Below are 72089 nucleotides of genomic sequence, written 5' to 3' on the forward strand. Positions count from 1 at the left end.
CAGGTTTCTCTGGACATTTTGTTATTTCAAACTATTAACGAACCTTAATCTGGTTATTCATAGCAATCGGATTAAAATGTGCATTTCCGTGTATTGATTCTTTTCTGTGGTGGCTCTGAAAGTGGACTGTCAAAGCAGGTTTTAGGAATCACCAAGAGATTGTCAAGCAATTCTACGGGATCTACTGTACCTCCCACAGCATATACGACGTTTGAAATTGTTGAGTTTAATTTTACCCTAATTTATTGGGTATTTAAGAGTTGTATTGAGTTTGCAGCTGCCTTATAAATGTAGTAACTGGCACCATCATAAATTGTTATGATCCATTTTAGAAATGGCTGTATGCAAACAATGGTTATATGAGGTATGAGTACCTAATGTTGCAAGCCTACAAGCTAATCTAAAGCAAGAGTATGTCATTTTTTTCTACACAGCAGCCACTGTGGACACAAGTGACAGTTACTTAATGAAGTTTGCTAACATTTACTGGCATTAGACATCATAATCTACAGGTCTTACCAGACCGAGAAAGGCTGTTGCAGCAAAACTCAGAGAGTACTGAATTGAGCAAGATGTGTGTTTCATTGCTTATGAATTGCTTAGTCAGATTTGCAGGTGCGGGGCTCTGCAATCAAGTTAGCAATAATTAATATGCAACATCCGGTGAGATTTTCAAAAATAAAACACATGGTTTGGTTAGGTTTAGGCACCAATACTACTTGGTTAGGTTTAGGAAAAGATCAGGGTTTAGGTTAAAATAAGTACGTTTGTTCTGTAAGTAACGTTACGTATATTGTGTAACTTAACGTACACTGCATTACGTACGTACGTAAGTTAAAAAGAAGTCAACATTGACTATTGGTTTCATACTATGTCACCTGATTTTGACGGCACATGAAAACATTACACTAAAGGGGCGCCTCCACAACTGACGCTAGTGGGGCAGCTGCAGCGTCATAGTTTGAAGCGTACGGCCACTGATTGGACCTCTGCTCAGGCTGAAGGTGGGAGGAGCTACGCTCAGAAATACACACCATGACACCAAACTCTATGTAATGATAACGGTGTGAGTTGTCCAAAATTAAACACATTTCTCATCTCAAGTCTGATCCAACTTTCCAGGCTTTATTCCCTAGCTATCTTTATCAGGGTGGGGTCCACCACTTACATCTTGCCTTCCCATGCTAATGAAATCAGGTCCACCCTGCTGCTATATAAAGGAATCTAATTAGTCTTTTACAACCACTGTCACCAGGAGATCTGAAGACTCCAATGTGGCCCATGTCATCGCAGTTTTATTCTCCTGGTTAGTAACTTAACTATCTCAACAACAAAAATCTTGCCCTATTGACCTCATGCGACCAGTCCATTTTGTCGTTTGTTTCATTTCTGGTTTTGTCTCTCTTTACTTCAGGTTGCTATTACTAGCTATAGTAAATGCAAGTCAAAAGTCACACGCCTTATTGGTTCACACAGCCTGCTATAAATGTCTCAAAGTCATTTTTGAGGAGGTCATGTGACCTGACACCACCACATCCACCACGGATTAAAAAGACGATCTTTTGGTGCAAAGTTACGCACAACGTTGACTAGATTACAACTAGTTTGCAAATCGCTCAACCAGCTGACTGTGTGTTGCAGCAGCAGCTTGATGTTTCTACGGTGGAAAATTTTAAGCGCTCTTATGCAAACTCATCAATACAGTGATGCGGGTTCTTAAGCTATTAACATTAGCATTCTTACCAAGCTGATTTTATTCTTTGTTTAAGGTCTTGACTCTGATTTAACAACATTAATTTAAACTTTTCACCCAAATATGTTATACATAATATATATTTTGTTAATATAATAAAAATATAATATATATTATTTTAATTACACAATAATAAGCTCATATGATGGGAAATTGGACTGTGCAGTGTAATAGTACAACTAAAACTCAATGTGTCTCCACTGTGACTGCTGCTTGAAGAAATATTGTATTAACACAGGTTTTGAACGGCCACACTCAGACAACTTCAGTTATGATATCATATTGTTATATACACAATAATAAAACACATTTACAAACACATTCTCACTTGTCCCCCATTACTGTAATAACAGTAAGATCAGAGCTGTTTGTCAGACTGCTGTGCTGTTGAAGAAAGTCTCTCCTTTTCTTCCCTCTCTGTTGGCCCTTCATGCTGTACGTTATAAAACAGGATAGATATTTACTATAATGTAGGCGCAAAGAGATCACAAGCAGCAGATGTCAATCAACATAATGTGACCCATCCCCATTTTTGGTATAGACAGGAAGTTGATAGAAGAGATTTCCTCACACTTAGAACTATTCAGTGTTTAACTTTATTTTTAAGCTTTCAGTCTATCAGACCTTCATCAGAGCATACATGATTCCACAATGGACAGGCAGGCAAAAATAATCTATCCCATTCTAATCATTGGTAGTATGCAATACACCTGTGCACACCCTGGTGGTAGAAGCTCCACCTCTTGGGAATTGTAGTTTTTAAGTACTGAATGGAGTACTGTGAGGCATACAAATGGAAGCCATACTTGTCATAAAACACAAAAAAAGGGGTGGAACACAGTGAATATAGAAACAACATATACAATCAGGAAATACATTATAATAGTACCATACAATTGCATCACATAGTAAATGGGGGCTTTGAGAGAGATCAGGCCATCATAAATCAGAGCTATGAGAAAATCTATAAGAAATATAGATCTATAAGAAAAAACAAGCATCTCAGAACAAAAATATAGCAAAGAGCTATTGGGGGGGATTACAGCATACAGCATAACACTCATGTCAAAATCCTCTTTGAGGCCCGTAGGCTGAAGTGTATGTAAAGTGTCAATCCAAAAAAGCTCCCTTTGGCATGTCTTTCTTTCCATATACACCCCACTTGGCAGTTCAATGTGTTCAGTGCCCTGGAATCATAGAGAAGAGATATGGTGTGAAAATTCATTGAAGTGACAGGCAACAGGATAGTTCTCATCACTGCGTCCGATGGAGCTCTTGTGCTCACTAATCCTTTGTTTCAGCATGCATGTAGTTTTACCTATATGAATCTTATTACATGGGCATTTTAATAAACAAGTAACATTTTCTGCGCTGCATGTGATAAAACCCTTAACAGGAAAACCTTTGCCTGATATTGGGTGTCTAAAAACAGTTTACAGTTTTCCATGTGTGGTGGCACTGGGCACAGTTGCCACATGGATAATTCCCATCTTTTAGAGGAGCTAAAAGAGTCTGTTTCGGACCTGACTTAATGTTGGCCCGCACCTGCTTGTTGCATAAGTTAGCACCTCTTCTGTAGACAAAGAGGGGAGGATCCTTGGGCTAATGCTGGATCAGAGAGTAAAATAGGCCCTTTAGGAGTGATTTTTTTATCTTTTTTGACACATTTTTGTAGAAGATCAGCGTGGGATTTAGAAAATGCAACTTGGTAAGCCTCATCAATACACTGTAAAGAGTAGCCTCTGTCCAAAAAGCGTTTTTTCATTGCAGCAGCTTTATCAATGAATTCCTCATTAGAGTGACATAGCCTATAGAACTGGCTCTTGGGAAAACCATATTTCAGAGCTTTGGACGAGCATTGCTGGCTAGGAGGAATGCATTCCTGTCCGTTTCTTTTTGATATAAGGCAGTGATGAGGCTGCCATTGCATAATTTAGTCCACATATCCAAAAAAGACACACGTTTATGATCATATTCAACTGAGAACTTAAGGTCAGGATTCATAATATTGAGGAGATTAACAAAAGCATTCAGCTCATTGCTAGTCCCTTGGAAAATGCAAAAGATATCATCTAGATATCTGAACCATTTGAGGATTTTATAGTTTCTGTTGTGTGTGTTTAAAAAAACACATAGACATTTGCATATTCCGGAGCAAAAGTAGAACCCATCGATGTTCATTTGCACTGTAGGAAGAAATCTCCAATGAAGAAGTAGTTCAGTTTTAGGACCAAAGCAGCCAGCTCACAAACAACTGTACTGGGTGGGGGTGCTTCCTCAGTGTGGCCTTTTAGATAATACTCAGCCCCAAGACCTCTGGATGGGAGATATCAGTGTAGAGGCTTTCCACATCTAAGGTGGCCAGAATGATTTTAATGTAGATATCTTGTTGATTAAATCAGTCCTTAACATCTGATGGAAGCTTCTGAACATATGGTTTAAGAAAATGATCAAAATAATTAGATAATGGCTCTAGTAAAGAATCATTGCGGGCTACAATAGGTCGGCCTTTGGGTTTAACCAAACTTTTATGGATTTCAGGCAGCATATAGACTCCAGGAGTTACAGGATGTTTACAATTCAAAAAATCCTGTTCATTCTTAGAGAACCAGTTCCATTCAGCCTGTGACATCTGAGGTCTTTTTTTGGACATCAAGGGTGAGGTTAGCCTCATTTTTGTAGTCTGACATGTTCTGAATGACTATAGCGCCCCCCCTTGTCGCCAGGCTTGATAATAATCTCAGAGTCTTTTTAAAGTTCTTGAATAGAAAGTTAAAAGACAAAACAGCAACGAGTCGGAGCAGTTCCTCGTTGCTGAAATGCATAATGTCAGTGGAGGTGTGCATGACAGAATTTTATGAAATGAGCCTCATTTATCTGTTTTAGGGTTTTATCTTTTGCCTTTCTAACATATGTTAACTATTTCCATAAATTGCACTACTTAATATTCATTGCACTACTGTTCTGCCCAGTCCAATTCATTATTGTACATATCCATGAGTATACTTCTGCTGTATATTGATTTTTTTTTTATGTGCTTTTATATGCTGCTAATGCCATACTCCACCATCGCTACGCGCATGTACACACACACGCACACACCGCTACGACATCTAACTACAACAAGGACCACAATGGAAATAAGTCCCGTGACTTTCTGTGTTATCCTTGATGCTCTTATAATTGTGCATGCACATTGGTGTTGCGTGTAATTGTCCTTTTAATATGAAAAACAAAAGAAAACATTATATGCTGTGGACAGGTAGATTGGTGTGGCTTCGGCAGCACCGTGGGCATTGCACCGGACCGTTGTAGTGAAGATTTACCAGTCAGTCCATGATCCAACCCTTACCTGTGGTCATGAATTGTGGGTAGAGACAGAAAGAATGAGCTTGCGGATACAAGCGGCCAAAATGTGTTTCCTCTGTAGGGCGGCCGGCCTTAGAGATAGGGTAAGGAGCGCAGACATCCAGAGGGAGCTTGGATTAGAGCCGCTGCTCTGTGTCGAAAGGAGGCAGATGAGGTAGTTCGGGCATCTGAACACGATGCTTTCTGGGTGCGTCCAACTGGAAGAACATGTTGGAGAGATTATATAGGCTATCTCATCTGGCTAGGAGGAGCTGAAAGACATTGCTGGGGAGAGGGACTACCTGATTTTAGTAGCTGAGTCAAGCTCTCTTCCCTGCACCCAGTGTGCAAAGAACACCCTTTTATTGACACAGCTTGAAAAAAGACTTGTCAAAAAACCAAATGATGCGAACCAGTCAATCCAGCCTCTCCGCTCCCTCAGCTGAGAAGCCTGATTGTCTCATGAGCTCTGTTCTGTAAACAGGCGTCCCTGTAGAAGCCAGGCGGCCAGCGTTGGAGCAAAAAATGAAGCTAGGAAAAAGAGCATCCCTGTGAGAGAGGCTGGCTAAAAATATATCCTCTCTGTGCCTCTCCAAGGTCACTCTGTCATTTTGATTTGATTGGAACACAGCAGTCACAGCCATCTTCCTCCTGAGCCTCACTAACAAGCATGATATTATTCTGCTCAAACATCTTCCATATCTGAAGCAGTTATTATCCTCTTAGATTAATTTTGCTTCCTTGCCTGAGTTATTTGTTGAACCGGAGGACAACCGACTTAGTGAATTATTTGCAGAATTCTGCAGACTTTGTCTTTGACCTTTGAACCCGCCCACTCCACCGAGTTGACTGATTCTGGGCTGGCATCATGACATGAAACAACGGTTTCTTGGTTGAAAAAGCGATTATCAAACAAGCGCCGCAGGGGGGCTAACGATTAGCCAATCAGCACCACAGACGGGACTAATGCCGTTGTCAAGCTGTTGTCAAGCTGTGTGCCGGAACCAAGGAGGAGTAATAACAACAATGGCGACCGCTATAGACAAGATAGACGCTGCTATCGAGGCTGTTCTAAACTGATTGCAGCCCAACATCACTTCGCTCTGCTCCACTCTTAGAACTCCGGCAACACCAGTGTGTTGGCATGGCTACGCATCAGCGTCGACTTAAAATTCCGTTAGATTCAGGCAGATACGTTGATTGGTTAGGGAAAATCGAATCCCCCTCCCCCACGGAAATCGGTTGGAGTGGAGGCAATGTCAGACTGAAGATGGAAATGGAGTGTAACGAGCTGACTGAAATCAGGCAAGACTTTTCTAATATACTGTACATCTGTTTGTACACTTAGGCACAAACAGCATTCTTGTTCAAGGACAACTGATGCAGTGAATTAATTTTTGGAGTCCTCCAGACTTTATCCTCTTTTCAGTCTTGTGTACATGTGTTTCATGAAGTAGTGTTACAAGAGGACAGAATTTTAAGGGAACAAACAAATGCTTCCCTGTAGATATCCTTGATGTTTGTTTACACTGGTGGCTGTTTGCCTTCTGATGATCATCGGCTGGAGGTCAGAGTCTGCCTGGAGTTTTATTGAACACATCACCTTGTAAATATATGACTGGTTTGCTCGGCTGACTCACTGTTGCCGTAAGAAGATGTCTCTAACATTTAAAAGCTATGACACTTCTGTGTAAATATTAGTAGAGAAAAGGCTGCACACACTGGGAGAAAAATAAGCTAAAGCTTCCGAAACAGCAATTCCCATTTTGGAGCTTCTGCTGAAGACAACGCATTTGGCGTCCATCTGCGGTACGCATATGATCGTAAGACGCAGTGGATAGCGTGTGCCGTGCAGTGAGGCTTATGGACGACGGGGATTTCTCAGATATTTTTTGGAGGCGTGATACACATGTTGACTCAGGAGTGTAAATTCACACCTCTGGTTCGAGGGAACAACCCTGTAGGTTTCAAGAAATTTGAAAAAAGCTGCTGTGTATACCTTTTTTTTTTTTTTTACAGACAGGTCAGGTTATTCACGCATGACACGCACAAAACTGGAGAAGATTTCGAGGGAGTGTGCACACTGAATATATGCTGGGATATTCCCCTGCTCGTGTACACACAGAAAAATGCACACACTCAGACTGTCACTGCTGTCACAAATGGGCTGCGTTTCATCAAGGCTGACATTAACAAAGCCTGTATTTGTAGTTTAGGTCCTGGACAGGTCCTGGAGAGTCTTTTACATTTGCTACAGTTACTGTGAGACAAAGCAAAAGGCAGTCATTTCCCTTTTTCTCCCATCAATCCATGTAAAGGCTCCATTCAGATAGTATCTGTGAATGTATTCGTGCATTTATGATTCCTCCTCTATGACGACACCCGGCCACAAGAACAACAAAACACAACGCTCCGTGTGTGGGCAGGCTGGGAGGAGGGAAGCAAAGTTTCTGCATGGTAAGGAGACTTAGTCAGCCACCCCCGTGCAGCTTAGCTGGCTGATCGACACTAACTCACAGCTGCTGCTACAGCGTGCGCGGTTATGCTTGAGCTAAGTCAACCGCACAAATAAAACATGTGAGATAAGATGGGGGGGAAAAAAACCCTCCACAGATGTTTGTCGCAGGGCTGAAAGAAGAACAGAACCGGATATGTGACATGAAACTCAAATCAGAAAGGGGAAACAGGCTATGTGAACTGTGCTGGATAGATTAAAAAAGTGAAACCAGGTCTGTAAAGTTGAGTTCTGAATGTAAGATCTTTGCTAAACAAGCCCTGCACTCATCTGATCTAGATGTTTTTAACTCCTTTAGAACGGGGAACAAAGTTCAAACAAGTATCAAAAATATAATTGGAAGTCATATAATCAAAAATAAAATAAAAATTACTATACTTTAACCATGTTTGTTACCCCATGAATCCTGCAAGTCTACTAATGTTGACCCCTGAAGGTTCACTCTATCTTACCATCATTGCTCTATTTGTCCCCATATATTGAATATTTTTATTTAAGAGGATTTGGAAAATATTGTTGGCAAATACCATTTAATGCAAGGACTTTGTTAAAATGACCCCCGCCTTGAATGCAGAGTACTCGCGCATGTTGTGAATGGATGTGTGCTGTAGATAAATGGACAGGCAGGGACCCTGGCAGGAGAACAGAGCGGGCAGATTCATGGCCAGAGAGTAGAAATCTGTCAGACTCCTGGCAACGTGAGAGGACACCTGGAGGTAATGCAAGCAGCCCGCTCCAGCCCGCACCTCCTCTCCCTCTCTTTCTCCTTATCTCTCTGTCCCATCCCCCTCCCACCCCCACTTCGTGACTCATCACCAGATCCTTAATCACCAATGAGTGGGCACTGCCTCCCCTTCCACAAGGCAAAGTGCTGAAGGAAAAACTGTGCTGATACTCTGTTGCCCCCTACTGGACGCTGAGATGCATTGCATTGAGACCCACATGGCCAGGAGGTTTGTAGCTGTAATGAGCTTCCTGTCTGCAGTTACACAATTTAAAGGGGCACTCCACCAATTTTACATGTCAAAGCTAATTCACTAGTTACAGAGCTTACTAAACGTACGCTGCATACTGTCTTCTGTGGCTCTGGGGAAGCTTTGTAGGGTCTGCAAAAGTAACCCAGATGATATTAACAGGTTTACTTTGTCAGTTTTGACAAATTCAGATTGGGCTTGGAGACAAAATTAGAACAGAAAACATTTGTTACAAAATGGTGGCATGGAGTTAGAAAGACATGGACATGGACCAGGCAAGGAGTGTCTAACTAAAGACACCATTGGAGCTTGACCCATTCTAGCTTGACCCAAATGTTCTTTGTTGTGTATGTATATATATATATATATATATATATATATATATATATATATATATATATTTTTTTTTTTTTTTTTTTTTTTGCTACTTGGGCTATAATATCACTTTATGAAGTTTTTATGACAAACTTTATAGCAAACTATTGCCCATTTACCCATTCAGCAGACATGGAGCAAAGTTAACCTTCATGTGGAGTTGTGTTTCTGACCAACCGACAAGTCCACTATTCTCTTTAGCTCTGTTTTAGTTTCAAACACCTAAAAAACATATAGTACTTTAGCTTGCAGAATGCTCTGCTGTGTTCACCAGCAGCCAACTCAGCTAGTCGCTAAGGCTAACATTTACAGAGCTAGCTATTCAGTCTAGCCTCTGTTACACTGGCCTCTGTAACTCAGTGCAATCGCTCATTCACCATTCTTTCATCTGTCCATTTTTTAAATTACCACCCTTATTTAGACATATGGAGTGAACCACATGACATACTGTTGAGTAAGTCTCTGTTCCAAGGCTGTATTTTTAGTTATATGTGTTATTAAAAATTTCAAAGAGATTTTAAGTTTTCTATTTCTGAAACAAAAGTTTCGGTTTCCCTTTGTTACGTGGCTGTGGTTAGTCCAAACATGGCTGTGATAACAACGGGACCCGGAGGACCGAATGGTGCACAAGTTTTAGACAGTAGGGATTACAGCTGAAGAGTTGGGAAAACAACACCAGAAGAGGAAACCAAGTCTCGATGATTTCAGTACCTATGCTAAATTTTCATGGGAGCTGTAGTAAATTGTTATTTACTACTGAAACTATGAAGGTCTTGATGACAAGTGCTGTAGTGGATGTTTTTTTGTTTGTTTGTTATTTTCAGAAAGACAGATAAAAGAAATAAATTGCCCTGAGTTACAGAAGCTAGTGGAACAGTTGCTAGCCAGGAGGTGACATCAGGCTTTTGGCTCTCTGTTTAGCTATGTTTTATTTTTAACCAACTTCTCAGGAAAATATGGCCCTTTAACAACTTGGTGCTCCATTATTTTCACCTGCTAGTCACTAACTTTGTCTGCCTGGGTTTGGTGCTGGATGGGCAGCATACTGTAGTGAGTTTGGCAACGCTTTTTTGCTGATAACAGCTGCCTGCTGCTACTGGAAACGAGCCGGAAAACTAAAACAATGAGCTAAAAAAAGCTCTGTTTAACTGAGGGGAACTGTAGAGTTGGTGCTAATTCTCTGTGGCTTCTTCACTATGAGGAACACTTTCACATTATATGTAGCTGTTTGATCCATTGTTCATATGAAATAATGATTAGTGCAGCTTTAAGTAAAGGGTTACTGACACATGAGAGTGTAATTGAGAGAAGAGTAACAACTCTTAGAAGTGTGCTTTTGTTGAGTTTATTTTGCTACTGTGTGCATCTCAGCCAGACATCCGGGTCTCCGGTGTTGTGAGCTGGCCTGGCATCTGGAGTTCCCAGAGGAGGCAGGGAAGCGCTGGCTCGTGAGTTTTGTCTTGATGATGTTTTCAGGTTCTGCTTCATCTTGCGCTTCTGCCCCCTGGATGGAGCGGTCTTCTTCTGCGGCTGTAGTGATGCTATGATCCGATGCAGTGGATCGATGGACTGGAGTAGCCCGTGGACCTGCCCGGCTAAAAACCACTTCTCAGTCCTCGCTTCAAGCACACGCTGCTCCAGCTGCTGCACCTTGCTAGTCCACATCTGGAACACACACAGCATGTCAGCACTTGAATTTTATTTATTTTTATATTCATGATAAGAAGAATTAGAATAATAATGGATTTTCTCACCTGTCTGGACCACTCTAGGATGACCGAGGCACCCAAGGGCCCCTGCACACTCCCATCCCGCCTCATGTACACCTTCCCATGGTCAATCTGAAAGAGGGTTGGCTCAGTGAAGGCTGGAGGCGCTCTGAAGGTGAGGCACAGCACCTTGAGGTGGTGCTCCCTGGGCTTTACCACAGGCAGGAAGTGCAGGCTGTAGTTGTAGGGAAGGAGAGGAGGATTGAAGTGCTTCGCAATCTCGTCCACCTGCAGGCGGGTCTTGTCCTCCATTTTATGGCTGAAGTGCACACCACAAACCATTCCGTTGTCACACACCCCGACCAGCAGACTACCTCCTCCGCTGTTCAGGAAGGCACAGCCGTAGATGCAAACGTGTTCGCAGAAAGTGTTCTGCATGTAACATCCTGAAGGAAGCCAAAGAAATCAGACACATTTGTAAATCTTCAGGTTGACTTCCTATTTATGTCATGCAGGGTGGTCGCTGAAACAGCGAGTCAGTCATGTCAACAACACAAAAGGACAGGAAGAAGTTTAGCAAGTTCATATCAACTACAAAATACAGCAGTAAATTCGAAAGCTAAAGAACAAATAATAATTCAAAAATGTAAACACACAAAACAATATCAATCAGTGAAATTCATGTCGTTGATTTGGATTCTCCTACAAATTACGTTCATATACTACTGTTTTGTATTGCCAATGTTTTTTGAGGGAAAATTGAATTGCTGCCTGGATTATGTTCCATGGCAACGTTTTTTCACAAATAAACTTCCTGCACGGAATTTGTAGAGCGGTGATCGGAATGGATCCGACATCCAGGACATGGTCAAACCATACACCCCGACTCGTCCACTACGCTCTGCTGCTGCCAGCCGGGCCCAGCTTCCGCTCAACAAACCACGAGACATCAGGACAGCAGAAACTGTTCTTCCGTCGCTCATCTGTTTCAACTGTAAAATCTCTTTCTCTATCTCTTATTGTTTCTAAGTGTAGCACTTGCAGCATTTCAGCGTATTTGATGAAGTTGATGTTCTTGCATGGTTCTTACAATTTTTGGGTTGTATCCACATGGTTGAATGCACTTATTGTAAGTCGCTTTGGATAAAAGTGTCAGCTAAATAAATGGAATGGAATGGATGGTGGCTGCACAAAGCCCAGACCCAGAGACTGGGGTGTGTTTTCTGAGTGAGGTTTAGGCAACAAAAGCACTTTGGTTAGGGGAAATGTCGAACTATTCCTTTAAGCTAAAGCCAGACTCTGTCTGGGTCTGGGTGGGTTTTGTCCATCCACACAGCAACATGAGACCAATGTTTTCTAATGTATGCACTTTGGAATGTTTTTGAAAAGATCATAAGATCAAAAAGACGTTATTTTAAAGTTTCATAAATTCAAGCTAATACTGAAACAATTGGCCAGTTAATTAATAATCATCATAGTCAGTTGACAGAAAATTAGACTATTAGACGGAACAATAAATCAAAAAAATAATCCCTATTGTCCACCCAAGGAGACTGATTTTTAAAGGGGTCTATCTTGTTAGCTGTAAATTGTGTTTACAGTGTAACCTTACCGCCACCTTGTTTGAACTCGATGCTGCGTGTCTCATTGCCAATGTGGGCTCCATAGTGGAGCCACCGGCAGCTGGTGATGTCCTGTCCTCTGATAGACTGGGTGTCACAGAGAGAGAATATAGCACACTGGGTCAGTGAGATTAGGTCAGAGAAGTTACATATTGTTGTTCCAGTTACAAAAAATAGGCTTTCACCATCATAATCTTAAAAAAAAACTGATTAAATTGAAATAGTGAACATAATCAAAAAATGGCAGTGGAGTAGTGTATGCTCTAGGCAAAAGCAAGGCTTAAAGAATATATATAAATATGTTGTTGACCACGTATTTAAAAAATAATAATTATGAACTCTTACTTAAATTGAGAAAAATGAAAGTCACGTATTCTTAAAAATGTTGTGACTAAAACATTTCTTCTTGCAATTTACTGCTTTACAATGTTTTTGTATATAAGCCAACATTCATGCTACTGTAATCTGTGATATTGGTGATAATATTGGCCTGCCAATGTATCAGTCAGTTGGTATTCATTGCTATCATTATAGACAATGTCACCATCAGCACTTCTGATTTCACCTTCGCTGGTGTTCCTTGGTTTGCTCTCTGGTTTTGAACTTTGGGTCTCTGTGGTTGAGGATTGCGGGTTGAACGCCCAGAGCGTCTCTTCTGTTTTGCCCATTTGGAGGTCCCTAAGGTCCCTCTGGTTTTGCCTTTCTTCTTATAAAGCCCTCTCCATCTCCAGGAATGATTGTAGCCAGTCCCTTTCTGTTTCTTAGCTGGACTGGCGATTGGTGAGCCAGCAGGAGTGGAGACGTTAGATCGGTATGATTGTGACTGAGAGGTCCCCACATGAGCTGATGTGGATGGAATCGGGGAGTAAGATGGCCGCCTCAGACGGCCACGGGACTTTTTGGATGATGTACCTGGGATCTTCCCTCTCCCCTTCATTTTCCTCTTCCAAGGCCGATGATGCATTTAGCTGTGAATTACAACAGCTGCTTGACAATGCAGCAAAACAATAACATAGAAAGCTATGAATTTTCCAGGTTTACATGTGAGTTTTTACACATACAGCACGTTGTCTGGAAGCTTATTGTGTGTGATTCAGCATAAGATACACAGCGTGAGATGATAATAAGGGGGCGTCAGTGTGCTAAATAGATAAATGAACACGAGGAGGCTTGATAAATCATAAAGTCAAGGCTGATCAAAACAATGATCAATCAAAGCCATGAGGCATGGCGAGGGAGCACTCTGCCACTACGCTGATGATGACAAAACTTATGAGTGTGTGCAAATATACAGCAGTGAACCGAGCATCTTACCTTTTCCTGCTGTGCTGGGGAAAGTCAACCTGTTGGGGCTTTGAAAGTGATTGTCTAAACTGTGGATGAACCTCAAGTGTACTTCAACACTGAGAACCTCTTTACGACATCATTTCAAATTATGATGCATCACGGAATGGAATTCTCCTTATGTTAGCATTAGAATGCCCAAACTGTATCTCGTGTTTGTCTCCCAGGAGTGTAGTTAATACAGTCAGGTTACGAGGTTTTTGGAGAGAAACCACATCAGATGTAATGAATCAAGCTCGGTTTGGACATTTGACACTGACTCTACAACAGTGCATTCCAAATGACCTAAACAACGCTGGGCAAAGTAGGCAACTGTCACAGGGCCCAGACTCCAGGGGGCCCAGAAGCCCTTCACTTAAAGTCAGTTGGTTTGTGATAATTTGATTAATTACCAGATTGTGTATGAACATGATTACACACAACTGAAATGACAAGGACCTTATTTATTTTATTGGGGTCCTGCAGAACCTGGAACCTCTGAAAAAGCTAAAAAAAAAACACATCCTTAACATTGTTTTATCAGCTTAATACTTTAAGACTTTTTCTAATGTTATGAGAATTGCCTAAAAATATGATTTTGTAGTCTATTTAGATTTCTGTGATTGGGGTTTTATACTTCCCCAAGTGACCCCCAAACGTAGGTAATGTCACCATGTAGAAATAATACACCTTTCTTTCTCTGTTAATGACTTCAGCACATGATATATATATATATATATATATATATATGGAATTATGTATTTGTTCATGCATGCTCATGTAACAAATAGAGGAAGTGAAGCCAGTTTCACTTGCTGTAGAGTTTAAAAGCTGCACATTTGTGTATTCTAGGACAAGAGTACTGGTTGGTTTGTGGGGCTCAAGGCAAAATATGATTAACATACCATGCATGTTCTACTGTGTGCACAGTACTTGATACATAATGCACATATAGTTGAAGGAGATGGGGGTCAGCACGGACCCTCGTCTCATTTTTGCCCCAGGGCGTCCTGGCAGGTTAATCCGTAAGTCGTATTTGCACACAAATAGAGTTTAGCCTCATTTATTAAACCTCGCCTCTTTTTCCATGCCATTTACTAACTAAATAGTGGAATGCACACAAGCACATTTTCACTGTCTGAGGAAGTGAAGCAGAACACTGAGCACAAACAGTCTGCTGTGCAGCTGTAACACTTTACCTGCCGTGGTGCTCATTCAACATTGTAAAGCATCATGAAAGCAGTATGAGCATGTTGTAAGTGCATGATAATCACTATAATCAGAGCATAATATCATGAAAACAATATGTAAGGGTGTTTGAAGTAGAGTTCTAGTCTGTTTAATGAGTCGCTGTTAAACAACCACTTGAGGTCAGTGTTGTTCTAAGTTAAGAGCCATGTTTCCCCCGGCTTGTGTCGATGTCCTGAATCTGAGGTCAACACATGCGAACCCATCCGGTGACCTCAGTGAGGAGAGGCCATATGCTGCTCCAGCCTCAGAGGAGCCGAGATGATAATATGATGCTAAGTGTAAGCAGTGGCAATCCGATGATGCCTGAAACAAAGGCTCTGTGAAGCATGGAGCAATGTCAAGGCAACAGCTTTTATGCAACTGAAATACAATGGGAATCATTTGTAACACAAACACGGAACTGGATTTCATAATGGACAAAATTCAGAGGAAACACTGTAGCAGAGAGTTGCTGGAGGGCAGAAATTGATTACACCAAATGGTTTCATGTCAGTTTTGTGTATTCATGTAAATAGGATTTCAAGCCACATCTTCCATGTGAGGGCTGGTTTTGTTTGTGGAATATTTTCCTCTCTAATTGGGATGATTTCTAGTGAATGACATCATGTTTAAGTTGATCTATCTTATATTGGAACCTCTTCAGAAAGACCCCTTGTCTTTGGCTTATAGTATTTAACCCACACCTACTGTGCGGGCTGCAGCCTCAGTTTCATAAATCCAAATCCTAAAAGTTGCCACCCTGATCAGCCACCAAAAAATTCTGTAAATGTTATCTCCCTAAATACTGTTTCAAAGCCCTCTTCATATTGCAAGGATATATTTCAATGTGGGGAAATATTAGTGTATCCCATTATTATATTCAATTTTTTTGTCTAAAATTGTCTAATTAATCAATTCAGCCTTCAAAACCCACCATGTGTAACATATACGTATTGGAGAATGTAGACTCCTCTTCAGGTTGGTAAAACCCTGCAAAGTCCCAGACATTTGTTACAGATATGGAGCTGCAACTAATCACTATTTTCATTATTCATCTGTTTATTATTTTCTCTATTAATCAATTCACAGTTTGCTACGATGGAAGAAAATAATTTTTCACCGCTCCCTTAGTTACTGTTGCTTCGCCTGTCAAGCTTTCGGGCACATATGCAGGTTACAATGATAACGGTGGCACATTCACCACTTGAAACAAACAATGGGCCCACAATTTAAGATTGAGGTAGACAAAAGCAGGCCTATCATTTGTATATTTTGCTGAAATGACAACCATAGAGTGCTGCAGGAATGAGTCCCAAAACCCGGAAATGAGTTAGCATTTTTGCACGCGTCTCGAAGTCAATGGGTTTGAATGGGTTCCTCAGGTAAGATGCCTGAAATGAGGTCTGTGGTTAACACAAGCTTAAGAGATTGTCACGTTTTGTTCTACGACATAAAATACGTCAGTAAACACCGTTTAATACCACTGTTTAATCAATTCATTACACTTTTGCTCTTCTGCTGGGGAAGACAAAAAAAAAAAAAGACACAACCTTCCAAACTCTTTAAATGTTGAGTCTCACTACAGCTCTATACACAACGCTTCAACATGTGGAGAAATCCAAAGCCTGACAGACCTGCCATGCCTAGTTACGGTTGCTATAAGATATTATTCGACAAGCACTGTTCAGTCTGTACATCACAGTTCCCGAAAACCCAAGGTTAATATTCTGTCGATCGACTAATCAATTAATCGTTTCCACCCTACATCTGTTCTCAACAATAGGGGCCTGTAATTATGGCACTGGCAAGATCAAAGCGGGGTGTGTAGCCATAAATAGCCACTTCACAGGGAATGTGAGGAGTGAGTGTGAGGTCTCGGGACTCGAGGTTGGTGAGTTAGCTGACTCGGTGTGCCCCGGAGAGGTGAGTCATTGACCCGTGGCCAGTCTTCCTCCAACAGCACCTCACATATTATCACTCAAGTGAGTCATCAACGGCACGTCAACATCGCTGAGGTTCTGCATGCCAATCTTCCTATTGCTTTTTTAATCCCCCAGCGTGCCTTGTTTGAGCAATTGCCTCCCTACCCCCTCTTCTTTCAGTCTCACTCTCTTTTGCTTTACACCCCACCCCCACACCCAAACAAACACACACACACACACACAAACACACACACACACACACCATCCTCCCCTATATGAAAAATTTGGAGGTCTGCCAACAGTGTTACACTGCTGTTGTGTGTGAATGTGGCAATTGTGTGTGTGTGTGTGTGTGTGTGTGTGTGTGTGTGTGTGTAGGCCTCTGCCTGCATGAGCGTGCACAAGTGCAAGTGTGTGTGTGCAGATGCAAGATGTGGGTGTGTATGTTCACCACAGTGTTTTTTGCAAACATGTGAATTCAATTGGCGACTGAAGGGAGGAATCACGAAGAGGAGTGTGTGTGTGTGTGCGTGCATGTGTGTGTGTTTCGGGACAAATGGATGAATGGGCAACTAGGTTCACTGCTTTTAGGGCCTCGTCTGGGTGTGTATGTGTGTGTGAATGTCTTGAAAAGAGTGAAAGAATGCGAGAAAAAGAGGTATTGGATGGGTGTTGTCTTACAAGCAACAAGAGCACATTGCAGAAAGAGGCATTTTCAACCAATTTATTAATCCTTTTAGGCAATGTTCCCTGTTCAGAAATGCAAATTGAATCAATCTGAGTCTGACTTTTAAGACTTTCAAGTGGGATTTAATTAGAAGCCGAGGCGCACAGTTTTAATGAGAGAGGGGGTGGAGAGAGAAGGAGAGACAGACATGGAGAAAACGGGGGAGAAGGAGGGGAAGGGAGGTGGTGTTTTAATGCTGTTCCTGCGGGATCGGGGTGAAGGACACATAAACCCAGCGCTGACGGCTTTCTTAAAAGAAGAAATTCCATCGCTCCATCCGGCCATCTGTCCATCCGTCCCCCCCTGCCCTTCACCTTCGACTCGGCTGTTTACGCCCAGGGGAGGAGGGGTTGGTGCTCGGGGTCTGTTTGGTGACACTAAACAACACCCGATCCACTCCAAACCCACACATCGCCCTCAGCCGAAAAATCACCCCGCTTCCTCTGCCAGTGCTTCAGCTCTTCTGCAATCTCCATCTCTGAATCCTTTGTCCTTTTGTGTTGCTGTTATTTACTCTAATACCATTTCTCTTTCCTCCTCCTCCTTCTCCTTCTATTCCTCGCTGAGATTCTCTAACCCTCCTCATCATCCTCCCATCATTTTCCGAGCCCTAAGCTGACTGAGCCTCCCAAAGCCATCAGGTCTGATTGTCTGATCTCGAGGCATCGAGTCCGCCGGCTGAAATGAAAAATGAGGATTCCTCTCAGCCTCTATTTTTATTCTGTTTTCATTCTCTCTTTCATTCGTCTCTGCTCGGTTTCCCCCCTTTTTTCTTTTCCCACCTCTCTTTCACACTCTCTATCTCGCCTCCCCCTCACACACACATACAAATACACCTCACTGTTGGCTCTTTCACTCATGTTTCTTCACCTTTTGTGGCCTTCCTCGCACCTGTCAATCTCACCCCATTCCTCCTCTGGTTTCCATTCATTTCTGCCCTCTGTCCTCTGCTGGGTTGACAGGCAGCTACACTAACACAGGAATATGTGAAGGGAGCTAAGAGAGAGCAGGAGGCAGAAATCATTGGGTAAGGCTAGATTTCAGCCTGCTAGTTACAGTAAATATTTTGTACATACGGGGTACCAAGAAAATCCATACTGGGTACCTATAAGTACAAGTGAAGAAGTACAGGGAAAAAGGGGGTTACAAATTTGCATTAAGGGAGGACCTAGAACTAAATTACACTGTAAGTATTTTTTAAATTACCCAGTACATATTGAATAATTACAAGGTGCAAACAGGGTCAGCAGACTTAGCCGATATGTCCTTTCACAACATCTATATTGTGAAAACGAGCCAAACTTTGTGTTAAAAACAGCAAAACTTAAAAATACCCCGTACCTACACTATAATTACATGTTAAAGGGGACGAAAAAAGGGACCACTTTATTTTACAGCCCACATACCCTGTAACTACACTGTAATTACAGTAAAAAGGGGTGAACCACTTCATAGCACTTTATAGCAACAATGTAAAAAAAACTGTTATATAATAAATACTCCATATGAAAAAAATAACGTTATATATTGCAATTTCCTAAAGTAATTTTTGTAAATATATCATAATTTTTTAAATCAATGATAATATAAATAATTTTGATTTTAATACCAACACTGTTTCTTCATAGTTCCTGACTTGTTGCCTTATAGTAGTACTACTATACCCTGTAATTATTAAATAAGTACTCAGTAATTGAACAAATAATTACAGTGTAATTTTGTGTAATAATTCCCTCTTAATCACAAAGTTGTTGCCCCCTTTACTCCCTAGCCTTTGGACTTACTACTAACATATACATTTATTAGTATTTTATTGATACCCTGTGCACACAAAATAAGTAGACATTAATTTGCGGGCTATGATCTAAAGCCTTACTAATCATTGTTCTGTATGTGCCATTTTATTACAGTGGTCAGAGGAGTCCTTACAAAGACACTTCTCTAACACCACTGCCCCTGTTGAGCTTATTTTTGTTGATAAGATGCTGTGTCTTTCAGTTTACTCTGACCTTGCAACTGATAATTACAGCCCAAGGATCACCATAATGCCCTACAAAATCAGTAATGCTTTATGGTAATGTTATTATTTTCTCAGTAGCAGGTAGTGTAAGAAATTTATTTTTGATCCCGTCTAAATATCAATTGAATTATCCCCAAACCAAATCCTCCACTTGTTTAGTTATCCTCTCATAGTGAGCTAAATTCTATGTGAAATGGCAGTGTATATGACTTCCTGTGGATGGAAGTAACTCTGCTACTTTGATTTTATTGAGCAAAGAACTGGTGACAACAGCAATCAACCACAGGAGAGACAACTGGCTCAACTCATTTTTGAAGGGAACGCAGGATGTAGTGATTAACTGCGAGGCCTCATAGAAAAATGTGTGGCGTTAGGAGTTACTTGTCTCCCACTTGGGGGCAGTGCAACAAGTTGTAAACACAACACTGACATACTGAATTATAAAGTTGTTGTGGCTAACATGTTAGCAACCGGTTGCCTACTGTATTTACACATCCAATAAGCAAAGAACAACATTAGTATGCATTTGGAGTCGTGTTTGTGCCCACCTTCTAGGTCTGGTTGGGTTTCCACCAACTGCTGAAGGAAATATCTGGCTGTTTAGCTTCTAAAATGCTAAACAGTGTGTTCACTAGCTAGTCGCTAACCTTGTCTGTCTGCTGTTCGGTGCTGTACAATTGGTTTATCAGAGCTTTTTTGCTGAAAATGACTGACTTCTGCTGCTGGAAATTTAGTTAATGAGAGCAAAGTTTGCCAGTTGGAAACTCAAAACAAAGAGCTAAAAGTTTAGTCCAGAGTTTGATGGTCATTTTTTGTGGGTTTGTCACTCCTAATTGGTCAAACCTTTGTTATAACATCTACCCTGATGTCATGAATATGAACTGACTAAGAGCAACTTCAGGCTCAGAGGTGGCTGACAGCCAAGCCAAAATGTTGTCTGGGGCCCAAGAAAGCATTGCGTCTGTCCTGGGTTGGTGGTGAGGTGAGAGGCAGGGTGAGGTGGGGGTGAGGCTGCCAGGTGTCAGTGTGGTAGATGGGCTGGTGGTGTGTAAGGCGTCAGGTGATGGAGTGTGTGAGGTCCGGTCTACCGCTGTCATTAATAACCCAGACAGGCCTGCCAGCACCTTGGAGCCCTGCTCCCATACATAACCCTCAGAGCAGCCGCCAGGGCCCCTACTCTGGCCCCCGAGGAGGCACACACACACACACACACTGGCAAGCTAGTCTGACTACTGATGTTAACATGATAGAGAGGAGACATGCGTAGTGTGAAGAATACTGCTACACCTGGAGTGAAAAAATGTCTCAGCAGAAATACAAGAGGTTATCGTCTCAGATATGTGACGGTCTTACATATTTTTCCTTCCCATCACAAGGTCCATTCAGCCGAGACCGACAAAAGAATAAAAAATGAGAAGGAGCCTGGCAGAAGTGTCTGCTCTTGTCTTTGTCACAAGGCAACACTTTACTGTTTGCGCACCCATGATGAGAGTAACTCTTTAAAATCGAGGTGCACTACATACACAACGTCCTACGTCAATTTGACATTTGTCTCTTAACAGTTAAATCTTATTTCATGCGTCTGCTCTTAGCGCTGGAACGCTTGAACACTATTCAGGTCTTGCTGAACTCGAATGACCCAGCCTTTAGAGTTGTAAAACCCCTTATCTATGGGGGGAAATAAAGATATGGCAGAGAAGAAGATGGACATCCAGGGAGAAGAGGGGATGTAGAGCTTCTTTATGGTTCCACAGCTCTTATTGATCAGTGAATCTAACCAGATACACTTTGGTTTTCCAGATATCAGCTCCTCTTTTCCCCTCTCTGCCTTTGAACATAGTCGAGTAATAGGCAGGGAGGAAACAGAGAAAAAGTGAATCAAAGCAGTGCAAGAAATTGGTTGATGGCAAATACAAAGTGAAAAAGAGAAAGACTGTGAAGGTGGAGTAAAGAGACAGGAGGGCAACAGAGGAATGGCAATGGGACCGTGTGTTTGTCCCGGGGGGGAAAAGGGTCCTCTCCAATGGCGATGGAGAGATAAAGATAGAGATGGATAGGAGAGGAGAGGAGAGAGGGAGAGGCTTTAATGAATTAATGACTGTTCTCACAACTAGATGCCTCCTCTCTCCGGCTCAGACACAGCCGATGAAATAATAAATAAACACATGAATAAGTGAAGAGGCCTGAATGAGACGGCCCTCCGGAGGGGGAGAAGATGGGGTGGGGGTTGGTAAGGCGGGTAGGCACGCGGTGAGCCTCTCTGGTGATTTGCTCCAACATCAAGCAGCTGGAGGTTACTGAAAAATTTAGCGATGCGCGGGGAGCCGGTGAATGCTAATAGCGCAGACTGACTCCCCCACCCTCCACCCCGCCTGCACCAACTCACTCCAGCGCACTCCGACCACCTTCAGTCTCCAGTGACCTTGCTCCACGGCGAGATCGAGCGGCCACCGGCATGCTAACGAGACGCTGGCTTTGGGTTTGCTGGGTTGCCAGACGCTGCAGGGCGCTAAGAGGGCAAGTAGGGGCATCCAAATGACATGTTAGCATGGCCAGGGTCTGGATGGAGATGGGCAGGGTGCCGCTCATCCAGGCCAATGAGGTCTATCACATTATATTAGGGAGAGAAAGAGATTGCACTTCAACAAGAAGGCAACTTCCAAAAGCACACAAAACAAATGCACCTGCTAGACTTTTTAATAATAATAAAAATTATTTTTATTTCATTTGTAAAGCACAGATAACAAGCACATAAAGAAATAAAACCATTAGACGTAAAAGCACATAACATTGTAGGAATGTAGGAACAGACAGTGGTACAGTGGCAGATGACTAGGTGTTGTTAAAAGCATGTTTAAAAAGGTGTGTTTCTTAAAGGCAGGGAGAAAACTTTCCAAAGCTGTTTTAATATCAATGATATATTGTGAAAATGGAAAATGTTGTGCTTTTTTAAAGGTTAATATTGAACTTGTCCACCTCCCGCTATTTGACACCCATCAAATGCTGGCTCGGTATGGACTCGTGGCAAACCAGGGTCAAAACCACTGTGGTTGTTAAAAAGTTCTCAGCTTAAACCTGATACGAGAAAAGGAAAAGAGAACAGGTCATATTTCTGTCTCACTCCAGATCACTGAACAGATTTTCAGGACTATGTTTTTTTTCATTGCTTAAAACTTAAATATAGTTTTGATGGTGCCACTATTAGCACTCCACCTCACAACTACTGCATCTTCACATACACAGAGAAACAAAATTGTTCTCAGTGTTGATTATTGTAGTTGCTCCACATTAACCACAGTGACCTGAGGAAACCTTTGTATGTTAAAATAAGTTGTAAAAATTTAACTTCAAATTTAACTTCAAAGACTGCTTGTTTCTACCCAAAGACAATTATGCAACAGTACAAGCCTGAACCATTTTTGGACAAACCCTTTTTGTTAAGAGTGTAGGATTACTGAAGGGTACGCAGCCGTTACAAAGCGCTAATGTGTTTGGGCCAGTAAGCTCTCATCAGAGCGAGTGAAAAGCTGATGACCCTTTGTGGCAGTTGTGTCCCTTTCAATGAACCCTCAGCAGCAAGTAATCTGTCATTTTACTCTTATTTGCGGGATATGATGCCATTTACTCCTTTTTGATGAAATGAAGGATTGAGCAAATGTAGTTTTTTGTATTACTTTTATAAGCGAGAGAGAAAGGCAGGTCAGGGGATTTTCTTTAGTTTTCATTTTGGATTTCTCCTCATTTAACCTCAATCTGTCCCAATGCTGAGAGTAACACACTTTCATAGTAGGCTTACTATTGTGCACATTACAGGAGTGAGTGAAAAATCCTGCTGTAGCTATGAGCTGTAACTAAAGAAGCTTTGTTTCAAGTTTTGAAAAGGCCAAGGATCATGATTCCACTCATAGGAAACATTAAATTCACCAAAGACAGAGTTACGAGTGAGATATTCTATTTTTGAAGGCAGGAGAGGCGTATCTTAAGGAGGCTCCCACCGAAATGTCCTCATCCTGAGCTCTGGTCCTGATGGCCCTCAGGCCTTGATGGCCCCCTGGTCTCAGTCCCCCAGCCAGGATGCTGACAGACTGGATGGGAGGCTCTGGGCGCCACCGAGGAGCCCTGGTGACATGATTTACGGGCAGAGCTGCTGGGGTTGCTGGGCGACGTCTCGCTGCGGTCCCCCGCCACTATAATCGGAGCTCCACGTCCGGCTCCGAGGAGTCTGCCCAGGCTCACATCACCTCCTCCCCTCCTCTTCCTCCTCCTCACCCCCTCCCCTCCCTTGCTGGTCCGACTCAACAATGCACTCCCTCCCACCTCTTCTTCTCCTGCACCACTAAGGCATTGTGAGGCAGACGGAGGGAAGGCGGAGAGGCTTGCAACAATAGTAGCTGTGTGAGGATGGCCACTCCTTTGAGGTGAAGACATTTAGATGCACATACAAACACACACAAGAGTATGCACGCAGGCACACATGTGCACACAGACACAGATTTAAAACATAAAACAAAGAGCAACACCAACACAATGGCGCTGCGTTGTCTTGCCTTCCATTGCGGTGTGGATTTATTGGCTTCTATGTGGCGTGCAGATCCATCCCTCTTGTAAAAACGCCTTGTCTGGGCTCTTCAGCGCAGCAGCTCCAGTGTTCTGGCTCTCCGTGTAGGAGCCTCAGCACCTCCACCTCTTTCCTATCCACCCACTATAATCAGCAGAGAGCACTGGAAGCGGCTTGGAGCCTGGCTGGCTGGCTCAGGTCGCTCCAGAGTGCTGGCTGCGAGCGAGGTCATCTGTCCAGAGCACTGCGAGTCTCTGGGGAAAGAAAGGGAGAGGGATGCAAGGGGCTATTTGAGGAGCAATGGAGGATAAGGAACACCCTGTCTTAAAGGCAAGGTTTCAGGGTTGCCATGGGTGCATGTGTAGACATAGACTACAAAATCTGATTGACATCATTTGACAAACTGTAAATAAAATCTATATATCTATACTGTTGGCAGTGCTGTGCGCAAAACTACAGCTGATGACAATAAAACCTTTCTGTAAGTGCACTCTCCTGTGTATCCATATCAAATATCAAACATATCAAAACATTGTGCAGAATAGACAGAGCAATTTACATTCTGTTATTAAACCTGTCAGTTTCTGACCTATGTTTCTACCTACCTTGCCATCCGCCCTAAGCAAAACTCTGCTAAGGGGCCCTCCTCCCTGACCCGTTAGCCACGTAAACCATTTGCCATTGCCACACAGTAACACCTGACAACCCAGTGTTCCCACTACAATCCTCCCTCCTTCAAAACAGTCTGCTCCATCTGTCGGTCTCAGAATAAGTAAACCTCTACAGAACAGAATGAGGTATAAACAATATTTATTGAATAAAGTATTTTCTATAGAATCTTAATATAAGTGAATATTAACATAAATAAGAAAGTGTAGAAAATATAAAACGTACAAAATAATAAAATATAACACTGAGCTTTTGGCTCTGCTGTCTGGCAATTACTCCAGTCTTCACAATATTATCCAATTAGCTTTGGCTATACAATGTAAACATAAGCCCATAGGCTATGGCTGCAGCTTTATGTGTCAAAATAGTCAAATCAAACCTATACAGCTGTGTGGCTCCCCTAGATTTCTTTTTATACATTTCCAAATAAAAAATTATTATTTATTCACCTTATTTTCAAATGCGTAAGTAAACAGTTGGTCGAACTTCGGCATTTGTTTCCCTGAGCTAACTAACGTTGGCTTAACTAGCTTGTTTAATGAGGCCGTGGGAGGGCTTCCAAAAATCTATAATAATTCGAAATGGCAGGTTGGTGCCACACCCTGCATGTTAACGAGTGGGAGGATGACATGAAGAAATGGCCTCATAAAACATATGAGAGAGAGAGAGCGTCCTGTATCAAGATACCGGTAGCCTACATTAGAAAGGATGAAAGCCTAGGGTTAACATAGTTATTTCAACCTTTCTTTGCAAATAGAGAAAGGTGCGGACACTTTTATTTTGTAGCCAGCAAAGTAACGAAAACAAGCATACCCAACAACACGGTGCATGAAGAAGATAAAATATTGTTTGTCAGTTAAAGTGCGGTCTTAGTTTGATGGACAAAGTTAGCAGGCAAGTGAGCAATGGACTTCACATGACAACATCTACAACTTGGACTATTTTTTATGAAAAAAAAAACGTTTCGATTATTTTGATCGGTGGAGCCGTACGGACTAAAGGAATTTAAATAATTGAGGAATGGACACATAATCAGACTTTATGACTGCTTCAAAGGTCACGTCAGGGAGTCACCACTTTTTTTCTGTCTCTCTTGTTTACTATGCCAGTAAATCTATAGATTGACAAAAGTTTGAACACTTATATTTGTATGCGCGATTGAACTAGCTCAAGCGGGCGACCCGGTGGGCTTTAAGAGGTTTTATACATCCAAAGGACTTCTATAAAAACCAGTGTCTAACTGAGACCTGCGTTATTTTACACAACATGTAGCCACACGCAACCAGTAAAATGACTGTTTTTAATTTCATTTTTATTTGTATTTAATTTTTTTTATTGATCTCTTGACAAGACGTCACCTTGGAGTTTTCATTGGGGCTTCAGTAAGTTAGCCTAGACAATTCTCTGGTATCAGGTGGTTGAAAACACTCCTGCTCCAAGTAAACCTTTTGTTTGTACCAGTTATTATGGCAACCCTTAACTGCACAAAACATTCCGGTTTTCCTCGAAGCCATAGTGGTCCAAAGAGTTGTTGTGTTAGCTAGCCAATGACCGGAAGTGCCTGCCCGTAAGTCTCACACAAAAAAGGTCAATTTCCCGTTGAAAATAAGGTGAAAACCATGGCTTGGTTGAATACTTGATGTGATTAAGAGATTTGCATCCATATTACCCAGCATGCAGCTAATCAACATTTTAAATTCAATATTAAATCATTAGTCAATGTGAATTCATTGCTTTGCATCTTGCATTAGTCTAGAGTTGTAGCTAAACCTTGACTGAGAGACTAGATAATCATTGTCTTGTTTTAAAGTTATGTGCACCTATAGGTGCCATCACACCCATATAGTGTCTGGACTGGTCTGAGCAAGACACAGACAGACCAAGAGATGCACTGCCCAGCTAACGTTAGCAGAACAGACAGACTAGAGAGAGATGCACTGCAAGCTAGCACATCAACTTAATGTCACTGTTATTTGCTGCCATGAAACTTGGAGAGGAGAGAACACAGGTTTACCTGATTTCTGTTCCCGCATTTCACTCTCATGGTGGGTTTTTTTTTCTCTTTTCGTGACCAGAAGAATAGTTCAGCTTCATCCTCTCATCCAAGTTGCAAATATTGACACGAGGGGGAGGCGGGGCCCTTGTGCAATTTGCGGGGTCCTGCGCAACTTGCATAGTGAGCGTATAGGGCCGCCAGGCTCGGTCTGATGACACAGTAGCCTGTGTAGGGGCTGAGCCAGGAAGTGTTTAGCTTAGCTTAGCATAAAGACTGGAGGCACTGAGAAACAGCTAGCCTAACTCTGTCCAAAGTTCAAAAATGCACATATCAGCACCTTTAAGCTCACTAATTAACACATTGTATCTCATTTGTTAAATCCATACACAAACAGAAATTTTCACAACTATTTGTGTTTTTACAGGGAGTAATGTGTTGCCAGGCAACCAGCAGAGAAGCTGTACAGAAGTACACATTGGATGGATAAACTACTGTTTATTAAAAACTACTTGCAGCACGTAATTACCCCCAAAACCACAAATTGTAGTTTTTACACTGATGTTTTTGTACAGATGAGATACACCAGATTAATTAGCAAGCTTTTAAAGGTGCTGGTAGACAACAGAGCCAGGGCAGCTTTGTACCCCTGCTTCATGGCTTCATGCTAAGTTAGGCTAACCACCACCTGGCTCCAGCTCCGTACTTAACGTGCTCACCAATTTCCTGGTGAAACTTTGACTTACTGTAGGCCTGCTTGGTGTAGTTAAGCACACTCACAGTTTTCCTGTGCAATGAGGGATTATTAGTGATAATACAGGTGCGTTCACTTTCAGTTTTACTTCCAAATAAACTCATAACTAATCTGGCAAAACTGTCATCTTGTTTACAGTCTGTCTGACGGCTTGTGTTTCTTGCATCATTGGACCTATTTTTAGCATCTAAAATAACAAATAAAACCCTAGTTGTAATAACTTGTAGTTTTCCTTTAAGCTGTATTTGCACTTGTGCATTAGGAGGTTAGGACACAGCACCGCAGCCTATGTATCATGTAGCTATGTGTCCCTCCTCAAAAATGCAACTACACGCCAGGGCTATGGTGGCTCCTTGTGTTTTCATCTGCAAGTTTCTAAAAGTGTTAGTGATTGCTGAAAGGAAAAACAACATATAATGAAAAGCTCAATAATCTTCTCCTTTTCAGACATATTTTGTGATCCAGCAGAGCCATTTCCACTGAAAATGTTCTGCTAATATTATCATTACATATTTTACAAAGTGAGTGCAAGAATGTAAACACTATTCAGCTATTCAGCTATGTCACTGCAATAGTTTGGTTTTCAGCAGACAAAACTTTCAATAGTTCCTCTATATCACAAACTGAAGGAAAGACTGCAAACACACTTACTTTGGGGTACATTAAAGCACAATATGGCTTCATAATGTACAACATATTTATCTAGTGTTGCGGTTATCAACCAGAGAAATCCAAACCGACCTATGCTTAGGGCAAGATTACCATATACCATGACTCACAAGTATAAATCTAGCCTTATTGTACTGTAAAGAAACATGTAATACATCGATATTATTAATAATATATAGCGGATAAAACTGATGGTGTAAACATAGCTTTTCTCTGACATTAACCATCTCTCTTGTCAAATTTCCAACCCTATTGCCAGACGAGCAACGTTGATATTGAACAATTGTGAAATTTTAATAAATTGATGCATGGCAACTATGGTATGGTTAAGGCTAGGGAAAGATCACACAACCTCCACACTCTTACTTTCTGCCTTACTACCTATAGGAAACACATGTTCCAGCATTGACACTGAGCGTTGATGTAAATTGTGATGTGAGGAATCGCCCAATATAAACATAATTCCCATCATACTGGGCTGCAAATTTACATTGACACTGATAATCATATGATGAATCAATGTTTGTGCCATAATCTCTTTCAAGGGTGGAGGAAGTACTTTAGTAAAACTACTAATACCACACTGGACAATACTCTGTTACAAGTAAAAGTATGTAAGTATAATCTTATAATAAAAATAATATTGAGTAAGTATTGAGTAAGTATTTTTTACTTTTAATACTTTTTCTGCATTTACTATGCAGAAAAATGGCCCCTGTGACTGTTATGCTATTATATACTATATCATTAGATTATTATTACTCATTATTATTACTCATGTAAAAGCAGATGGTTGAGGTGGAGCTGATTTTTAACTATTGCAACTGCAACTAATGATTATTTTCATTATGGATGCTGTTTATTTTCTCGATGGATTGATCGTTTGGTTTGTAAAAATTCTCAAAATAGTGAGAAACACCGTCACAGTTACCCAGAGCCCGTCGTGACACCTTCACAATTCTTGTTTTGTCCAACCAATAGTACAAAATTCCAAAGTATTAAAAATAAATTAAAATAATTAAAAGGAAAAGCAGAAAATCCTCACATTTATGAAGCTGGAACTATGAAATGTTTTTGCATGAAAAATGACAAAAGATTATTAAAATAGTTGCCAATTTTTATTGTCAATCCACTAATTGATTCATCGCCTAATCCTACTTGTATAAACTGTTGGATAGTTTAATTTGTAACAAAACATCATATTTTATAAGCTCTCAGTATGTTTTGCATGCAAAAATCTTAATTTTAAGTCTAAAGCTGTCAAATAATTGTAGTGCCGTAAAAAGTACAATATTTAGAAGTCTAACGTGGCATGAAAACAAAAGACTCGAGTGCAGTACAAGTACCTTACATAAGTACCTGAGTAAATCTACTTAGTTACATTCCACCACTGCATTTAGTCACCGTGTGACCCTCCACTAAATACCGTACTAGTGGCAGGAAATTCCTACAGGTGTGTCAGCTTCAGACAGAGCTGAAAATACATCAAGGAGGACATGAGCGAATAAATAAATATTATGTCCATAACATGATATATCAGTCTGCATTTTATATTTGACCCCAGTCGACAGTGACTGGCAGTTCTTCCATATTTTAAGATCAGGGCCAGTATTGGCTAACCTATATATCTCTCTGACCCCGGTTACAGCATCCATTCATCAGACAGCCTGCATTTTCTCCAGCGGAGCCTGTGGAGCAGCCAGAGAGGCCGGCAGGACTGTGATCTGCTATGCACAAAAACGTGAGGCAGAGGAATGGGAAGGGAAAGGAGAGAAGAGAGGAGCTGTGTCAGAGCTGTCTGCGCGGAGGCCTTCAACACTGTCAACAACACAGCGCTCTGATGGAACCAGGCCGACTGCCGCCGCCGCTGCTGCTGCTGACGGAGGTGTGTGCGTGTGTGTGTGTGTGTGTGTGCGTGGGTGGGTGTGGGTGTGCGAGAAAGCGATGGAAGTCGAGAAAGAGGTTTTTTAAAGTTTTGATAGGTTTGTCACCATAGAGCCTCTTATCACTTTTCAAAGGCGAACAGACGCTTCTCAGAGAATATAAACCTACTTTCTCTCTATTTTCTGAGCTTTATCGAACTAGAAAGAAACCCCAACTACCCCCTTTACTCTGTTCCTCTTTATCATCAATCATCTTTCTCACACACACACACACACACACACACATACATGCACACACATATTTAAACTGTTTTGGGAGCCCAAAGTGTTGAGGTAATGACTTACACATGTCCCTATTAAGGATCTGGCACATGGCGGGGAACTTTCCCACCCGTCCATAATTGATATTAATCCCTGTTCTTTGGAGTGGCTCGGGGGAATGGTCGGAGGAGCCGTTAATGCACATACAATGGCACAGTCCTAGACCATGGAAAAAAGAAAAGAAAAAGAGAGAGCTCTTTGAAAAAATGCTAATAAATGAGATTAAGACCTGCCAGACAAAGAGTGGATGAGACAAAAAATGACAGAAAAGAAAAAAAATTACAAGAAGAGAATGGAACATTCCTTAAGATGTGAATGGAAAAAAGTAGATTAGAGTAAAACAGATCAAGAATTAAACTTGCGATCTTTATATAAGAAATCTATTTAGTATCAGAAAATAATACTTTTTGTTACCTAACACGGCAGCGGCGGATGGCCGCCCACCATTGAGTCTGGTTCTGCTCGAGGTTTCTGCCTCTTAAAGGACGTTTTTCCTTGCCGCTGTCGCCAAGTGCTTGCTCATGGTGGGATTTGTTGGGTCTCTGTAAATAATATTATAAAGAGTACGGTCTATACCTGCTCTATAGGAAAAGTGCAATGAGATAACTTCTGTTATGAATTGGCTATATAAATAAAATTGAATTGAATTGAGTTACCATACAGGGCTGTAGAATAGCTTTATATTAATGACTTTTTTGAATGAACCCTGGCCAAAAGCACAATATAAAAGTTTTTACAGCTAGCAGTAGATCTACAAAAGTCTTTCTTAAAAATGAAATCAAACTACAAATTTAAGGGAAAAAAAATACAACCTGGAAAATGAGACAATTTTTCTAACTGCATTCAACAAAGCACCATGGAGAATATGTGTAAAAGGTCACAAAATAGAAGTGAGAACTAAAGCAAATAGGAAGCAGATATCATTACTAAACATGTACTGTAATAACCATAAAGTGGAAATGCCAGGTAGAAAAATGCAGTCCTTGAAAATCATAACTAAGACATTTAATCCTTATAAAGGCTTCACACTGAGCAGCCCTGTCTCCTAGAAATTAAGTTTATATACAACTAATTTGCAACAGCAAATATGTTTTTAGGGAAATGTAATGAATTATGTTTTCTATTAACACAATGAGGAAATGTTAATGAACATACCTGGCAAGTTGCAAAAATGCAAAAATTCTTATCAGATCAAGAAGACATATATGTAAATACTGAAGGACAAATTTACAGATTGTGTAAATACCCGTCACATGAAGAATCACACTGTTATCTGAATATCTGCAGCATGACCTCCGTGACCTCAACAGCAGTATCCTCCAGTCAGACTGGTGGCCATGGGGGAGAAAGCCCACAGCAGCCATTACATGGTCTACTGAAAGGAGAAAAATAACTAATTCTTGTGACAGGGTTATTTCAGAAGTATCGTAGGCAGAAAAACTTTCCCTCGTTCCTTCCAAACCCGTGGCAGAGCGCTGACGATGCTGAGGCTCCCTGAGGGCCCGGCCTGAGTTCCCAGCTGGGTGTCACACACACCCTGGGGTCTGCCTGAGTGGCCACCCATCTGCCCATGCTGTCTGCCTGAGGAGGGAGGCAGGGATGGGTGGAGCAGTGGGAAGGTCTTACATGGAGGTCATCCAAGACCTCATGGTAATAAAAAGCAAGACTTACTGGTGATCACTACTTGAAGCATGACCTAATACTACAGATTAGATCCGTTTCACCAAACTAATTTATGATCGCCCCAGTTAGGATAAATAAAGACAGGCTTGTGCAGTCAGATGACATGCATGCTCAAGAGATTTAAAAACAGCTATGTACAGTTCAAATCTCTGATGCCAGAAAACATGAAAATGAATGGATGAAGCCTTACAGTCCATTCCCAGATCCATCAGTGTGGACGCTGCTGTGGTCATCTAATCTCACTGAATATGCTGTAATGGTTGTGACATATTACAGCACAACAAGATTACAAGAAAAGACACAATTCCTGCACACAGTTCTTAATAGCAGCCAACAAGAAAAAAACGACTTGGGGATAAAGGGTAGGCCTGGAATAAGTTGGAAATCCAGGAAAAATTTAAATGTCAACATTATTTTTCTCCCAAGGTATAAAAAAAGACTAATGTTGCACCTTTGGTAAAAATAAATAAATGATAATATTAATAGCCTGTTGTGCTTATTTACAGTGGATATTGTTACCAACACATATATCAAAGTAACAAAGTAAACCTTCATATAGCATCCCTTCATATACCAGCCCAGTATCCCTTAGGGAATACTGGATGATTCTGCACCCCATGAGATACATCCAGAGCCAATGTCTCAAGGAGACCAGCAATTAAGGTTGACCTTTTCATAAACTGTAAGCACAAACTATCCCTTAACACTAAAACACTTAACCCAGTGTTTTAGATGCCTAACCCTAGCCATAGTTTATTTTCCATAACTGCAAATTTTCCCTAACCTTAACCATGCTGTAGTTGCCATGTGCAGATATTGCAGAAAGCAAGAATTTGAAGATTGATTGTCATTCATTGTAATCAGAGGTTTTGCAGAATCGTCCAGTATTAATGGTCTTGTCTTAATATAGGATTGCTGCACACCTGGTAAAATCACAAGAAGATGAGCCCTTAAGTGCAGTCGACTCCACAAAGCACAAGGTGCACAGGGAAATGGCAACTCTTTGGTATTTTATTTTTGTTGCCAGTGTGAAACTAACTATTATAGTAGGTGGAATTGGTTTTATTCCATCAGTTTTCTTTTAACAACTTGTGCAAAACAACCCACATGTTTTGCAGTCAAACCGTTCTGCCATTTCACACATGCAGACTCAAACACTGAGTGGACGTATCAGGAAGAAAAAAACACACTGGCAGCGGCCACCCCTACTCAAAGACCCCCAGCTGTGCAAAGTGAAATGGAAGCCCATAGTTCTGAAGCTTCTTTGAAGGGGCATGCAAGTCGTCATGCAACAAAGGTCGCTGCCCGAACTCAAACCGCGGACGTTGTGGTTCATGGCCTTAAACCCCTAGACCACCAGGGTGACCCAGAAGCACAGAGGTGTTTTTTAGTCCACTAAACTAGGAAGGAAAACCTGATCATCGCAAGTCAACATTTTTGCAATTCTCTACAATTTAACAAGCTAAGAATATGAAGAATATGGCTTTTTGTATCTGTATGTGTAAACGCGCCATTAAGATGACAGTATGCTTTAACTGAAGTACTTGTCCGATTGTTGAAAAGCACCTTTTCAACAAGAACCGAGTGACTTAACTGAACTTAACAAAGACAAAACGGACCTAACTCATGACACATGAGGGTTAACATATATACTGGCTGGCCAAGCCATTTAACAGACAAGGTAAATACAAAGAAGCACTAGATAGACAGTTTGCTCCAAAACTCCAAATTAAACTTGAAAATTAAATGCAAAATATACAAACTAAAGGCTCTCACAGTGAAAGTGAGGATGAGTGGAAATGATACTCCTAAATGTTTTCGACAGCTGATGCGGCCATCACACATTCCAAAACTGATAATCTGACAATCACGCCCACTTAACACAGTGATTGGCCAGGTGTGCTGATGTGAGAAAGTACTGTATGCAGGATTCAAATTTCTCTCTCAGGCTCTTTTGATTCGTCACAGTACTACTCCCGTCACCTTTCCTGTGTGCAACTGAGTGCAACACCATGACTGCCTTCAGAGAGAGATCCTTTGCATCTCTTCCCTCTCTTTTCACCCCACCTTGGAGTGTGGCTGTTCGGAGCAAGCAGTTCTGTCTTTATATGTCGTGGGAAGACACTCCTTACAAACTAGTTTGTTTCAAGCATACACTTGCCTTTAGAGTTCTGGTTAAACAAAAAAAGTAATTTCTTTGTAATGTAGTATGTCTACCGAAACAACACCATGAAGTTTGTTTACAACCAGCAACTGATTCTTATGCCAAAAAGAATGATCCATAAAGAAGAAAATAAAGACTATTTGGGTTCACAGTGCAATCAGATCAAGCAGCAGCTGTTCAGAAAACCTTGTGTGCCAAATGGAGTTGGAATTCTGTATGGTATATATGATATATGTGATATTTTAGACATAAATAACCAACTGCTAAATGTCACTGTAAGCATACAGGAAATGGCAGCATCAACATGAATGAATATGACACATGATTTCTCAGTTGGATCCTCAGTTATGGTGGCCGACAAGGGGAAACGCTCTGCAACTTAAGAAACCACATGCAAATAGACAAAGCATAAGCAAATTAAGAAAACATCCTCATCAATGTGACACAAGCGCAGCATTTAGAAAACACACTGCAAATACGCACAACACAACCAAATACACAAACGCGCTGCAAATACACAAAACGACAACGGACGTGTTTCCAGAGGACACTAAAAAGTGCCGAACACAGCTTGTTGTTGCCACGGTTTGTTTTATACAGACCATGTTTGTGACTCATGAAGTTACTGAAGTCGGGTTCGTGTATCATCCGCGTTCATGTTGTGGGTTTCTGACTTCTGCTACTGCTTTACTCTGCGCTGAAAAGTGACCGCTGCATGTGCCTCGCCCTGCAGAGCGAAACAGTGGAATTCTATCAGTAATTTTAATGATTTGTGAGGAGATTTAGTGTTTTTGACAGATATTAACCTAGGAAACGCTATTTATGTGCACTTGGTCACTCCAACGTTCATAACAGGCTGCAGTCCGTCTGTCATCACTGATGAACCTGCTCATCATCTCTGAGTAACAGCAGTTTTCCTTCAGATTTACCTTGCCAAACCTTTTTGGTGTCCTCTGGAAACACGTCCGTTGTCGTTTTGTGTCTTTGCAGCGTGTTTTCTAAATGCTGCGCGTGTGTTGTCAAATTGATGAGGATGTTTTCTTAATTTGCTTGTGCTTTGTCTATTTGCATGTGTGTTTGCCCTTCTCGGCCACCATAGCATTCTTTATGTTGTTTCTCTTTCCCACCAAGTACATTCATTGTGTTCATTCATTCCTTAACAATATAAAGGCTTTGGCAGCTTTTTCACAGTTCTCCTAGCAACCACAGCTCGTGCTATCATGGAGGCCCACTGGAGAATTGACTGCACTCATGTAATAGCTAAGCATATAACAGGTTGTCAAGAAAGACAGATTTACCTGAACAAGTTGAGAACCAAACCACCGGTTGGGAAACAGAGAGGAGATGGAAGTGCAGTTGCTAAGTTGCTAAAGGATGTATGAACTTCAGATAGGTTTCCACTGACACGGCAGTGAGTCGATAATGACCGGATTTTCGCATTAGGACGAACATTTCTTTCAGACTTTTGGTTTTTCATCATTCTGTTCCGTCTTATGGCCTGGCCTTGAAGATAGATGCACTGCTGTGAGCCCTGCTGTTTCTCACTGCACTGATTGGACTTTTGCAATGACACCCTGACCGCTCAGTGGCCCACTGGCAGCCCAGAGTAATGTCTCAAAACCCATACACACACAAATACACACTTGCTTTCCACCATGCTGATGAACACAAACGTATTTAAATGAGGGACATGGATTAATGCATTCAAATGTGTCTGTGTTTGTGTGGATGTTGTGTTCATGCTGAGGATTAAAAGTTAGTGAAAGAGTGTGTCGGAGGTGGCCGTTTGTGTAAATATCTATGTGTGTACATGTGTATGTGAGGGACAGAAAACTAAAGAAGAGTGGGAGAGAACTACAAATAGAAGCACAGCAACTTTCACTACTACTTCTTTTTTTTTTTAATGCAACGTTGAAGGGAAGTTTGGAGTTTTGATCAATGATGTAACAGGGAGTAAACTCACCTAATCTCAGTTTAGCCACATTTTCTGGCTGATGTAAATGTTAATGATGTAAATTCGGTGTACAACATATCAAGCAGTATCACACTGATGTAAGTAATATGAAATGTATTTAAGAAACAAAAGCGGAAATGAAAATATAACGAATGCTGCTGATGTTTCTATAGACAGTAGTTTTTTTATTTTATATGTCACTGGCTCGATTAACTGTGGCGGAAATAAAAAACAAAATCTGATATATGGAAAAAGAAAAATGAAATCAGGTGCAGTGATCAGAAGTACACAAAGAGTCGTCCACACACACACACTACATTACCAGTTCTGGAATATACAGAGCCTAGACTAAGGGTGTTACTATTTGTATCTGTATATGTTTGTTTAGCAAATATATATATTTTTTATATTTACATCGGAAGTAGGCAGGAGATACACAGGAAGTTGCCTGAACAGCCTCATTTTGTGACTGTCTTGTTTTATACTGCCATTTATACTTTTCATATATATATATATATATATAGGTTTAGCTGCTCACAAAGTCTACAAAATAACATAATATCTGAAAGATGTAAATAGTAATGCATAAATATCAGCCTAACCGAGGCCAAACAAAAACTGCGTAACTTTTAATGTTCTCTACACTTTGGTCTAGACGGAAAAATCTCAACATCTATTGGATGGATTGCCATGAAATTTTGTGCAGACACTCATTGTCCCCAGAGGACGTAGCCTGCTGACTTTAGTGGCCCTCTGACTTTTCCTCTAGCACCACCATGAGGTTGAAATTTTAGTTTTATAGCTCGACAACTATGGAATGGGTTGTCATGAAATTTGGTACAGACATTCATGTTACCCCCTCAGGATGAATTGTAACAACTTTTAGCACCATCATCAGCTCAAAATTCCAGTTTGTTCAATACTTTGGTTTATGACCAATTATCTGCACAACTAATGACATTCCCATTATCCTATGCTGTACTTTGTTTAGCTCAAAGCAGGAGATCCTGCCACCACTGTTCCCATCACTTTATCAATATTACACTCTACACCTGTCAGTGATAATGCAAAATGATGATGATTTGTAAGTGTCCGAAATCTCAATTAACTGCTCACAATAGAGTAAACTAGTGAGTGTCTAGTGAATAAGGGAGTGATTTCAGATGCAGCCTTAATACCTAAACACAGTGGATTTCCAACTTTAGGTTCAAAATTGAACTTGCCACTCATATTGTCAGTACTTCATGTTCTGTAACACCTCATCCAATTGAAAACCACATACTGCTGTATTACGTGTTCAAACTTCTGATAAATCTGTTTTTATAAGGTTGTATTGAAGAGATGATCTAGTCCAGAGGTTTCAAACTGTGAGGCGCAGGAGAGACATGAGGCAAAGATACTGTGTGAGATGGAAGGGACAGGTGCATGCTGGTGTTCTAAAAGAACAGGGAGTTAGTTATTGTAGTTAACTAGTAATTAAGTGCATCAACTCAAGTATTGTACTTAAGTACAATTTTGAGTATTTCCATTTTATGGTACTCCACTATATTTTGGAGGCAGATTTTGTACCTTTTACTCCGCTACATTTATTTGACAGCTTTAGTTACTCTTTACTTTGCAGATTCAGATGTTTTATACAAAATATAATCAACAAATAAATTATTATGTATAATTATAGCTTGAGCTACGCGGTATATAAAGTAGTTCAAACTAGCCTCACCTTTACGAGCTGCAACATTGAAGTACTGCTCACACATGAATCCATCAATAATTACAATCTAAAATGTACAATCTAAAATCTAAATAAATATTATATATATTATGCTGAAATTGACCATTCTGCATAATGAGTTCTTTAGGTATATTTTGAATCAGTTATGTTAGTTATATACTTTTACTTATGTCAAATGTTGAATGTACAACTTTTACTTGTGAAAGTATTTCTACACTGTGTTATTGCTACTTATACTTAAATAAAAGATCTGGGTACTTCTTCCACCACCACCACTGTTCAACGTGCATTTGATCTGGGATTAAGCTCCATATTTAATTTTTGGATTGACTGGTGTACAGAAGAGTGCTTCAGCCTAACCTTAATGAATCGTGGAACCCTTTATCTCCGGTTTGACAACACTTTTGTTTTCACTGTTCAGAGCATGGTTGAGAGACAATGTTGTTGGCCAGGCTTGATATCTTATTATGGTAGGCTCAAAGACTTTGTCAAGGAGTTGGCCTTCAATCTTTGACTTGGGTTGGTGGAGCTGTTTTGACTTTAAAGAAGTGGACAAACACTTGTACCATGTAATATTACGCTACTGTAGAACACTCATAATCACAGAAGTAAAAAACAAAAGAAGAATGTGTCTACTCACCCCAAAAGACCTAAGGCAGCAGAGAAAATAAACTCTTTTATGGTCTTTTTGAAGAGAAATTCAATGTGGTCTTTCCAGGAAAAATTGTACTCCTTCTCTGAGTCATAACTCATTCACATCTGAACAGACATGATACGCATATTTTTAGAATCAGTGTGACTTAAACTTCCCGAGGACATCATTATCCTCATAACTCCAGAACTTGCCGGGGAATCATCACTTTTTTAAGTTTCCTTCAGTATCAAAGTAATCTGTACATCCACGGGTACACTGCAAACAGGAACCGCTAATAGCTAATTCAGCACACTTTTAATGGTGTCAGTTTGCCAAAATGTAAACATATGTTGGCTAAAAAAGCCCACAGCTAACTCACTGACTCCATGGCAACATGGGGGTGCAGTTGTCTCGTGGAGGGGCCCACAGACTGCCAGACTTTGAAAACCCCTGATGTAGCAAAATCAACATGTATTATTTCTTCACTTCATGATTTAAGATTGACAAAAAAAAATAGTTTTAATCAATACTGAACATAAATTGTTCAAACTAAAAGTTTGATACTTCATCCGGTTTCAATCTGAAAAAATATATCTGAACTGATAATGGAACACTGAACATTTCCCAATTTTGGACATACTCAGATGAAATCTGAGTATTTGCATGTCAGTGTCATGTCGTGTCCCCCAAAATTTTATTCCAATCAAAATGTGGTGGTTTCAGGCAGGTAGGTGGTCTGGCAGGGTGAGAAAGGCTACACGGAAGGTGAAAAATGTCAAGATAAAAATTTGGATAAAAACATGCTAAGGGCTAATTCCAGGCCTGCAAGTATTTCATTCTCACTCCAATCATAAGTGCTTTCCTCCCCTTTTTTCTTCCCCTCCCTTTTAGCTGAGGCTGATACCCAGGTTGACACTGACCCAAGCTGTCAGGACCTCCCAAGGGGTGGCCCGCTGGGTCAGAACCACCAATCAGGGGCTAACAAGTCCTGGAGAGGCAGAGGAAAAAATCAAAACCAGACCCTGCACTGAGCTGAGAACTGCTCTCTTTAGCATCAACTCCAATTCACTCGGTCTTCAAAGGAAGTCTGGGATGATAATAACTGCCCTGAACCACTGGAAGATTTGAATAATTGTATATTTAATGTTTTGTGTATTATTGAACAAATTTCAATATTAAAAAGAGCTGAAAATAGAACAACAAATAACTTAAGGGCTTTCATTTGCAAACTAAGAACCTAGGACCCTAAGCTATGACAAACTCTAAAAACTTGTTTTTCAGTCTGTTCATATATTGATTCATTTTCACGTATTTTCTCTGAACTGTGTCTCTTAAATTTTTATCTTCTTGTGAAGCAGATCTAAAATGTTTGCTTTTAGTTAATCAACAATTTTTATTGTTAATGTTTATTAGAGACTGTCCACACAAGACAGCATTTGTTGTTTGTTTAAATGCCTGACAAGGACCCCTAGTCGCCGTGTGAATGATGACTCTTGTCGCTCCAAAAAGGCAAAAGTAGAGGGAGGTTGTTAAAGTGCTGGAAGGTCGGGATGGATGGACGGGTCAACAAAGTGTGCTTTGCCACCAGAGGACGTTGTTTGTCCCTATTTCCTACCAACAGTCCTTTTAACTTTGACCATAATCTTTCCCTGACATTAAGTGGTTTTAGTCACCTAAACTTAAAGCTGCACTAATCATTATTTTTATATTAACAGTGGATCAAATGACGATGTGTAATGTGAAAGGTGTCGCTCATAGTAACAAACTCACAGAGAATTATCAACCAACTTTGCAGTTCCCCTTAGCTCTATGGAACTTTGAACATATTTTAGCTCATTGTTTTGGTTTTACAGCCTGAAATTTTCCAGCAGCAGGCAACTGTTTTAGTGATAAAGCTCTGATACACCCACTGTACACTACATGTCCAGCACCAAACAGCAGACAGACAAAGTTAGCAACTAGCTGGTGAACATAGTGGAGCATTTAGCAGCTAAAGATCCAGATATTTTTCTCAGGAATTTCTTGACCCAAAACAGAGCTAAAAGGAGAGTGAATATTGGACTATTGGACAAATCCATCAGGTGGCCAGACACACAACTCCAAAGGAATGCTAACGATCTTTTTTGTTGTCCTCAGGAAAACATCTGCTCTTTAGTTTGCTTGATCATCCTCTATGTTCACCAGCTAGTCGCTAACTTTGTATTTCTGCTAATTGGTGCTGGGTTAGTGTACAGTGGGTTTATCAGTGCTTTTTCACTAAAAACAACTGCCTGTTGCTGCTGGAAATAAGGGCTCTGAGAGCAGTGAGGCAGCTGTGGGCCGTAAAACCAAAACCATCAGCTGAAAGAGGCTTAAAAATCTCTATGGAGCTGAAGGGAATTACAGCGTTGAATGATAATTCTCTTTGGGTTCAGTATCAGTGACACCTTTCACAATATACATAGTCATTTGATCCATTGTTAGTATACAAATATTGTGCAGTTATGAGAGCAAGTTTTACCAAACCTTAACAAAAGAGGTGGCAGAGCAAAAAACAATCATATGAATTTTTTTGTAATGGTCATTACAAAAACAGTGTAACAGTTTTGGCAGGCACTGACACACGACCTGTTTTGTTGTTAGGGTTGGTGGACTAGAATTTGCCACCAAAAACCACATCTGTGTTTTATATCTGATTTCTATTAATTTTATATGCACTTATTTTGTCTTAGATGTGTCCCCTGATTGTTCTTCTGAAGCATGTTATAAGCTGCTTTTAGGTAAGAAGCTTAAAGTTTGATATATTGGCTGCCAAACACACTTGTTCTATTATTTTTATGGCCTTTGTTCTCCATTTTGATAATTAAAACTACAAGATCAAATTGGCTCTGTGTTCTGAGGAGTTTCACACCTTTATATATACTGTATAAATGTAATAGTTGCCCACGGACTGCCCTCCCTCCTCCCCCTCCCACCTGTAGCATTTTCATCTTGGCACCCTCTCCTCTATAACTATCTTGGCTCGAATCTCTGAGTGCTTTTCCAAGCCCGACACCTGCTCCCTCATTCACTAATCACTAATCAGAGTGCACGGCCCTGCTGGTCCACAGTTAACCTCTAGGCACTCGGGAGATGCTCCTCCACCTCCTCTGCATATGGCCGTTATGGATTTTGGGCGGCAGCCAGGGTGCCCTCTTGCGTCCACCCGCCTGCCCACCCGCCAAGTGTTGGCCCACAAAGGCATTTGTATGCCAGTCATGTTTTGGAGGGGCGACTGGCTCTTTAAGACTGTGGGAAAGAGGGCATTTCTACACTGAAACAGCCCCGTTTTCACACATTCCTGAGGAGGGCATATTGAGCTCATTATCATAGCTAACTATAATGGCTCTTTGTGTGGGATATGGGATTTGGGAAGGTGCCAAATATCCTCGGGTGCATGTGTAGATGCACATGTGTGAATCTTTTTTCATATTTTTTATGTGTAAATTGAAACATAACGGATACATTAAATAATGGTTAATGTGAATTGTGAGGTATTACAAGAATATGACAAGCTCAATTTAAAGCAAAGCACAGTCCCATTGTGCTCACCAGAAAACAACAAGAAATTACATTCTATTAATTCATATCAGGGCAATAAAAACTGAATGTAGTAAACAAATGAGCTCCATATTTTCTTATATGTTCAGTACACTATGTTATGAATAAAAATGATAATCAAGCACTCACTGTTATTCATAATCTATTTTGACTTCGGTCTTCAGCAGGTCTTGAATGGAGTTTGAAAAGAGGTAAATTAAGTTTCTGATCCGAGCACTTATGAAGACTATAAGGTGTGGTTGAAAGCGCCATGAAAAGCTAGTAAGTGGACCTTGAGTTAAGATTATTTACAATGCATTTTGGCCTGGTCACACAGGAAAGTGACACAGTATCCATGCATCCTTGTAAAATAGGCGATGCTAGAGGCTTGTTGACGTAGAGATATTCTCATGGCTACACCCAAGCAAACTGAGAACCTGCTGGTGCTAGTCAGTCACATCGCTCTCCAAGCTTCTTTCTGTTTTCTCTGTACTGTCATTTACTCGCCGCTGACATTTGGTTCTAAGAATTTTACATCATTTCATTTAGAGTTACTGACGTGAGGATAAAAAAGCTTGCTAATTTGGCAAGCTAGCAAAATCATTAGCTAACAAAAGGGACAATAAGTCCAGTCAGTGTGTGTGTGTGTGTGTGTGTGTGTGTGTGTGTGTGTGTAGTGTTTAGCAAATGTAGTTTTTAGCTAACGTTACGCAAGCAGGAGTAAATTGTGCAGACTATTTGTTGGGGACTATTTTCAGCTGTGGATTAATCCACATTTGGGGGTGTAGTGAGTATTTGTAGCCGCAGGACGGTGTATGTGGGACTGAGTCAAAATAAACTGTGTTTGTTCATGGTGAAGGAACATGTCACTCAGTGCAACAGTAGAGCTCTACGGCACAGAGGAATAAGATATATCACGCTTTGGATGCACACACAATACTTGTTATTAGATCCATTGTTAGATTGGGTCTTTCATGGGATTTTAGTGTTGTGCAAGTTCACCCTTCACAAGAGCTAGCTCAAAGTTCAGTTCACACAGATTAAAATGAACTAATTCACATTTATAGTTAACAATTTATAATTTTGAAGTTCATAGTACCAAAAAATGAACCAGTTCATATTAATTTCTTCCATTTTTTTTTGCATGAAAATATAAGATTTTTTCCGTTGGAATTTGTACTGATTTGTTCATAAAACGCCTTCAAATATTCCTATGAACTGGCTTCAGCAGTAGTGGTAGCTGGACTCCCTTTCACACTGCAACCCTGAACGCAACTGTCTGAATGAGTTGCACCAGACATTAAACGGACTTTACGCTGCTTCGCACTGAGCAAGTGGGTTTGTTGATGACGTTGCACGGAGTGTAGCTGCTTCGTACTCTTTTCTGCTTGACTGGATATTGCTTTCCACTTTTTCGTTGATATTGCGGACATGTCCAAATACATATAGTATTGATATCAATGCAAAAACAGTCATCATTACGGATGAGTCCTCCTCCTCCTGCACGTTCTACCCAGGCGCCACCCCTCACCTAAACCAGAGAATTTCCAGTAGGTGAGAATCTCCTGTTGTGTGCTACATGTGTGAAAGGGCAATCTCCAGACATTGTCCGGAGTTCATATGAGAAAACGGCAGCATGCCGGCATGCCGTGTGCTGTAAAACACAGTGCATGAGCTCATGTTCACCGTTCACCAAAAACATAAGCATGTTCAATGAACGCACGCTTTTTCAGTGCATTCATGCACAATAGAATATCTGAATATCAATAGAATATCATGTCATGTCCTTTAAGACAACCACTTGAAGTAAAGTGTTGAGCTTTTGTGTCTGCATAATCGTTAGCACTGCTTGTGTTTGCAACCATGGTGTGATTGCATGTGTAATGTGGCAGGTATGTTTGAGTCAATGAATGTGTGTTGCAGTATCAGTGATGATAGCAGGGGGGTGGGGAGTGTGTATTGTGTTTCACAGGAACACATTAGCAGCCAGCCACTCTGAAAGTGGCGCACTCGTTTTGGATGCTCCCAGCAGCCACACTGATCGAAGCCGACATCAACAGCTTTGCCCCAGCTTCCCTGCCTTCAACATACACGCATGCAAACATGCACACAACAGCAGCAGCAACAGCAACAAAACATTTTCCATGATAAAAATGGCGACAACAGCAGAATCAATCACCGTCCTTCTCCAGTGACACCAGTGAAACAGCCGAGCAGAAAGAAAGAAAACAGATGCAGTGCGAGACCATCATGTTTCACTATGTATTCCCATTCGCAGACTGAAATTATAAACCCCCCCATCCTGAACGTATCACCCTATCGTCTAGTCCCCCGTCTCGAAATCTCCCTCGCTGCATGTGGCCAAGCAGAAAGAGAGGGCAACACTTCCTCTGCTGGGAAAAAGGTTAAAAGGGGCTGTCTTTCATCAGCTCATCATCCTCAACTCCTCCTGCATAATTTATGGGCTTGTTACTGTAATCAAAAATTCTTCTTTATTTTGTTGGGGGGGGGGGCATGGTGGAAGCAGTGCTCTCCTGCACAAATGGTTTCCCGCGAGCCCAGGCCTTTTCATGTGAAATGAGATACTACTGTGCTGTCCCTCGGGTAACAAGGCATACACAACACATACACAAAGTTGTGGAGAAAAACTCTGTGTACACATGGAGCACAATATCTCAAACTTCCTTCTGCTTCTGAATGTTAATGAGGGCATGATGTACAGACAGATTCACACACTGTAAACCAAGCTACAGCCTGTGGTGGTGATGGTTTACAGGCTATTGTTGGCCAAATTAATTGATCACGAGATTGTAGCATACCTTTTTTTGCCTACTCTATCTATAACAGCTACACAGTTGCATCACGAATCTCCTACTAAAGGGTACTTGCACCATAAAAAGAGATGGTTAATAGAAATGTACCAATAATGTACCACTAATAATATGTACCAAAACCAAATATATAGAATAGAATAGTGTATTGCATATAATGCAAAATATTATGAAATAAACTCTTCTCAAATATCTGTGATATCAAATTTGGAAGTAACCGTAATAAACTGTCTATGGTAAATGGTCTGTACTTATATAGCGCCTTTCTGACTACTCAAAGCGCTGCAACTACATATCACATTCAGCAATTTGGGGTTCAGTGTCTTGCCTAAGGACACTTCGACACGTGGGCTGGGTGAAGCCGGGATCGAACAACGGCCTTCCGATTGGTGGACGACCCGCTCTACCACTAAGCCACAGTCGCCCCCGATAATTGTCACTACTCTGAGAGTACACTGAATATGGAACATATTGGTTTTCTTGGTTAAGTTGTCATGACAAAAGCGTCTCAAACAATGTCAACTTTGCATTAAAAGTGACATAATTGACCAAATGACACTTAATGACAACAGTCATAAACCTTCATGAAGACTCCTTCATGATCCTGACAGGTGTGATGTGAGGTGTTATGACGGTGTCATGTCTGTCTCATGCACACCTCTTCAAATAAAGTGTCAAATTCAGTGGTATTTATATTTCAACATCAACTATTAGTAACAAAGTAGTGATTAAAGTGTTTAGTGTTTATAAGATGACAATCTCACACTCTCTTATAATTCATGCTGCTGCTCATGCTGCTGATTCCCACCTGCTGCAGTGCAAGCTGGTTATGATGATTTTCTCCTGTCTTCTGTTATTCTGGTTTCTTATTAGTCATGTTTACAGTGGTATCTTGTCTTGTGAATTACAGAGTAGCTTAGGGGCATTTGTTTGCTGGGGTCTGTTCTTTGTCCAAGGCAAACAAAGTTAGCATGACTGATTGTTTATTGGAAGTCAGATTTTTTCAGTTCTCTGAAGCGGTCTTGGCATTTATTAGGAGCTATTGTCAGAGCAACAAGTCCTGAAACACAAACGTGAGAGAAGTGAATAATCACCAAGATCTGTTGGTGTTTGAAAGGCAAAGGTTTAGTAAGAAAGGAGTTATACAGACCTATGTAAGTTAAACAACTACAGGGCGAAAGGCCCTATCAAGAGCCAGTGTTTGGTTTGTCTGTTCTGGGCTACTGTAGAAACATGGCAGTTCAACATGGCGGAGTCCGTGGAAGGGGACCCGCTCACTCTGTAGACATAAAGGGCTCATTCTAAGGTAATGAAAATACAATGATTCTTAATATTATAAAGAGTACGGTCTAGACCTGCTCTATAGGAAAAGTGCAATGAGATAACTTCTGTTATGAATTGGCGCAATATAATAAAATTGAATTGAACTAAATTGAATTAATATTGGGTGATTATACAATAATGAAAACATGCTTATGTATATTATTGCCATATTCTGCAATATGCCCCCTAAATCTTACACACTGAACCTTTAATTTAGTTAAGGATGGGTAAATACGGACTTAAAATAGATTACTTTGCTCACATTAATGGGGCTGGTCTGTCGAGTTTTGGTCTTTTGTTTAACGTTCGGTGTCTTTGGCAGGGTTTCATTTCATAGTTACAATATGTTTAATGCAAGGCAACTTTAAATTAACTCCAAACCAACCAATCATGAGTAAAATTACAGTTTCAGCTTTCCACTCATGTTGCCATTATTTCAAAATAAGAATACACTGTGATCATTTATTTCAAGATTAATTAATAAATCCTCCACATGTGTTCAAAGTACCAAGTATACGTCATTTTAACTGGATTAGTTAGGGTACCAGTATACCGCAGAGCATGCCACTTTAATATATTTGGGGAACGTCTTCAAAAGCAGAGCCTTTTCTGCCAAATACAACTGTTGCTCTTCACATGAATCAATCATGATAGGTTGAGTTGCTCTGTTACAACTTAACTTTCCCATTCTTGCTGAGGAAACAGAAGGTGTGTTTTCTTTATCATGTTATATTCCACTATATGTTGTCTCAGGATTCACACTGCAGTCACTGCAGCTGTGTGATACTCCCCCAGAGGACAGAATACCTCTCTGCAGCGCTGAACCGTCCCACTGAGGGCGGGAACGCTCCGTCATTACAGCTGCAATGGTTTGCGTTGCATGTGAACATGCTGCATGAAAACATGCATGTGGGTAGGAATGTTGGTACGCTGTGTTTATGTGTGTGTGTGTGTGTAGACGAAGCTTCCTAACGAGTGATGAACACACAGTCATCTCACACTATCGGAATCTTTAACCGCAGCCTTAAAATACTGTCGTGACAGCCACCACCAAGGGGAAAATGGAAGTTGTTTCCCACAGAAACCTGCGATCTTACGTGATTCAACCGCTGGTCATCCACCTCATCAAACCCCAGCCCATACCAGGGCTCTTGATAATGCAGCCTCCTAGCCACACGGCTACCGGCAAGCTGACCAGAGAAGCTGGGCGATGAGTCTCGAGTCTGGCCAAACACATTCCTACCCAGCCACTAGACTCTCCACCCTGTGGGCTGAAGGCCTGAAGCCCATTCCTGGGCTCTATCGCTGTAGTTCTGGTAACTGACTATGCACGTGCTCAGACAATAAAGTGCAACATTTTTATCATAAGATAACATAAACCTACACTGATACAATAAATCAGGTTGTTAAAAATGCAAACAGTAATAGGATACAGCAATAGAGCAATATCATAATGTTGGCATTAAATGCAATTGAAAGTCTTAAAACTTTGAAATGTATGAAAAACAGCAACATGGGCGGATTAATCTGAGGGCCTTGGTGCAAGAATTGGTTGTTGGGCCCCTACTGACATTTTATGTTGTAGTTATTGTACATTTTAAAGCCTAAATGGAAAAGCTAATGTTAAAAACACCTTTGATAGCTTTTAATTGTCTGTTTCATTTTACGCTTCCTATTAGCTAGGTAGTTTGACTAGGAAGTATTTAAAGCAATCGTTTTATTTATTTGGTCTTTTGTCTGTAGGCCTGGGTGGGTGGGGGTCATGTATTTATGAACTCAGCACCTGGACTGTTCACATCTAGTCTTGGGAAATACACTGTAACAAAATGAACATACTGTATCTTTCAAATATTGTATCCCAGATATTGTTTGAGATAGATGAAAAAATAATTAGCTAGAAATAAGACCCCATATTAAATTTTACCAGTTGTAATTAAGCTGAGATATCCTTCATTATGCAGGTGACTCACTGAGTCGTGCACATTATGAGGTGCATAAACGTGATCAAAGTTTGATTAACGACATTGCATTGCATTTTCCCCGTTCCAAAAAAGTGTAACGTTGTGAGGATATTGGTTTCTGCAGGGACAGCGTGTGTTCTCCTCTGCACCCGCGCATGGTCCCTCAAAAAGGATTCAGTTTTTTGTCAAAACAATAGTTTAACAAGCTTTGCCAAATTTGCATCACTCTGACAAGTTTAGGCCAGTTGGGAGTGATTTTCTACTCTGAGACGCTTAATATATACAGGCCCAAAACGGAACTTCTCTCCTTCTGTTTAAGATGCAAAATGCAGCTACTAATGCTAACAAATACTCTAAATACCCAAGTTTTTCCAAGCTTTATTGCAATGCAATTGAAATTTCATGAGAAATTGCCATAGAAATCATTATAGACAAGAGAAAAACAAAAAGTGTTCCTATGTTTTTTCTTTTGACAACAGAGGCCTTCTGACCCCATCCAGCTCGGATGTATTAATGATTTAGCTGACCAAAAGCTAAAGTTTATGGATGAATACCCCTATGGAGGAGTATTTCTTTCACTGTGATGCTAACTTTGTTTCTTGTCCTCCTGAAAACAGGTGCCATCAGCGACGAATGGTAGAAACTTCAGAGGGAAGAGAGACTGAGGGGAGATAAAGAGAGTGAAGAGGCCTTTGAGTAACAGCTCATCTTTTATTTGGCAACACTTCAAATATAGCCCGTTTACCACGTCTAGACGAGACAGCTTTCACAGCCAGGGTAGGGTACTGTTTTTTTTTTACCCAAGTATATAAAAGCTATTTACTGTAACAGCAGAAGACAGACATCTCTTTTAGTTTTCCTACCACAGACGCTCCACTTCTCCTCTACGTTGCAGATGAGTTTGTCAGATGCCTGTGTCCACCTCTCTTTCTCTCAGTCTAACCCTCCTCCTCTCTCTTCTAGCAGTCTGTTTGAAGCTGCGAAAGAAGTGAGACAATCTGATCCTGTTTGATGGATAATTTGAAAAACTCTGTGTGCAAAATGAGGGCTGAGACAATGTTCGTTTCTGGTGGCTGGGCTTCAGAAAACAGGTCATACAAAGAGACTTGTTCTCTTTCTGCAGCCCTTTAAATTCAACAGTCAAGCGTGTTGAGACCGCTTATGTACTCTAACTACTGCCACAAGCTTTTCATGTGGCTCTTCATGCTGTTTTGCTGTTGAGAAACCCCATATTAAAAGATGCAGTGTGCAGAAAAGACTTTCTACTTCAAATATTTGTGGTTGTACATCAGGTGTATCTAAATGGACCTGGAGACAATCCCAGCATCCCTCTCTTTTCCTGCTTGATTACTGCAATTCAAATACAATTTCAACAAACGCTCTTAAATAATTAATAACAGAAAGTCATTATTTATTATTGATATGATGGATTCGAATGAGTATTTGACTGTAATTTTCTCTTATAATGTCTCAGAACTGATTCCATGGAGCATTTGCTCAGATTCAACAATATACATCAAGAAATGTTATTATTTTAATGCTGGTTCACAGTAGAAATATGCAGTGTCCCATGATGGCGAAAATACTGTTTAAATTCTTGTATTTTCTAACTTCATCTGGAGTAAAAAGATAATATTTTCAAAATGGTCAAATTGAAAGAGCTTGTTTATGGAAAAGGGAAATATTTGAGCTGATGGTAGATTCATTACAAAACAACAACATAGGTTTGAGTATTTAACAACTTTGTTTAGTGTTACACTAGTAGATACAATGTGGATCACAGGGCAAAAACAAAACCAACCAATAGACCAATAAAAGAAGATGAAAAAAATGTGAAGATAAAATACTGTGACAGTGAAGTTATAATTAAAAACTGCTATACATCAATTAAAATAAACTGAAAATAAAACTTTGTTCAATGCTTTTAATACTTACGTTAAAGTAGAACAAGAATCAAGCTTAAAGGTCCCATGAAATGGAAAGCAGAGTGCTGTTTGATTCCTGTGTTTCCTGTAAAAACAAGAAGCTAGGGATTGACGAAGGCCAGTTTGACGACAGACAATACAGTATCAAGGTGGTTTTCTTGCCGGGTTTGGCTCTTGGCACCCCGGGGCTGAGTCAGAGCTAACAGGGTTACAGAGCTAACTAACTAATGAAAGGTACAGTTAGCAACAGTTAGCGGTTTAACAGAAAGTAAAGCTAATTTTCCATCAGGAAACTCCATGAATCCCCTCGGTAATGTTACTGTATTCCCTGTCGTCAAACTGAGCGCAGTTCCGTTGCCCATTCTGGCGCCCTAGTATAGGTAAAGCTCCAGAAACATTGGATCCTACATTTCCCATAATGCAACTTAGCGTCTTTTGTTAGACCCTTGTGGTAAAGACCTTCCACACCAGTTTGTAATGCAGACTTTCTGTTAAAGATATTTAGTTTCCAATGCTAAACTGAAATAACCCTGATGACATGACTATGATATCATCAGGATTATTGAAGGTAAAAAGTTTTCGACCTTACTGGGTCTTCATGAGGTGCTGGGTCGAAATGTTGCTGTTACAGTCAAATTAATGCTTTGGGAGGTAAATTTAGGTGTGTAAATACTTTTTTCCTTCATTGAATCTGTTGTCCTGCACCTGACCTAAAGTTTGGACGGGATTTGCACACATTGCCTCTCTAGACACCTCCAGAGCACAGAAAATATTATATAGTGCCCCTTTGACAACCATGTGTTCTGCTAAAGTGTAGATACACACTGAGCAGATGAGCAGCAGTGTTCAGCAGGTATGATGATCCCCTGCTCTCTTACTCTAAATCACTGAAGAGCTACATGAATGAGCTACAATGCTTTAAGGCTGAATTGCAAATAGTAAAATATTGCCACATTGAGTGGTGGAGTGGAACTATGATTCCAAGCCGCAGGGTGTCCTTCTCCGCCTCGCCGGCGGGATCCTAGGCTTCTCTGATGACGGGGTGCGACTGTGGCTTCTGGGGAGTGTCTGGAATGGGTGCCGTCTCCCTGTGGTGCTCCACAGAGACCTGATGACGGGAAGAGAAGGGACATGTCACCGTCTTCAACCGGCCATTGGCTAACATGGGAGGACGAGGAGGAGAAGGAGGACGAGGGGGATGGGAGGTGGGAGAAAACGGAGGGTGCATGGGAATGGCTTATTCTCTCCACCGTCCAGCAGCTCTGGCATATCACCAACGTTATGGCGGTAATTGATTCTCTCTGTGCCATTAGTCTCTGAGACAATGATGCGCCAACGAGAGGGGGTGCTGTCACTTAGAGGCTGGCATGGCGCCCAGCCACACACTCTCACCAACACACAAATAGATACATGCAAAGATATACTTGTTTTACAGGCGCACACACATTTAGTTTTTCACACAGATGCAAAGCAGCATCGGTATAATGTCAGCTGTCAAGGTCTGTTGAAGCAAGAGTATTGCTCATTTACAAATAAGCCAAACATCAGTGGTATACAGCACAAACATGGTTAATGCAGAACTCTACCCACAGAAAAATCTAAGGGAATACAAATGACTGGTGATCAGATTTGACATTCTCCTCTTATACATGACATTATTCTGTTTGTGTTATGTTTGCGAGGTTACTGTGGTTGCGACAGAACAGCATTCCTCAAAGAAACACATACACATTTCCACACACTTGAATATAAAAGAGAACTCCCCAGACAAAGAGCAGGGCATGTCTTTATCTCATTAAAGTTAACGAGAGGTTGCTGTCTTCTGCCTGCAGACCAGCCGTAATCTGATACAGAAGCCCTCACTGTGGGCATCAGGGCTCAGTGCCATCACTACCAGCACTGTGATGCTCATTGCCGTCATAACACTCATCACCGAACCCATCGCTGCTGTCGCTACCGGCACCTTTACGCTCATTGTTGTCATAACGGTAATTCTTATCACTGTCATCACTAACGGCCATTATAGAAATCTTCACCGTATCATCTTTACTGTCGACACATGAATGCCAAACATTGTACACCTTCACCATGGCAATTGTCTTTTGTCATCCTCTCTGATGCTGTTCCTCATCACCATGGTCACGGCAGCAGTACCTGCTTCACACAGAGGAAAAGCGGTGGAACAAAAGCAGGCAAAACCTAGTACACACACACACACACACACACACACACACACACACACACATAAACACGCACAAAAAAGAAGTGCATGCACTGAATGCCAATTAACCAAATGAAGGATAAGCTAGCAGAGACAATAGCCCCTCAAAGTCAGTTACGAGCTAATTAAAGAACATATAGCATACAATCTAAGATCACTCAGATCAGTTTGCCCTCAGGCACTGCGAGCTGCTTGTTAAGCGTTCTTCCACATCTCTAAAGTGAGCTCTGCATGTAGGGACTGATGTAAAAAAAAGGGTATAAACTGGTGGCAGCCCTCCATCACTCCAGTAGAGTTTAACCATCCCTGCCTGACTTTATTCCTCTTCCCTCTCAAGGCCTGCTACTACTTGGATGCTCATTTGGAGTCTGTAATTAATTGGAGCCTCTATTTTTTTCATCTATTTTTGTTTGGCTGTTGACCGACGTGTGGTCCTCTCACGCGCTTGTCTTCAGGTCGACGTGACTCCCTAATTAAGACTCCAGAGGACAGCTAATTGCTGTTGCGTGCCTCTCGGCGGAGCAAGGGAGCCTTCTCCCGGCGCTGCCCGGAAAGAGCGCCCGAGTGCTGAATTAAAAGGGCTTATGTAAGCTTGCGGTGAAACTATTAAACACCAACCAACTTTTCCTAGCGAGGAACTGCCACTTGATTTAATGGGCCTCATTAAAAGTGCACATCACAGAGATCCAAACCGCTCTCTCCAGCTTCACACGACAATGGGATAATGGTTCCTCCTCCATGCTGTCAAAGCCTAATCCTAAATATTGAACAGTGCTATTGCTCCCGTAGAACGATCCAAAATGGGCTGCAGTGTTCTTAAATGGAAGGATTCACATCATTTGTCTTTTTTGACAAGGGGCAGAGAGGAGCAAGTGAAGGAATAGATGGCGCTGAGCAGCTCTGTGTTGTTTATTGGGAGAGGTAAATAGAGAAATCTGGAGCTGAATGAAAATAGATCCTGTATCAAGCTGAAATATTGTTTTCACTGCACCCCTTAAAATTTCAAATAAGCCCCTTCCGATGGGGCGCGATCAAATACTTGTTGGCATTGTTTGTAAGGAGACTGGCATGGTTGAGATCTGATTAAATGTCACAAAGTAAATCCTCACATCTATCAATAGATACACATCAGTCCATTTTAATACTCCTACACTTTACACGATGTACCTATACTCTAAACATTTCTAAAAGGAGCAGAACATTTGAAGGTATTTTTTTTTAGGAAACAGACGTTTAGAGACAGTGAAATTAAAACTACATTTCCACGTTTTCATGTGTTCCACAACTCTACTGTTCTGGTTCAATCTCACTGCTTTTATCAACCTTGTTTCCAGCAGCAGGCAGCTGTTTTCAGTTAAAAAGCTCAGATAAACTCAGTGTGCACTACCTGCCCAGCACCAAACAGCAGACAGACAAAGTTAGTAACTAGCTGGTGAACAAAGTGGAGCATTTAGCACCTGTTTGAACAACATTATAACACGATAATATGTCAATGTTGTGTTAACAGCTTGTTCCGCTGTAACTTTGCTGAACGGTGGCCTCTGTGGCCAACGTAGTGTAACAGTAGCGGAAAGAAGAGAGGCGTCATAAAGTCAGCAAACTGACTCAGTAAGTAATACCTAATGTTTGCTAATATTAGCCACTTTGGACTACTGGTCATACCAGATCAAGTATACTGTTAAGCCGGACAAGTTGACTTTACTTAAAAAATTAGAGGCAAGTGATTGCCTTAAAGAGTTTGACTAAAATTGATTTGAAAGCTAATAGACTGGAATTAACTATTTAAGTTCAATACAATAAAAGACAAATTATTTTTACTCAATCAACTTTTTGCCCACTATTCAACTCAGCATTTTAAGTTACATTGACTAGATTTTCCTGTTTCATTTTGTGTTCTTTATAATTTATTTAAGTCAAATACTTAAGCTGAGAAAACCCAAAATGTGTCTTGTTTACTAAGAAAATGCAGTACATTAAAGTTTTACTTAAAATGACATAAGAGCAATAACTCACACATTATTTGTTGTTGACATATTGTATACATTGTAACATCAATTCTTTCATCCAAAAAAATATTTGTATACATTTTGTCAGGGCAGGCAGGCAGCCCTATATACACAATGCAGCAGATTTTTTTAGATTTTGAATTTTGGATGTCAGCTCACCTCTACCCAGGTTCAGCATCACCTGCTGAACAAAGGTAAAATGCAGCTCAGTTCATCATAAATTGGGGCAGACAGGAGGCACATTGCCTGAGGTGGTTCCTCACTTCATCCACACTGCCTTGCAGTCAGATTTTGGACCACATCTTCCTGAAAGCAGAGGGCTCCAACGAGAACGTTCTCATCATCAATAGCTTAACAGAGCGTGAGAGACAAGAAAGAAAGGACGTAATATTGGCAGTTAACATTCGTAATAGTAGTCCATCCATTTTACTAGTGAATCATGAGTTGTTTGCACGATCTGACTGGAATCACTGGGCCTGATATTAATTGTGGAAAAACGGTGTAGCCTCCTTAACTTCATTGCAGTCAGCGGTCAAATTGGTCCATATTAATCCAATTATGGTGAAAAAATGTTAAAAAGAGAAAATGGCAGTGTTTTTGACTGCAGATAACACAGCTAGTCCGGACAGCTGCTGAGGAGAAGGGTCCTTTAGTGAGATACAGACTGACAATGTGAAAAATGGTGAAGCGAACATGGCGGTTGTTTTCTTTGTCAATAAACAAGCCCTGATCATGCCCAGACAAGGTGAGTTATTTTGCCACCTAGAAACTGGCAAAGTGCTGCAGTGCTGATGAAGGGGTGTGTTCCAGGCTATAAATTGATGTATTTAAGTCTGTTCAACTCAAAGATGCTAGTAAAAACAATGCTGCCTTCATAATAGTATAATACTAAGATTGGTTAAACAATGCAATCAAACTCAGTATTTATTTAATAAATTGTTTAACTAGAAACAAATTCCGCTAACAGTGTAAGGTTGTAGCAGCAAAACTCCTGAGTGTATGGGTTTGTTTTAATGCTTTTGAATTCACCTTTTGAAGAATGTGTCATTTCCTCTTTGAAAAGTGATTTAATAGATTCTCCTGTAAAAATCTGTGAACTGAGTCCAGAGAAAGACATGCCAAGGAGAGAGAAAGTATAGATTCTGTAGGAGAGAGGAAATGAGGAAACAAAGCAGCAACAATTACTTAAGAGACACAATTAAGGCATCAGCACAGCAAAGACCACTACCACAATGGGCGCTTCGGCAGATACCCTTGAAACATTCCTTCACTTCAAACACATAACTTGTGCCTCTCATAGAAAAAAAGCTCTAAGAGAAGAAAGAGATGGCAAAAAAAACAAAAACAAATCAGGAAGAAGCTGGAAATGAGTCCAACTCATGCATAACTTCAAACACTCCATCTTCAAAGTTGCATAACATTAAAAACCAAGCCCACTCCGAGTTCTCAACATCAAAAACCAGCCAGCATCGAGGGGACACTGCTGAGCCTGCTGAGCCATGCCCTCACTCTGAGGCACAACATGCACCCACCCTCCTCTTCATCTTCATCCTTTGTCGTCCCTTGCTATTGTCCTTGGGGTATTTGTTACCACAGAGCAATACAGCATTATGGGTAAGAGGAGGGCCAGGTGGTAACACACATAATGACTTCCCGCCCCAAGAGCAAGCAGACAGAACACAGAAATTCTCTGAATTCTTTCCACCAGAATGCCTTTTAGATCACATGCATGTATTTTTCTGTTTGTGTGTGAAAGTCTATAGTGACCAACGGAGGGTGTAAAGCAGTGGTTCTCAACCTTATTTGTCTGATGCACTGTACCCCCACAGCCCTGTTAGATGACATCAGGTACCCCTTCATTGACACCTTGCATCATGTGTTCATTTTAATTGGTTTTTAACTGGATGTTATTTAACACTATTGATTACATAAAAATGGATATTGTTACAATAATATTTACACATAATTGAATGGTCAATGTTTATGTTGGTTTGGTCAAGTTGGCAGACATAATACTACAGGGAGTGCCAGAAGTTGGACATTTCAACCCTTTATCCATTACTTTTAGCTAACTTTAGCTAGTGTGAGGTGACCAACAAGCAGATTGTAATCAGCAGGTACAAAATGTGATCATACTGTCATCGAGAAAAGACAAATGTCTAGGAGGTGACGTGGTTAGAAAACACAACCAAGGTGTAAAAACACACTGGTGTCTTTAAGTCTTCACTTGGCTTTTCCCCTTCTTTGTCACTTTTAAATGCTCCTGACAAATTCTCCAATATACTGATAAACACATACAAAATCCCGCCCACACATTTAAACAGAAAAAGCTCTTCAGAAGCGCACCTTTCCACCCACATATGTTGACATACGAACATGAACAAACTGGTAATGTTCCATCAAAGCTTATAGCGCCCATTAAAACACTGAGACAAACATGGAGCCATGCTCGTAGTTCACACCCACACACTCTTGAATGGCGTACCTTTCCTCACTGCAATTGCCAGTGACAATCATGTACCCCACTCAGTTACACCTGGCTAATTGTTGAGATGCCACATTACCATGGAGAGACTCACAAAGACAAGTCACACACTATATGAAGTCTATATACAGTATATATATAAACACACAGTCCTGTGATATTTCTGTATGTAATATTGCAGTTTTGCATAAGCATGCAACGCCTTCATTTAATCAGATAATGGATTATTTAAGCATCTGCTCTCACCATGCCGTATAAACTGATAGAGATACAATACATTTTCTCTCTTTTTTCCCTCTCAAACAAACACACACATAGTCTGTGCACAGTGCATGGCACACACTTTGCCTGAAGGATTTTAATTTGAGATGCAGACTCCAGTGTCATAGTGAATGATATTAAAAGTCGTATCATGAATAAATCAGGAGACAGAGGACTCACCTCAGCAATGTGACAGATAAGCAAAGAGAAACAGCACACAGGAGGAGACAGAGAGAGGGAGAGGGAGGAAAAGGATCAGGACTAATGGAGGAAAGACCGATAAATAAAGCCACTTGCATTTTAACAATACAGACAACAGCACTGTTTGATGTAGGCCATTAGTTTATGGCACTTCCTAACAAGGCTGTAATTACTTTACTGCTAAATCCACAACATACCTTCATCTGTCATCTGATCAGAATGGTGTTTTTATGACTGTTTCCCAACAGGTTCATAATGAAGCCCTTCACTTGTAACAAATTACTCATCCGTAACATCAATAGAAATTGACAATTTGTCAATTTGTCATGTAGTTTCTGAACTAGACGGGATATCACAGCAGGGGATTGGTGCATCCAAAATATTTGAAGGGGCAAGAATTCATTCAAACCTGTCAAAAATTCAAATCAAGATGGAACACAGATGAAGTGATGTGTTGTTTAGGTAGTCTAAACATGTGAGACATTGAAGGCTCTATCTCATTCCAGCAGTTGTTAGTGATTGTATTGCTTCTTGTGGACTGACAGACACTGGTTTCAGCTGGGAGACATGATGTGGGGTGGATCCTCATTGATCTGGGTAAATCAGTTTTACAACAGAGAGGTTAATGAGGGAGACACTGTCAAAGGGACCAATGAAACGTGGTAACCAAACTATCTGACCTGGTTGATAGGAGGGGGCAGGAATCTGGTGGCGGTCAGCGAGGTGTCGGAAATGCGGAGAAGAGCCGCTCAAGCCTCCTTCCAAATCCGGCGCCAACGGCGGAGATGAGTCTGCACTGATGGGAGTGCAATCTCTCCTTCCTGTATAGGGAACGAGGGGGTTGATAGCCCAGAGAAGCCTCAAAGGGTGACATACCGGTAGCTGCACAAGACAGGGAGTTATCGGCGTACTCCACCCAGGCGAGATGGTTACTCCAGGCGAAGGGTTTTCTGGCAGCAACAAAGCAGAAGGTTGATTCCAGATCCTGATTGGCCCATTTGGATTGTCCATTAGTCTGTGGATGAAAACCAGAAGACAAACTAACCAAAGCTCCAAGTTCCTGGCAGAAGGACTTCCACACCTGAGAGATGAACTGAGGCCCTCTGTCCAAGACGATATCCGCGGGATACTATGGAGGTGGAAAACATGGTGGACCAAGAGCTCCTTTGTCTTGTGGGCTAAAGGGAGTTTAGGTAGAGCCACAAAGTGCACAGCTTTGGAAAACAATGGTGAGTATGGTTGTGTTATCTTGGGATGGTGGCAAACCTGTGACAAAGTTGAGGGCAATGTGACTCCATGGACAGCCAGGAATAGGCAGGGGGGCGAAGCAACCCAGGAGGAGGATGGTGAGAGGACTTCTCACGAGCACACAGTGCAGGCTGAAACATATGCCTTAGTGTCACCATCCATGGTGTCTTTTCAGGAGCAACAGGGTGTGGCCAATCCCTTGATGACAGGCAAATTGGGATGTGTGTCCCCACTGGAGAAGCTGAGAACAAGTGATGAGTGCTGAGTTAAGCACAAATATGCGATTAGGAGGGCCATAACGTGAATCGGGTTGAGACTGCGGTGCTTCTTTAACCAGGGCTTCAATCTCCCAGGTAACAGTTACCACAACACAAGAGGAAGGAAGGATGGTGTCTGGATTGAGAGGGGCTTCTTCTGAGGCAAACTGGCGAGAAAGAGCATCAGGTTTTACATTTCTAGAACCAGGTCGATAGGTAATAATAAACCTGAACTGACCAAAAAACAGCGCCCAGCAAGATTGGCGGGAGTTCAGGCTTTTTTGCTGCCTGGATGTAGGCAAAGTTCTTGTGATTGGTCCAAACAATAAGGGGATGTTCTGCCCCTTCAAGCCAGTGACTCCATTCTTCTAGAGCGAGCTTAACAGCCAGCAACTCATGATTTACCACATCGTAGCTGCATTCCACAGGAGACAATCATCGAGAGAAAAAAGTACAGGGATGTAATCTCAAATCTGAGCTGGAGTGCTGGGACAAAACTGCTCCGACGGCCATTCAGCTACTGTCCATATCTTTTCTGGGTCCGCCGTCACCTGCCCACCTTCAATGATGTAACCCAGGAAGTTCAGAGCTGACGTGGAATTGACACTTCTGCCTTCACAAACAGCTTGTTCTCGAGAAGCCGTTGCAGAACTTGTCAGACATGTTCAGTGATGTTGCGAGAGAAGATCAGGATGTCATCCAAATATACAAACACAGTCCAGGTGAGGATGTCTCGGAGCACATTGTTGACGAGGGCCTGGAAAACTGCGGGGCATTGGTCAAACCAAAGGGCATCACCAAGTACTCAAAATGAGGGGAGTGTTGAACGCAGTTTTCCATTCTTCACCCTCTTGAATACGGACCAGGTGAATGGTTTAGTGACCAAGTTTAGTGAAGACAGTGGCTCCATACAGGGAGTGATCTTTTTTAGCCACAAAAAAGAAACCTGCACCAACTGGAGAAGAAGATGGGCGAATGATGCCGGCTGTCAGGGAGTCTATGGATGCTCTTTCAGGGCGTGACAAGTTGTCAAGCCGGCTGGAAGGAAAAGGGGCTCTGGGGAGTAGATTAATAGCACAGTCATAGGGGCGATGTGGAGGTAAAGAAAGTTTTTGCTGTTTAGTTGCGAGGAAATGTCCCATTTGCCCACAGTAGAGACATTCACCGGCCCTCCTTCTGCGTAGCCATTCTGGTATCAAGTGGGCTCAACCCAGCTGCATGGGAGAGCATTTCTCACAACAGTTGGACGGGATAGGAGTGAAGGAGAATCACTGGGACGAGCGAGATGAATCCAGATACACCTGTTTGCCAATCCTGGCAGTGTGGGTTGAAAGAGCCTTGATGTTTTCCACCATATCGCGGAGGAGTTGCTTGTGTTGGCCAACAAGGACACCTTGGGAGGAGAGGCCTTGGTGGAGTGTGAGTCCGAGACCGGAGGTGCGTGTGGCAGTGTTATGGAGACCAAGCGACAGGCTGTAACCTGAACACTATTAACTACTACTAACTATTCATGTTAGCTGTAGCTAGCTAGCAATGTACATACCAACTGTTTGTGTGTCTGGTGAGTTCCTGATGGGTTCTGAGCTCAAAACTTACCAAAGAATTCAGTTCTTCCTGTTATTTTCCGTAAGACCCCTCACCTTTTCTTCTTATCCACACATTCATGCATAGGCGTCATACAGTGCCAATTTTTTGCTCAAGTTGAAACATTTTCAACTTATGTGGTTGCAACCTTGCCTTAATTTGTGCCGCCCAGGGCAAACTCATGTCAAATAGTTTCTCTGTATTGACTTCACATTCAGTTGTACTACCACTAAACAGCTTTGCTAAGGTGTCTGATGCAGCCCAGTATTCCTAGGAATTACATCCCTATTGGACAATTTTGCACTTTACAATTTACGTCGAATGCCAACATTCAGTGCCATTGCAGGAAGTTGTGTGCCCCTATGTAGGAAGATGGAATGTAAGACCATGCCTGCACAGGAGGTATAGCGTGAGCAGCACATCAGCAGAGCAGCAGCTTCACTACACTATCTGTATCTATAGGATGCATTCAAGCACAGTACTGAGTGTAGGTCACTCACGTTTTGGCAGCACTCAGAGCCCAAAACACAATAGAAAATAGTCTTGAAGTGTAAAAATATGCAAGCTGTTACGTGGCCTGTATAGACAGCTGGAATGATTAAAACAGAAGAAACAGTCAGAAGAATCTCTTCCGTCAGACGTGTGTGAGACAGACGACTGAAACACCTCCTGTGTAGACACCGTAAGGGTGAGGAGGATGGGGGTATAGCATGGCTTACTTTCACGCAGGTGACACGAGTTTACGTCCTGTCACAGACCTGCAATTAACATTTAACTTTAACCATGACCACAGTCTTTCTCTATCCTTAACCAAGTGTTTTATGGTCTAACTGGAACCAGACCGTAACCATAGTTTATTTGTCATAATCACAATCTTTCCCTAACCTTTACCATGCAATAGTTGCTGTGTGCAGATATTGTAGAAAGCAAGAAATTTTTATAAATTTGCTTTTGGACGTAAAAAATAAAAACTGTCACTGAAGATAATCCAGGGTTTTGCAGAATTGTCCAATATCAATATTCTTGTCTGGTGATAGGGTTGGTCTGAAGTCTTTTCTTGAAGGAGTCTAAACAAGGACACCTATGTGTCGTAGATGTGAAGCACCGCTCATACATCGAACTCTTGAGGTCAGATATACTGTATAAATGATGCATGCACCACTTTCCACACAGACACTGATATTTATGAAAAAGTACTGTGAAACTAATTATACCTAGACACAGACACAAAAGGAGTTATAGATGAGCTGAGCTGAGGAGAAAGTAGAACATCGAAAAGGAAATTATGATCCTTTTATTCAAGTAGCTATATTTACATATGGTCTCCCAGATTGTAAATTAGCCATGTTGGAACAACACACACTGAATCATAAAGCTGGCTACTATATATATGCAATATCTATACATATTATCCTGTATGTCATCAATCAGTAGGGTGTTATTGCTCACAACATGCTTCAGTATGTAATATCTATACTGTAACTAACAACACAAAGGTTGCTTTGGTGCTGTTAGAGGACATCACAAGAACAAGGGCTTACCCACTAATGGGTAATTGCAGGAGAGACCAATAGACTTGTGCATGTATGAGCAATTTCTGAAATGTACATATAACAAAGAACAATGCTAGCAGGGCTATATTCAAAGTCTGTGAAGGCCTATTTCTGCTTTTGTGCAAACACAAGACTTTTCTTACCAGAAAAAACAACGCTGTTTGTTCAAATGCTGAAAACAGCTTATATTGTATAACCTGCCTGTCCAAATCATCCTAAAACAGCCCAAAATAATCCACAACATTTTTCCGTCTCAGGCAATCCAATCCAGATAAACTGGGTAGAAAACCACCTAGCCTGGCATCACTGATATAGTACTGTACTGTATCAGCTCCTACTTTCAAGTGCTTGAACAATGGTAAATGATAGAATACGAAGGAAAAACTTTGAAAAAAAGAGAGACATTGGAGGTGCAGAAAATATACTATATTTTATCATGTTTCTTTCATGTTTCTTACTAAAAGGATTACTGTATAATGGTCATTTAACAAATCTTTGTCAACACATGGTATTAGATGCACCAAATCACAAAAAGGTTTGGAGGGGTCAATGTGAATGAGTGAGTGAGTAAAAACTCTAATTAGTTGAATACATGAAAGACGTCACATAGTAGAGTGTGCATAGATGTGTTAAAGGTATAGTTCAGCATTTTGGGAAATACGCTTATTTGCATTTTTTTTAAGAGTTTGATGAGAGGATTAATACCACACCCATGTTTGTATCCTGAGTACAGAGTTGGGAGGCGAAAAAAACTGAATGCAGGGGGAAAGAGCTAGCCAGCTTTGTCCAAATTTGGAGCCAGTCTTAATGCTAAGCTAGGCTAAACATGTCCTGACTCCAGTTTCATGCTTAGCACGCAGACTTGAGATTGATATCAATCTTTCCATTTAATCTTCTAAAAGAAAGTATAAAAGCATATTTCCCATATTTCCCATATTTCTTTACAGCAGTAACAATTTTTTGCAGGAAATACACTACAAAGGAAGTGAACACCCCTGTCCACATACTTTTATGTACTTTTGCTCTCTGGCTATTTTTTATGGTTCTAATTATTTCTTTAAAGCAGTAAAACAATATTGGCCACTTTAGGGCAGCGAAATTAAGCTGTAAACACAACATTGACATTTGTTACTGTGGCAGACGTATTAGCAAACAGTTTCCTATTTACACATCCGGCACACACAGAGCAACGTTAGCATTCATATGGAGTCTTGTTTCTGTCCAACTGATGAATGTATATTCACTCTCCTTTTAGCTGTGTTTGGGTCGCAACCAACTCATGAGAAAAATATCCTTAGATGCTATGTTCACCAGCTAGTCTCTAATTGTGTCTGCTTAGAGTGAATCCAAAACAGTAAAGTTGCAGGCCTCAAAACCAAAACAATGAGCTGAAAGATGCTAAATAGTTCCATAGAGCTGAGGGGAACTGCAGAGTCAGGTCATAACTCTCTGTGGGGTTTTCACTATAAGTGACACCTCTCACATTGCACATAATGATTTTGTTTGTATGAAAATATTGATTAGTGCATCTTTCAATTTTATTTTATTTTTATTTTTGAGACTTGTTGTGTTTATTTACATCTAGGTTGGTGGAAGTTCCTTTCTGAACAAAGCTTCATAAAAAAAGTCTGTAAACCTGCAATAAAATGTTATTTGCTGAATGTCTTATTTTACTATCCTTCCATAATGTTTTATTTGAAATAAATTCTTGAAGAGAATTTGAAGAGCTTCTCCTGAAAAGGTGAGCTGGCTCACACTACCTTAGGGAGTGGCAAGCTGTAAAGGAAGAGCTTTATTCATATGGAGTTTTTGTCTTCCATGATACTCTGAACATCCCCCACCCATGAGACCCACCCACCCAGGTCATGGGGGTCAGGAGGACAAATGAACAGAGAGAACAGCGGAGTGAAAATCAGCCTGCTTATATCTGTAGGTGGGGGGCTGCATGTAATCTGCAGCTCTGTCTAACTAGCCAAGAGGAGGGTCCACCACGTCAACTGGTGTCTGGTGTGTATATGTGCACATACGTGTACATGAATATGCATGTGTATTTGTGTGTCTGTGCTGTGGTTACCTCTGAGGGGAGACGGCGGTGCTGTCGGCAGGTTAATCCAGCCCTCGGGCTAAACATCAAACTTTCAGATCAGAGAATCAATAATTCAGACAGCAGCTTGTCAGGATCTATCACAGAACACAGCCTGAGAGGCAGGCAGCAGCACAACAAAGGCACAGAGGTGATACAGCCTCATACGACTCACACACATACAAATAAAGGTGGACGCATACTCCCTGCGTAATTACGCATCGATACACTCAAACCACAACGACAGATACGCATGTAATGCTCAAAAGCAAGGAAACATGCGCATACATAAATTCACTCACACACAAAGAGCCACACCTTGACTTCAATCCTGAGAGATATTACAATAGCTGTTGGAAAAAAACTGATTGATGGTCAGAATCACTTTTTGATTCCCAAACCTTAGAATCTAAAGTCATTCCTGACTATGGTGCGTCACAGATCTACTGCTGTGCTTAAGATTCAATAGCTAGATACCTTGTATATACTACCCTATTAATATGGCCGTGGTACTGTTGTAAATCCCCTGCAAATCAGAGAAACATAGCAACAAACCATGTCTGTTTAGTGTGCGTTGTGGGGGAGTGAGCTGGTAGGGGGTAAGAGAAATTGAGGGATATTTCAGCGTGTGGGTGTATAATGGCTATCAGAGGTGACTTTCAGTGGGATCAACTCAGCGCACAAACACACAAACAAGCTTTTTTCTCTTTCCTAGCACAGTCACAGACACAGAACATTAGCTTATACAGATAACCATATCAAATGATCATGCAGCAGCAACTAGCAGGCTCTTTGGGTGTATGTGTGTGTAAGAGAGTGTGTGTGTGTCTGCATGGGAGAGTCATAAAGTGAAAGTGCTGACGCTCAGAGACATTTTCTTGGAGCTGAGTGAGCCCCTGCAGGCCTAGAAACCTTGAGTATCATGCCGTGCGTGAACCAGAGGCTGGCAGTCAGCATAGTGCGTGTGTAAGTAAAGTGAAACCTATCACAGCTTCCCTTACACCCACATGTTGTCTCCATACTGTAACCCTTTACTATAGGCTATGTGACCCACCTTTTGAAGCGTGATTCTGACACCAAAACTAATGGTCTAATTCCCATTTTCGTTTTCAAGATCCTATTTTTCTCCCACCCAACTCACCAAAATCTCTCTAAACATCTTACTGTCTCTTACTGTCCACCAAAATCCTGAGGCGGGAAGCTTCTAGTTCATAAAAATGTTGATAAGCTCATCTGGGTTGCCATATGGACTGTTTAGCCCCACATTTCACCTCTCAGGCTACATGCAGGCTGTCCTAATCCACTGACTGGTGGAGTGTGTTGGGTCCTACGCAACCTGATAGGGAAATGTACAGACATTAATAAGGGCTGAAAAAACTATTGCCACCTCCTCTGCATGTTTCTAGGTGTTAAATCATTTAATCTATATTTTGATTCACAGGTGTCAATGTGTAATTAAAATAGTTAACAGTTGTCTCCTAAAACACCTGTTCCCAACCTGCGGGTTGGAACCTCTACAAGGGGTTGCGAAATGAATACCCAGGGATGAAATAGTTTCACCAATAGACTGCATATAAAGATGGACGACGCGTCTCCACTTCCTCCCACTGTACACAAATGAAGCCAAAATATCCCAGAGTCTGTGCAGTGATGATCAGAGATGGAGCTGCAGTATCGAGGTCCCGCCCATACACCCGGCCAACACAATCGCGAGCCGGCCTCAGCTGACAATCATGACGTGTAACCCCCTTTTTATAACATCAAATAACTAATTAAAACCAAACTTATCAGAAAAATGAACACTTGAACACACAGCAGCGTGATAAATACTACCTAAAATAACAGAAACCATATTTGGGAAGAATTTATTTAATGTGTACTTAGAGTTTTTAGCTTCGCTCATGTCCCATCTGCTAACATAGAGGGGGCGGGGTTTATGAACTATACTGCAGCCAGCCACCAAGGGGCGATCGAGATGTTTTGGCTTCACTTTTTGGGGAGCTGTCATGTCGTCCATCTTTATATACAGTCTATGGTGTCACCTCTTCAAGACTGTGAAGAGTCTGATAATACAAAATCACTCTTTGATTGAACTGCTCGTAACTTACGGACATGGACCATATGACAAAGGGTCCCAAGGACTGTGTTGCTTAAAGGGTCACAAGCTGTAAAAGGCTGAGAAACACTGTCCCAACAGACAGCAGATTTTAATATCAGATGAAGTACTGTAGTAAAGGAAAGTGCTGTTTTTACTAAAGCTGGAAATACAACATTTTCAATAATTTCAAATCGGATCCCATTGAAATTAAATCTGATTTTAAGTAGGGTTAATGCATTAATAGCAGCAATTTACATAGCATTTATTTTTTTTACACTAACATTATTTTAGGAAAAGACAATATCCAATTTCATCATAATGTGTTATTGCTAGCGTTATATAAACATAAATAAATGCAGTAAATACACCCCTGCCCACATACTTTTGGGTACTTTTGGTCTGGGGCTGTTTTTTATGATTTGGGCTAGGCCGAAAGGGGATGGGAATCGCTTCAATTCTTGGTGCCTTGATTCAATTCAGAATTGAATCTGGATTCAAAATTGCTTCAATAAAGAGACAAGGGGGCAATATTGGCTTGGGAACTGGAGGGTGGCGAGTTAAAATCCAGCACGGACCACGATACAGCGCAAGGACTGGTAGCTGGAAAGGTGCCTGTTCACCTCCTGTGCACTGCCGAGGTGCCCTTGAGCAAGGCACTGAATCCCAAACTGCCTGGGGCGCCTGACTGTGTGGCAGCCCCATCACTCTAACATCTCCCCCTAACAGCATGTGTATGGGTCCTGTGTGTGCATGTGTGTATTTAGGGCCTATGTGTGTGTGTAAAAAATATTACTTTATTAATCCCCCCACTGGGATTAATAAAGCAATTATTTTTCTTCTTCTTCTTCTTCTTCTTCTCCTTCTTACTCCAGTGCCAAACCATTCCTCCTGTCTTTGGTCCACTGAATTGCTATATGAAACATAACTGGCTAACAAAGGTCACTGACCAAACAAATAAAGTAGAGCAAAGTATGTGGGAGTAAGAACATCCTCTCCGCTGCAACGATAGTTGCAGGGAAACCCATTTTTATCCACAATGCTGTGAAACAGGCTGTAGAGTTTGCGATCAGAGTTAGCTGGAGGTTTTGTAAAGTGGTGCAGTGTTGGTCGGCGGGCTTGTTTGTTAGTGCTGGCATTTGGTGCTTCACTTTGCTAACATCTCTGGGTGATGATGTACAATGTTACTACAAAATACTTAACCTTAGCCTTACAATGTTACTTATTAAGTCATTAAATCTAAAATTCTCCCAAATGCATACCTTTATTAAAGACGAAATCTGGATAACTCCAGTGTGTGCAGGCGGTACACTGTCCGGGTGCTGCACTGTGCCGTAGCAGTTCCGCCTTTTCTGTTTGGTCATCATAGCAATGAGAAACTTATTAAAGAAGTACAAATGTAGATTTTTGGAATCTGTGACTCATTTCACAATTGGTGAAGAAAAGAATCCTAATTCTCATGTGAATCAATTTTTCACCACTCCTGATAGGCCCCTTAAGTCTAATTAAGGGATGGTGGGCTTCCAACTTTGTGTCAACAGTTTATGGTTGCCCCTTTCCTGTTTTAACATTGCCACTGTGCACAAAGCCAGCTCCATAAAGAAATGGTTTTCCCAGTTTGGTGTGGAAGAACTTGACTGGCCTGCACAGAGCCCTGACCTCAACCCCATCCAACACCTTTGGGACTAACTGGAACACCGCAACAAGTCAGGCCTTATCAGCCGACATCACTGCTGGACCTCACTAGTGCTCTTGTGGCTGAATGGGAGCAAATCCCTGCAGCCAGGTTCCATCATGTGCTGGAAAGCCTGAAACCAGCAGAGTGGAGGATGTTATAGCAGCAGATTAATGGCTGTGGTTTTGGAATGACATATTCAACAATGACAAAAGGTGTAAAGTTTACGTTTTCAAATAGTTTGTTTGGATGTCCACATACTTTTGGCCATATAGTGTAGTATTCCAATAGTTAATTATTATTTTGTTTGTTTGTTTGAAGAATTTTAACTTCATTGTGTCCCCTCCGTTTTGGTACCTAACCTGTCTAGACTCATGATGAAGGGAGTGTGCGAGAGAGTGAGAAGGAGAAATAAAGAGATAGCCAGAGAAGAGAGAGACCAATCTGACCTCAAGAGGAGAGGCAGATAAAGAGATAAAAGGATAAAGAGGGATGAGAGACGAGATGGAGGATGCAAGAGAGGAAAAGGAAGGAACAGCCTGCCCGCTTCCTGTGTTCATCTATATTTCACAGCACTTTCAATTAGTACCAGTGTGGCTGCAGAGCGCCTGAGAGAGATAAAGAGTAAGATGGAGAGAGAGGTTTGCTCCAGGTCACTGTGGCCTGGTAATGGCATCTCTCTCTCTCTTTAAAGGTGTTTGCAAACATAAAGTCTGTTTGCTTTGGCCTGAAGCAGGGCACAAGCTCTTGGTTTGTTACATCTACATATTTCTCAGGTTACTTTTTAATGTGGCAAAACTTCAAGCATGCTGTAATTTATCAAGAGAGGCCACATGGAAGAAGTCTTTTTGTTCATTGGTTGGAAAAATTGGGAGGACATTTTTTTCTGGGGGGGGGAAACTCAATTTACAACTTTTTCACCCAGTCTGGTGCAAGAGGACGTCAAGTTCAAAGTACAAACAAACACAAATTTCTGAATATGATATTGAGACATGGTAGAAATTATTTTTTAATAACTTTGAAAACTGTTTTGAGCTGATAGTAGAAATACTTTATGCCCTGAGTTCATCTGATGCAGGTAGAAGTTCTTTACAAGCGTAGACATCAACTTTCATTTCCAAGTTTTTAAAGTTGTGCACATTGTTGAAATTCATTTTTAAAGCAATATTTTGAGATTTGGGGAAATACACTTAATCACTGTCTTGCAGAGAGTTAGATGAGAAGATTGATAACTAACTGGGTCAAGCATGGAGCTCGAGTCAGGATGAGATTAGCCTAGCCTAGCTTAACATAAAAACTGGAAGCAGGGGGAAAAGAACTAGCTTAACTCTCTCATAAATTCAAAAATACACCTACCAACACCTTTAAAGCTAAATAACTAACATGCTGTTTCTCATTTGTTTATTTCTATCCACATGCAATAATGGAAAAAACAACTATTTGTGGTTTTACTGGGAGTGAAGTGCTGGAGGATTGAAAAGTATAGCCACTAGCAGATCATGCTGAATCATCCCTGGCCGACACCGGAATATCTTCCTTGAGACCCTCAGATTTTGAACAAGTAAACATGAAGACAATGGCAGCAGCAATCAGCTCTATTAGTTTCTCCTCAAAATCTTCCATAATTGTTTGTTCAGTTTGCTGTTGACCTTACTTCAGTGGCCCCACCACTTATAGACTTAAGTTGCATGAATGGTGGATGTGCACAACCAGTGCTCCAACAGAACACAGGATATACTGCTTAGCCATCATGTGCACGCAAACGCTAAGCAAGTGTACAGAAGGTTTATCAGAGCTCTTTTTGGTAAAAACAGCTGCCTGCTGCTAGAAAAGACCAAAGTACAGTTGCTGGTTGTCAAGCCAAAACAATGAGCTGAAAGACACTAAGAAGTTCTGCAGAGCTGAGAGGAACTGCAGAATCGAGTGATAATTCTCTGTGGGTTCATCACTAACAGCAGCATCTTTCTTATTGCACACAGCTTTAAAAACAAGTATACAATCAATATCAAAAATTGCGGGCTGAGATATTATACAGTGCTCCCTGTAGTTGACCAGGTCAGTCACACCAATCACACCAAAACCTCCATCTCACCAAGGCCTGTGTCCCATTTGTGTGATTACTGTGTGCTTATGGCCAGTTAAACCCCTGTGGAGTCAGAAAAAACTGGTCTCAACCAACTAAATACAGAAGAGCCTGCCAGCCAAATGACAAGCTTGTTGTCAGAGCATATCAGAGGTAGTGAGGCAGCACTGATGCCACCTCCTCTGACCTGTGTGAGGCTGCAGCTACTGGGTCCTCAGCTGGGTACCACTAAGATCCAAGCGTCAGCAGGGTTTCACTGTAACCACTCACTACAGTGACAGAATTCATCATCAGCCACAGAGGAAAAGTCATCACTGAAATTAACTCCTGTTGTTTTTGTTACAATACACCACTGAGGTGACCTCAAAGCTAAGAACGTCAAGTTGAAACATTTACTCCTGTGGAGATGGTTCCCTTGGAGAGAACAAACTTGGTAACAACCCAAGACCACAAAAACATCTTTAAAGTTTGAGATGGACTGCATGCTGGATGTTGTGCAATCAATTAAGACCCAATTTTCTGAGCTGGCTGGATGTAAGGCTTTAGTTTTACAATGAATCTTAGCCCAGTCGATTTGTGTTTGTAGACCAAGCTTCTTCAGTTCATCTTCAGCAAGTAATGTTTCATTCAACCTTCATCCTCTGTTTTCTTTTGTCTTTGAGTTATATTTAGAGCTCATTTCAATTTTCACTTTCCAAAATAAAATATGCAGATCTCTCTGTTTTTATTAGGCCTATTATAAAACGGGTCAAAATCTAATAAAACAAAACACTATGATACGAAAAGACTTTAAATTTGTTAATTTATCCATTGTTTCTACTTCCTTACTTAGGTACTCTCATAGCTATCAGCTCATCCACAGCTTTTCCCTCACGTTATAACTAAACAAAAGTATTTTCGGAGCTGTCAGTGTTGCAAGAGAGCGCCATTTATTGTAAACTACGGTGATAAGTGTCCTCTTGCTGCTGAAAACATAATAACTTCTGTATACATAACAAAACTGAAATGCTCCTTTTTTTTAAAAAGCTGCTGAAATGCTAATAAACAATGAAACGTAATCAAATTTAAGACGAGAGATATGCTACCTTCAAATGAAGGACTTGTGAGTTTTTGTTTTGCACATTGGAAGTGATGTTTACTTTATGTCTGGTATATAAGTAGTTACACCGATGAGAACAGTGCTGCTAGATGGCTGAGAGCAAAAATATGTCATATTACTCCTTCTTCTTTTTTCAACCAGATTCTACAGCCATGCTTGCAGCTCTGTGAGGCTGTAATGCTCATTGTAAAAAAACAACAACAAAGTATTGGACAGATTGAGACTCTCACCTGATGGTGGAGCTAGATGAAAGGTCAGGGGATCATCTAAGTACAAAAAGAACTGGACTGTCTACTCTAAATTGCATGGTAATCCATCCAACAGTTGTAGATATTTCACTCTGAACCACAAATGTCAACCTGCTCGTGGCGCTACATGAAGTCAGGGGATCATCAGAGTCTGTGGGGACCATGAATATCTGTACATGTCAGTCCATCCAATAGTTGTCAAGACATTTCACTAAAAAAGAAAGGTGTTAATAAAGGAAAAGTCAGGGGGTCCCCATAGTGTATAGAATACATCATCTGTGGAACATGAATGTCTGTACAAACTTTCATGGCAATCCATCCAGCAGTTGTTGAAATATTTCAGTCTGGACCAAAGTGGTGGACCAAGCAACCAATATTGCCATCCATGAAGCCACAGCGCTTGTGTGGCTAAAAATAGTGAATGATATTATGTTTTCAACATTTTAATTCCACATGAAGAAACAAGAGTAGATGACAAAGACAACTATTGGTTCTGCCATTTAAAAAAAAAAAACATCAGTGTGTGTCACAACACAAGAACTATCAGAACATTTCCACTGAGCAAGTCAGTGGGCAGTCGTATAAAACTGTGACCATGACCTCATTTCATCGCACCAGTATGAACACCAAACATGTGATTGAAGACATATGAATGAACAAGAATGCATAATGAAAAAGACCTCTGAGTACTCTCGGGCCTCTTTGGCACACTATTGGAAACCACTGCAGTACTCAGTGTACTGGTTGGACTGGGGAGAAGGGGAATTAAGGGTGCATCCAGCAGCTGTTATCTGGCACCACCTGCTGAGCTGAGGCCTACAGAGAAGGGACACCAGCCCCCAGGCATAACCCTGGGCGAT

The 72089-nt window shown here is 41.1% G+C and overlaps 1 protein-coding gene and 1 long non-coding RNA gene across 3 annotated transcripts; one reads left to right on the plus strand and one right to left on the minus strand.

The window, feature by feature from the left end:
- Nucleotides 1–10294: 10294 nt before the first annotated feature.
- Nucleotides 10295–13737, minus strand: LOC122863993 (schlafen-like protein 1). 2 transcript variants are annotated; one of them, XM_044170973.1, is made up of 5 exons: nt 13611–13737; nt 12862–13280; nt 12287–12383; nt 10720–11120; nt 10295–10630 (listed from the first exon to the last, which is right to left on the minus strand). In XM_044170973.1, exons 2-5 carry the CDS (start codon nt 13258–13260, stop codon nt 10319–10321), a joined length of 1209 nt encoding a protein of 402 aa, XP_044026908.1. In that variant the 5' UTR covers nt 13261–13280; nt 13611–13737; the 3' UTR covers nt 10295–10318. The 2 variants fall into 2 exon arrangements, with proteins under 2 accessions (XP_044026908.1, XP_044026909.1); XM_044170974.1 differs by having other exon boundaries at nt 12862–13264; nt 13611–13692.
- An 85-nt stretch (nt 13738–13822) lies between these two features.
- LOC122863994 lies at nt 13823–39639 on the plus strand. The gene is made up of 3 exons (XR_006375126.1): nt 13823–14000; nt 29810–30046; nt 39424–39639. It is a non-coding gene; the product is annotated as an uncharacterized LOC122863994 (long non-coding RNA).
- Nucleotides 39640–72089: the final 32450 nt, after the last annotated feature.

Source organism: Siniperca chuatsi, linkage group LG17 (assembly GCF_020085105.1).
Source record: "Siniperca chuatsi isolate FFG_IHB_CAS linkage group LG17, ASM2008510v1, whole genome shotgun sequence".
Classification (NCBI taxonomy): domain Eukaryota; kingdom Metazoa; phylum Chordata; class Actinopteri; order Centrarchiformes; family Sinipercidae; genus Siniperca; species Siniperca chuatsi.

Coding starts and splice junctions, on each gene's coding strand:
- LOC122863993 (XM_044170973.1), bottom strand. CDS start 13,260: ATGCATCATCGGCCTTGGAAGAGGAAAATGAAGGGGAGAGGGAAGATC. Junction 12,384..12,861: donor ACCAAGGAACACCAGCGAAG/GTGAAATCAGAA, acceptor TGTGACACCCAG/TCTATCAGAGGACAGGACAT. Junction 10,631..10,719: donor TCCTAGAGTGGTCCAGACAG/GTGAGAAAATCC, acceptor TGTGTGTTCCAG/ATGTGGACTAGCAAGGTGCA.